Source organism: Equus quagga, chromosome 11 (genome assembly GCF_021613505.1).
Source record: "Equus quagga isolate Etosha38 chromosome 11, UCLA_HA_Equagga_1.0, whole genome shotgun sequence".
Taxonomy (NCBI): Eukaryota; Metazoa; Chordata; class Mammalia; order Perissodactyla; family Equidae; genus Equus; species Equus quagga.
In genome coordinates, this window is record NC_060277.1 from 79,469,687 (window position 1) to 79,540,285 (window position 70,599).

A 70,599-nucleotide genomic window follows, 5' to 3' on the forward strand; every position below is an offset into this window, starting at 1 on the left:
TGAAATAAATGTTCTCCAGCCATTTTTCCTATCCATATCTCAATCTACTAAGGGTTCATGGTCCTAGGGGAGGGAGGATGACCGGCCAGGCTTGTGTCATTTGCTTGCTTCTTGGCTGGGAAAAGATAGAGCACCCGATTTGCAGTCCACTGAGATTGTATACCCCGGGAGAGAAGTAATTCCACAAAAGAATGTCAAAGTGATATTTGGAAGGGGTAATGGATGCTGTGTAGAAAAATGAAAACACAAACAAGCAAAGAAACAAGTTAAACCAATACTCCACCCACCCATCCATCTATCCACCCAACCCCCCACCCGCCCATCCATCCATCCATCCATCCGTCCAGCTATCCTCTCAGCCAACTGAGCAGCACACCTTTATTGAGCGCCCATCATGTGCCAGAGGCTGTGCCAGGCACTTAGATACATTATAAAGCCACCCCTCAGAAACATCCCAAAAGTCTCCTCACAAAGGACATATCTCTGGAGACGAAACAAAGATGGGGATCTAGGGAAAGGACTTCACGTATATCCGTGTATTGGAGGGTCCCAAACAACATTGCTAGGGACGTGGTAGCTCTTTCTGGATGTGGGCATATAGGGATGATGTTTTGTGGACGTCTCGCACTGCCAGGAGATTGCTTATCATGGAGGCAGAGCAGAATGTGGCCAGGATCAGGTCCCAGAAAACCTAGGTCTGCCTCTGGTCTCTGCTGCTTTCCAACATTGGGCAAGTCAGGCCTCCATTTCCTTCTCTGTAAAATGGGAAGAGTGAATATAAGAATCCCTGCCTTGTCTAACTCAGAGAACTGCGATGGAAGTGAACTAAGTTAGAGGATGGGAAGGCACTTTCTAAGGACGGAGAAAGAGAACTGTTCACCATGTTGACTTCTTTTTCCAGAGTGGCCGATGACAACACCCATGGCTCATATGCTACTCTCACTTCTTTCCTGCCCTCACTGCCCACCACTCAGTGGTAACCATGGAGAGGTTGTTGTGTTTTTCAGTTCATTAGGCTGGTGGATGAATGTCCAGGGTAATCACTGCTACTCACCTCAGAGAAGTGGGTGGACAAGGCTCTGTGGGCCCAAGTAGGCTGGAAAGAGCAGCTAGGTAAGTGTATGGATTCACCCAGCTGTGAGTGAGTGTGTATGTGTGGGAGCAGGTCCCGGTTTCTTGTGGGTGGGGATGAAATAATGAGGGGAAGCACTATACCATGTGGGTGGCCCAACTATTTTCAGCTCACAGTAGGAAGCAGTAGGGTTCTCCAAGGTGTGGCCAAGTCAACACAAGAGACTACAGCTGAGATGAGAGGATGACACACATGTAGTCTGGAGGAATTAGCCGTGGTCTTGCAGGGTTCCAGGTGACCCCGGGTGAGGCATGTCAGTTCTCTGAGCCTGCTTTCTCATCTGTGAAATGGGTGGCTCGCCTGCAGGGAGCAGCCTGTTGGTGGTGCTGGCTCATATTTGTCACTTGCTGTTCTAGGATGAATGTTTGGGCCAGGCATGGGCTTGCCTGTCTGCCCCTCGGCTAGTCTCTTCCAGCTAACAGTCTTTTCCTCATATAAAAGCACTCTCTGTGCTATCTTTCATTGGTGGTGGATGACACATTGTTACAACATCTATAGAGGGCAGTTTGGCAAAATCTATTAAAATTTTAAAAGCACATATTTTATTTAATAAGCACTAGCAATCCTACTTCTAGGAATTTATCTTCCATATACTCACACATGTACAACATGATTTATACAGGATATTCATGGTTTGTAATACTGAAGATTGGGGCAGCCTCATTGGCCATCAAAAGGAACTGATTAAATAATTCTGGTACTTCATATAATGCAATGTCAGGCAGCTACTAAAAAGAATGAGGCAGCTCCCTACGTGCAGATATGGAATGATCTCTAAGATACACCAAGTAAAAGAAGCAAGGGACAGAATGGCTTATGTAGTATGCCACATGTGCGTAAAAGGAAGGGTAAACTCGTATATTCTTGTAAATGCATAGATTCTCTTTTGGAGGCTCATAGGAAACTGGTAACAGTTCCCTTCCCTTCCCATTAGGAAGGGTAATAGAAGAGAGGCCTTGGGAGGAGTGTAGGAGGGAGACCTCCTTTTCATTCTGTATCACTTTTTATCTTTAGAATTTTGTATCATGCACATATCTGATCTATTTATAAAAAGTGAGGCGGGATGTGCCCAGGTGTCTGGGGAGAATTCCCATGGAGTTTTGGTCCCAAGGCTCTTTCATTCCTCAGCCCAGTGAGAGCTCCAGGTCTGCTCAGTGGGGTTCCCTGAGGTGGGATGACTCACCCGGTGGCTCATCCTACCCCAGCCCCCTCACCTCACCCTTTGCCCCATCAGGGAAGTGGGCTTTTAGAATCACACTTTGACACCAAAAACACAGCGTTACATGCCTTCCTCCAAAAGGGAAGAGTGACATCTGATCCCCAGGGAAAGGAAGGGTAGATCATTATCTCCTCTGACAGAGGGTGTTGTGTAGTGTTAACAGCACAGGCCTTGGAGTTGCACAAGCTTCCGTTCAGATTCTAGCTTCTGCTGTCTAAGCTGTGAAAACTCAAGAAACTGCCTGATCTTGCTAGATGGTTTCCTCATCTGTAGAATGAACTGACTACTACTGAACTCAGCCAGTTTTAGTAGAGCTGGCTAAAGCTGAGCTGTCTGGTCTAAAATGAGGGCAAAAATCTTCTTAGGGAGGGAATTACTCTTTGGTTTAGGGGAAAAAAATGCTTAGTGGTAATGTTGGATTATAAAAGGGGAGACCCCATACCTCATCCCACCCCTATCTATATTGCCTAGAGAGGGCTAAATTGTTCTGCATAAGAAAAGTAAGATCGGTGGGCAGGCCCGGTAGTGCAGCGGTTAAATGCGCATGTTCGGCTTCTCAGCGGCCCCGGGGTTCGCCGGTTCGGATCCCAGGACATGGCACCGCGTGGCAGGCCATGCTGTGGTAGGCATCCCACATATAAAGTAGAGGAAGATGGGCACGGAATGTTAGCTCAGGGCCAGTCTTCCTCAGCAAAAAGAGGAGGATTGGCAGCAGATGTTAGCTCAGTGCTAATCTTCCTTGAAAAAAAAAAAGAAAAGTAAGATTGGGAGTTGTTCATGGTGAGGATTGGTATGGGGTTGTGAGGGAGAAGAGAGGACGTTTGCTGGGTTCCCAGGTCTTGGGAAGAAAATCATGCCAGGGAGAGAGTAATTTCTTCTGGCAGGGAGTTGCCAATGGATTTTTAAGGCAGGGATTTTTATGGCTAATACCCAATTTCAAGTTCTCACCTGAATTATTCTGTGCTACATTCAGAACACATCTTTTACCCAAATTTCCAGTAAACATCTGTTGACACCCAATAAACTTACGTCATTGTTGCTCTGGGGGAATGGAGAAATGAGGGCCCTGACCCACATGGGGTGAAGCAGCATGTGAAGAAACAGAGAATTCAGTGGAAGCTGGGACTTGGAGGGAGAGGTGCAGGATATGACACGAGCCTTCACTTCTCCTTGGGGTTGTGGGTGGCGTGAGACTCTTGACAGCTTGCAGTATCTGAGATGTGGAACGGGACAATTTTTTTGGATATTCTGGTGAGGCTCTGGATGACTCTATAGCAGAGGCTGCAGAGTGTGTAACTTAAAAAGGATAGAGGATGTGCTGAGACTCAGGCTGGTGAGAACCGGGTGGGACAGCGGCAGCAAGTGAGGGACCACGGGCCCTGGCCACACCCAGAGAACAGACCACAAGTTTCCCCAGCTGTGGCACTGAGGCAGTCAAGAGGGTTCAGAGGCAAGGTGAGATGAGTCGCATCTCAACGTGACCTCAACTGATGCCAGCAGGATGAGAACTGTGTCCCTCACCCCCAACCAGGGCCACAAGGCTGCTTAAGTGCCCTCTGCATGCTGAAGCCGTGTTGGGAAGTAAGAAACACCCCTGACAAGGAGTCTGAACTTCACATTGGCCGTGGATATTTACTTGAAGTGTGAATGCTTTATTCCAGAGGAGATGGTTTCCCAGTGTTTCTTCCACCATTGGTGGGAATGGATGTTCCAGTGTGAGATCCGTTCCCGAAAATAAAGAGAGCCACTTTTTTTTTTGTATAGCTATGTTGTCACATGTAAATTTTTGAAAATATGACATGATAAATGCTGAAGAGCCACCCCCACTGTCACTTATACACACGCTCCTCCAGCCACAAAACCACCCTCTCATATTGCAGACACACAGGCTGCTTTCCAGCATCAGTGCTGCAGCCACTCAGACCACCAGCATTTCTGTCTTCAAAGCTTCATTAGTGCTTCTGAAACAGGAGGGAGCCTCTGACAGTTGGGAGCTGTCCCGTGATTGTTTCAACCCTCTTAGTAAGGCTTAATCTCCCCCCAGGGACCAGGCAGGAAATACGTCCTACTTTCTGTGGAACTGTGAAAGAAAGCAAGAAAGAAAAGAAATGGAAAACATAGAGGCTGAGGTTGAGTCAGAGTGAGATGGGGCTGGACCCAGGCCCACGGGTGTCAGGGTGGCTGGATTTTCTCTTTATTGTTCTGTAGAACTTGTCCTTCACTCTTCTGTTAAACTGGGGGGTGGGGGTGTGATATTAGACAATTCTTCCCTCGAGGCTTTTTGGGGAGGTTAGGTGAGATGATATAAAGAATTTAACAGTGCCTGGCACATTGTGAGCACGCTACAAAATAGCCGTCGTGATTTTGGTTATTCTCTCCCACCTCTGTACTGTTGGTCTCTTTCTTTTCTCTCTTACCTCTGCTTTCCCCATCAGTGCAAAGGTGAATACTGATATCATTAAGAATCTGTCCTCTGAAGAAATGGGAACTTTCCAGTTGGGAGTGGGAGGCTGGTCACAGGGATCATCTTGACCCCATATTTTGGGCAGCCAAGCCAAAGCAGCGTGGACTCTCCACCTCTCTCACCTCCTGCTCTAGAAAGCCAGCTCTACCACTTACTCGCTGTCTGACCCTGGGCAAGTGGCCTAACTCTTCTGAGCCTGTTTCCGTGTTGGTGCTGTGGGGATGATACTATACTCCATAGCGTGGCCAGGAGAGTGAGTTGACACACTCTGTGTCTCAGGCCCAGCCACATGCTTGGCATATGGCTAGTGCTCAGTACAGAGCATGCAGCTGCCTAAACGAAAATGATGAAGCTCCACTGGTCAGGGCAGCAACCTAGGAGTTATTCTTGACTTTTCTTTCTCTCACACCATTCTTGGGTTAGGATTCCCCAGAAGCAGACCTTGACATAAGGATTTGAGTGCAAGTAGTTTACTGGGAGGTGATTCCAGGAAGTTCCAGTATGGAAACAGAGAAATGAAACATACAAGGGAAAGAAGCCATGGCAGGGTTCTTTAGTGAGCAGATTTCCATCATAATGGGGCGACTCGGTCTCAACCCTGCTGGGGACCTTGGGGGACATCTGGGAGACTGTGGTTGAGCATGTCTCAGAGTAGTCTCCTTGAGGGGCCATAGTGGACTGATTTGCCCACCAATGCTTGTCTATCGTCGATTGAGGGATGCTTTCAGGGTGAACTCCCCAGCATTCCCCTCTTGCTGTGTTTAGGCCACCCTGCAGCCTGGGAAGGCCCTCAGGCAGAGTTGCAGGTGCTTGCAATAGAAGGATTGGCCAACAGTTGTGTGGTCTGGATTAAAAAGATGAGATAGACCAATAAGATTCCTCTCTTGGGGCCTTGGAAACGGGGAAAGAGAGAGACCGGGCAGTGGGGGCATAAGACCTTTCTCAGCTAGTACACCTAGAAGCTAAGCTGAAAGTGTAGATTCTATGAAGACGGCCCTTTGGGACCATGGGGAGGGCTGGATCAGGCACTGTCAGGTCCCATTTGGGGGCCTTGGAATCAGACATAGATTTGAATCCTGGCTTGGTCACTTAATAGTTGTGTGAGTTGGAGCAAGTTGCTTAAACTCTCTGAACTCTCCAAGATTTTCTCACATGCCATATGGCTATGACAGGTGTAAAGTGCCTGACACATAGAAGATGTTCAGTGAGTGTTATTTCCCTTTTCATTTCCAACTGCCCCACCTCTTACTCCTTGGAGCTGGGCTGTGATAAGGTTGCGGGGTTGGAAATGGGTTTGGAAACTGATGCTCCTTAGGAAGTGACAGAGGAGAACTCTAGCTAGAAAAGGGGAAGTGGAGGCACTTTCATGACTCAGAATTTCCACTTTTGTGCTCCCAGGCAGGACTGTGAAGACAGTCATTCCTCCTGCCATTGTGAGATGTAGGCAGACAACACTGAGTAAGCCCGGGGCTTGTCACTCAGTGGGGGATTTCTGGAGCTGGGCTGGAGAGGAAAAGACTCCTCCCCACCCTGGGGGCTGGCAAGGACTCTGTTCTGCAGAAAGGGAAGAACTGAGGCAGGTGGGCACCCCGCCAGTCCTGCGGCCAGCTCCACAGGAGGCTGCTAGTGGTCCCACTGTGGTTCAGCCTCAGGATGGGGTCAAGGGAGTTTGTGGTCAGACCAGAGTTACAGGGAAGCCACAGTGGGAACACCCTCAGCTGCCTCCTGCCTCCTTCGTGGATCTCCACACCAGGGACACAGGGTAACAAGAAATTAATGAAAATTATGTAAGTAAAACACAAACATGGAAAAGATTCAAATCATTCTAACAGATTTAAATAATGCAGAAGTACCTAGAATAGCTAAAATCTATGTGACAACCTAAGGTTTATAGGGAAGAAAACTTTATGCTTATAACTTAATCTGATGTACACTCTTATCCTGTCCTGTTGCTGGCTTGATGTGAAACTTTAATCTCTGCCTTTCTGGAGTATGCTAGGTGTTTGGGGGGCCTATGTGATGATCTGCCGCCACAGGTTACTGCCAAGCCATCCTCCCTGGGGTTGGTGTGGCCTGTGGTCTGGCGGCATTCTGATAGTTTGGGGTCGTACTCGACGACGTGGAAACCTTCCCCAGGGCTGCCCTGGCCCATCTGCCTCAATGTTCTCCACAGCCTTCCTCTTCAGGGTCTCCCTGCTTCCTGGCAGCGTTGCTGGGACGTGCATGTGGCACCTGCCTCCTTCCAGCCCAAACCAGGACTGTCTTTGGCTTGGAAGAAATCCACGCTCCTTAGTAATTCTGGTGAAGACGTTGAAAAGATATGCTTTGAATCCTCTTTTATGCTTTCTGTAGAGGGCTTAGGCTTTTAGAACACACAAGCCAAAGAGACTCACAGTTTTGTTCTCTGCCCTCATCGCTCCTGTGAGAGGGGTGGAGATGCATGGTGCGGACTATCTGCTTGAATGAGGGAAGGGAAGAGGGGATAAAAACAGGGAAAGACGTCAAAATATCCTACCAGAGAACAAAGCATGGAAGCTTGTCTTCCAATAGCACTCCCTTACCCACTGGTAACTCCCACGAGCGGTTTCTTCTGCATTTGCATACGTGCATATTTGGGAACCCGAGTTAGTCCCTAAGAGGGTAATGTCCCTCTACACCCAGGACCATTTCTCTACCTCCTCCCTATATCCATTTTACCACTTAAAAAATGCCCTGCTAGGGGCCGGCCCAGTGGCATATTGGTTAGGTTTGCATGCTGTGCTTTGGCGGTCTGGGGTTCGCGGGTTCGGATCCCAGGTGTGGACCTACGCACCACTCATGGAGCTGTGCTGTCACAGTGTCCCGCGTGCAATATAGAGAAAGAGTGGCATAGATGTTAGCTCAGGGACAATCTTCCTCACCAAAAAAACCAAAACCAAAACAAAAAACACATACCCTGCTAGGGAGCAGTAGACTATAGCTGGACAATCAGGTCTGGTTACATCAACCCCCTCTGCACAATCCCAGCTGCCTTTTCCCTCATGGACACATGGTTTCCAAGGGAGCAGTACAAAATTCTGTCTCTGCTTTCCCACTCCTTTGGTCTTCCAAACCCTGAGCTCCTTATTTTAAAAAAGTTATTGAAGTATAACTTACATAGAATGATGTGTACAAATCTTATAGCTTGATGAATTTTTACACATGTATATACTTGTGCAACCACTGCCTGGATCTAGGTAAAGAATATTTTCAGCTCCCTAGCAGTTTCCCTCATGTTCTCTTGTGGTGACTATCCATCCCTCAAAGACTCTCCTTGAATTTCAAGTAAATGGACACATATTGCATGTACTGCTATGAGTCTGACTCTTTTGCTCCAAATCATGTCTGTGAAATTCATTCATATTGTGTTTATCAGTGGTCTGCTCTTTTTCATTGCTGTGTAGTATTCCAAAGTATGGCTACGTCATAATCACTAAAGCTGAACACAAGCTTCTCTGATTTCAGGTTTCCCTCCAACCTCTTTGCTGAAGAGAGAACTTCATGACATGATGCTATCCGCTTGTTTTCCCTGGACTCCTGCCCTCTACTCTTCTTCCCAGTCCTCTGGGGGTGGAAGGGGGAGGGTTTCCAAGTTCTCCACCTGTCTCTACATCTTATCTTCCCCCTTATGAGGAGGGATTGGCCCTGCCTTCTTTCCTGGAGCCACCAGCAAGGGGCAGGGAGAGAAACTGGTTTGCTGAGGAGGAGCTCCAGCAAGGTGATCCCTGCTGCTGAGTTTATATGGGGCTCCTGATGGGTGAGGGAGATTGTAGAGGGAGAAAACAGTCAAAGGATCAGAAGGAAATGATGGGAAGGGCTCTGGACTTTCACAAGGCTGTAGCATTGGGGTTGTGCCAAGTTTAATCAGATCTCCCAGGGGCTGGGGATCTAGAGCTGGAGTTGTAGTTACTTACAAGGATGCTCAAGGACAGGAGTCATCTTGGTTCTGAGCCCAGTTCAAAGCAGGGAAGCAGGGGTTGACTTGGAAGGGACTGGCTGGACTGAGTTGGCGAAGTGGGCCCTGGCTGCTGGACTGGAGAACAGGACTTCACTTGGGAGGTTCCTGTCCCCACGAGGCCCTGTCAAAGAGTGCCTGACAGGCAGGATGGCCTTCTAGGGACATCAAAGAGCTTCTGAGGGTCCTAGGGTAGCAAACAACTATTTCTGGACCCCATTAAACAGTGGGGCACATCCTACGGGCAACCCCCAGGCAACACTGGGGAGGAATGAGCATCTGCAGAGGCTGGGATGAGACTGAACTGTGACAGATATGGACACCTCTTCTCTCTGAAACTTTCTGCTCTCAGGCACCCTCATTTAAATGCCAAATTCAAGCCTGGCCTCTCCAGGCAATCCTGCATGATCCATAATTACTCTCATCTCCTCTCAAGAGGATCCTGCTACCTCCACCTGGACATCAGTGGAAAGGCCTATTAATTCTTGGTTGAAAGTGGCAGGAATCTAATTCAAATGGGTTAATCCAGAAGGAAACTTAATGAATCACGTAACTAGAAAATGCAAGAAGTTTCATGCTTCAGATCTGGCTTGATCTAGAGGCTCAAACAATGTCATCAGGGGTTTCTTGCACTCCACTTTTCATCTCTGCTTCTTCTGTGGGTTGCTTGGTTTTCTTCTTCTGAAGATGGGCTTCCTTTATGCAGAGGTGGGAGGAAGGAACAAAGCCACCCAGTGTTTGAGACTTTCATCATTCTAGTCCAGCCAACCCCAGTAAAGAGCAAGCTTCTTTCTTCTAAGTGTTTATTATCAACCTCAGGGAGGGACTTGGTCTAGCTCTGTGTGGGTTGTGTGTCTACCTCTTGGACCAATCTCTTATCTGTGGAAGGTAACCTGGAGACAGAGAATCCCATTAGGACCATCTGCTGGGCAGACACAAAACTGTCCACATTCACTGTGAGTGGTTGATGTGGGATAGGGCACACTTCCCTCTACCATCCCAGCTCTAACAGCACCAGCAATGGCATAGGGACATATCAGACTTCCCTGGAAGCTTTGGGGAGAAGTTAGATGGTTTATATTGCAGCAGTGCAAACAACCTTGAATGAAATAGTAGACATCCCTGGTCTTAGACATCCTCTGGTCTCTCTGTCACTTGGACTTTCATTCTGCTGACTGGTTTCCTTCCATGTGTCCTTGTCTTTTCTCTTGTTCCTCAGCCATCTCTCCTCTTTGCTTTCCTCCTTCCCAACTTCCTGTTCACTTTGTATGCAGAAGAGTTTAGTTTTTGCTTTTGTTTCTTTTCCCCCTTCCAACCTATGTTCTAATTCTATGTCCATTCACTCTTTAATTGACCTTTCAAAGTATTTTTCTAAACAAGAACAATTCTTTTATAAAGAAGAACTCTGGTGCCAGCTGGTGGGATAATTGGTGTTTTCATCTTACTGTATCACCCTCAGGTTAGATCAGCCTTAGGCCAGAAGCTTGATCAATGGGAATTCTGTGGGCAGACTTCCTGTGATTTAACAACATTCGCTGGAGAGAAGGAGCTGGCTGCATTTTAATTTATTCTTATGCATCAAAACTACAGCAGCTCCAGATAAGGGAACTGGCTGAGTTTCAACACTGGTTGTATCTAAATTGAAGATCTGCTTGTCAGATAACAGGCAATGTGCTATTGATGCAACTGGAATTTAAATTATACCCATCTTGATGATGAAGATTATTACATTTCTCAACGCCGAAATGATCTGCAAATGTAATTTAAAGATGACACCAGGAAAGATTTCGTTGTTATGTTTTCATCACAGACATGGCACCTGAGGAGGTTCAAAGTCATAGCCATGTACAAAGTATGATATGAGGGGCAATGACAGTCATCCTGCCCCGCCTTCACCTCTCATCCTGACCTCCCACAGCTAGATTGCTGATTTCTACCTGCAGGCTCGGTTGCTACTTGGTGAGCAAATTAAGGCTGATTTGAGGATGGCTAGGGGCTTGGGGGCCTTTCTAAAGTTGGACCCTGGGTGCAATTCCGCAGCACTTGTCCCTGGTTTCCAAGTCACACAGCTCACCCCCAGGTCCCTAGTACCATGTTTGGCACATAAAAGGTGCTCAATAAATAGCAATGATTACTGTTCCCTGTGTTCTCCTTTCTCTTGCCATGGGTTCCAGTTAAAAGAACATAGGTCCTACTTTGACCTGGTTTTGAGTTCCTGTTTCTTGTTTTCCACTGTCTGTTCTGAGAGGACTAAGGTTCTGTCTTTCCCTGAATTTCAAGCCTGAGTCTTTCCCCCGTGTCTCCCCATCCATCCACCAAGGGTGTATACCATTTTGCAGGACTGGGCTTCTGGTCTCATTCCAGTTATAATATCCTAGTGTCTGAGTGGTTCCCGAAACTTCCTTAAAGACCAAGAACTGGCCTTGCTCTTGGCACTGACTTCCAGGAGCTTGGACTGCAGACTCAGACCCCCAACTGGGTTGTCCCCTGGGCAGATGTGCCTGGTATTGCTGGTCTGTCTGGTCTTGGGTATCTTCTGCCCAGAAATTCTGTGGGGCTATGCTCAGCTTGGCCCCTGGGGCTCTCTGCTTGAGCAAAGGTTCAGCCTTGATAATCCCTGGACATCATCCTTTGGCAGCCCAACAGCACTTCACTTTTGGCCTTGAGGCAAGGCCTGGTTCCAGTGTCTGTCTCGCCTTATAGGGCAGCCTATAGGTAGGATGTAGTGATGTGGGGGGAGGACTAGTTCTATGACATTCCTCATACCTACCTGCCTAGTTGGCTGAGAACCATCAGCTCTCTACTCGTCTGTAATGCTCAGCATTATTTCCCCTCCCCCTCCTCCTTCTCCTCCTCCTCCTTTGTGGTGAAGTCAGTGAAAACTCTCGATGATAATAATAATAGTAACTCTAATAAATAATGGTTATTAAAAACAAAAATAGAAATTTATTGAGCTTTAATTTACCATGTGGGAGGCACCATGCTAAGTGCTTTAAATGAATCATCTCCTTTAATCCCTACTACAGCTGTTTGGTGGTGGTACAATCAGTAATTCCTTTTTGTAGGTGAGGACACACAGGCACAGTGAGGTTAATCAAATTGCCGAGGGTCACATAGGACTGTAGTTACGATAATATACTGTGTGCCAGGTATACTTCACCTCACTTAAGCCTCACACCAACTCTCCTGAGATAGATGTTATTATTCTTCCTATTCTACAGATGTGGTGGCTTAAAAACATGTCTGTAAATTCTTTGATGTTTCTTCCATCAAGAGGTGGAGAGTATGTCCTCTGTCCTTGAACCTGAGCAGACCTTCATGACTGTATCAACAAATAGATGTGGACTGACTCTTGAGGTTAGATTAGAAAAGGTTATGAAGCTTCTTGCTGTTCTTTTTGAGATACTGGCTCTGGGAGCCTTCGAAGTTTAGCTACCCTGAGGCTGCCATGCTGGGGAGAGAGAGAAAGAAAGAGAATCTAATTGCAACCACATGGGAGACTCCAACCCAGAAGCTCCCAGCCAATCATTTCTTGAATTCCTAACCCACAAAACCTATGATAGATAAGTGGTTGTTTCAAACCATCAAGTTTTGGGGTGAGTTGTTCTATAGCAGTAGAGTACTAGAACATGATTGAACCCCAATTTTTCTGACTCCAAAGCTTCCCTTCAATAACTCCTTATTTCATAAAAAACTAAGCTCCCTTTGCATGCCATTCAAAAGTCTTGACAATCAGGCCCCAGACTACCTTTTCAATCCAAACTCCAGGCACGGCAGCCTGTGACTTCATTGTGAAACTGTGGAGTTCAGGGGAAGCTTTGAAGAGAGCTTTGGAGAGAGTTGGGTGTGTTCCTCCTCTGACCAGGTGTGTGAGCCCGGGTGAGTTACTCAACCTCTTTGAGTCTTGGTTTCCTCATTAAACTGTCTTTTCCTGGGATTCATATATGTAGGCTGTTTAAGGCAGGAGAAGAGGCATTGAAGCACAGGGAACTTATTTTAGGATGATGGTGAGTATCAAAGGAGAAATACGTTCTTTGTATCTATTAATTTATTTAATCCTCCACAACTATATACTATTACACAGTTGGAGGAAAATGAAACTAAGAATGTAACGGACTTGCCCAGGATCACGCTTTGTGGTAAAATGGGTTATCGTTTTAATTCTTCACTCCCCTCTCGCATTTGTCTAATACATCTTTTGCCATGTGACTTTGTGGTGTAGTTTTTCATCTCTTGACTCAAGTCTCAACCATGAAACTTGAATTTGCCAATGAGATCTTAGCAGATGAGACCAAGAAGAGGCTTGACAAGTGCATGCGCAATTGGGATCGAGGCTCTTATGCCTCTGCCATTGCCATTAAAGGACGTGCCTGGGCTAGCCCAGGGGTCCCAGGAAGAAGAGAGACACAAGAGAGTAAATATCAGCTCAGAACTAAGAAAGTAAAAATCAGCCCTGTTAATAATCAGACTGTGATAATAGACAGATAAGGCAAGATGCAAACCAACAGCAAACACTATGGTCACACTAGGTTTCCCTATGGTCACATTACAGCTTAAAATATGTTGTAAAATCCCCTTCCTGAGTGATTATTCTTTCTTACCGATGACTTCCCCAGCTTTAATACATTCCTCTCACTCCCTGAACAGAGATAACTGGAACACCCCGTTGCTAAACCAATCCCAGCTTCTAATCCCTCCTCAGATGCATTCAACAAAAGCCAAAACCGTACAGAAAGCCACTTTCTTACCCTATTATCTGTTGTGCACTGTCGTTTTTTGCAGCAAGTTGAATAAACCTAACTTTGTTGGACTATAGTGTGTTTCTGGTAGTCTCTATCATATGGGCTTTATAGACAGAGCAGAGCTCAGCTGCTTCAGCCAAGCTCAGTCCAGATGATCCAACCCTCAGCCAGCTAAATAAATACTTACTGTTGAATGCCACCGAGGTTATGTGGTTGTTTGTTATGCAGCAATAACTAATTGATACACACATCTAGCTAGTGATGGAGCTGAGATTTGAATTGAGATATGTATGACTGTAAAATCTATGATCATTGTACTGTGCCACACTGCCTTCTTACAAGAGATGTATGTGAAAGCATTATATGGTTATTTGGCCTCCACCTTGCCTGTGCTGTGGAGGCAAGGCACACACTTCTGACTTCTGTGTATAAGTCTGCCTGACAAACTGTATGATCTTTGATATTTGAGCCTGGCCTGAAGGGGTAGGTGGCTCGGTCCTTGGTTTTCCTTAAAAGGTTTACAGGATGAGCAATGCATCAGGGCTAGATGTGTTGACCTGACCCCTCAGGTACAGTAGGGTTTGTGGTGAACTCTTGATTTGAAGATGATTTTTTCATGTTGACAGACCACCTGTTTTGCTTTCATGAATTATGTTATGGATCCTCAAAAGGCTTTAAAATGTAATCATATTTTTATAACACTGGTATTCTGCCTGGATAACTATTTCTTGGGTGTGTAGCCTGAGAATAGAGAGATCAATCATGGCTGTACACAATGGTCATTTCGGATGCTCAGTCTCCCAGCTAAGAGAGTCTGGGGTCCACTTTTCCCTCCCTCCCTCTGAGAAGGGTTCTGGCTGATTTGGTTTTCCTATGCTATTGCCATTCTGCATTTTGGCTCTTGGTGACTGAAGTTAGCTGTTGTTCCTACCAGAGCTAAGGCTGATCTCACCGAATTATTGATGCCATGGTGCATACCCCTGTAGAGATGAAAAAAGGCTCTCACTTATTGCTGTTTCAACTTTTCTTCTAGCATCCTCAAAGTCTTCAATCCCCTTTCTGGGGAGAGGCTCTCCTAGGGTCCAGTTAGGAGACAAATTAGATAACCCAGTGTTATATTCAAAAGACCCCCTCCCTCCCCCCCCCCCCCACCATCTAACTAGTCCTATATCTCAATTTTCTTCCCAGAGTGAGCTTCCTGTCTCCCTTGGACACATCCCCTAGAGGCTGGGGACAACATTTGCTTTTCCTTTTTGTTTGAGAGTCTTAATTCCAATGCACGCAGTCCTCTTGATTGTTTCTCACACAAGACCTAGAGGCTTCTCTGCAGAATCATGTCTTCAGACCAACTTCAATAGTTTACAGCCTATTTAATATAATTTCTCCTTGGCTTTCTGGCATGTACTTAATAGTACTTAGCTGAACTAACTACTGTTAACTGTGAGCATATATAAAAGCAGTCTATTTAATGAGTGCACGGATCAGAAGAAACAGCTGGAGAAGGCATTTGCTAGCGAGATCCCATTCCTATACCTCCAGTTCCGGCGCAGAAGACTCTTAGTGATCAGACATACCTTATTTCACTTGTGGTGACAAGTTCTCTTTTAGCACTTTCAAGATGTTGTTTCGCTGTGTTCTGGTCTCTGTGGTTTCTGATAAGTTGTCAGTCATTCTAATTGTTTTCCTGTATGCAATGCATCATTTTTCTCTCCTGCTTTCACGGTTTTATCTTTTGTTTCCAGTAGTTTGACTTTGATATAGCTAAACATGGATTGCTTTGAATCTATCCTGAATGAAGTTTGCTGATCTTGAATCTGTAAATGTATGCCTTTCACCAAGTTTGGGAAGTTTTCTAGCATTATTTCTTTAAATGTATATATATATATTTTAACCCCCTTCTCTCTCCTTTCCTTCTGGATTCCAAGTATTCATATGTTAGAGCTTTTGAAGTCGTCCTACAGATCCCTGAGGCTCTGTTCATTCTTATCTAATCTTTTTTCTTTTTCTTACTCAGATTGTAGAATTTCTATTCATGTATCTTCAACTTCACTGACTCTTTCCTCTGTCATCTCCATTCTGTTATTAAGTTCACCCAGTGAATTTTTAAATTTCCCATAGATTTTAACATTATTTTGTAAGAGCAATTTTAGCTCTAAAATTTCCACTTGTTTTAAAAAAATTTTCTATTTCTCTGCTGAGATTTTCTCTTTGCTTTCTTTATGAACATATTTTCCTTTACCTCACTAAATACACTTGTAATAGCTGCTTTAAAGTCCTTGTCTGGTAATTCCATGATCTGATTCATCTATTGCTGTCTCTTCTCTTGAGACTGGGTTGCATTTTCCTGGCTTTTCATGTGTTGAGTACTTTTGGATTGTGTCTCGGACAATGTGAACGTCGTGTTGTGGAGACTCTGGATTCCACCACCCTGCTCTGAAGAGTGTTGCTGTTTCTGTTTTAGCAAGCTATTGACTTAGATTCAAACTGCGAAATTTCATGACTGAGGTGGATGGCGACTTAGATCTTACTTCAATTCTGTCAGTTTCAGCTGCAAGTTGCTTTCAGTTTTCCACAAGTATGTATGGTTCAGGGGTCAGGGCTAGAAGCTTGGGCTAAGTTTACACAAAGAATTTGGGGATCCCTTGTGCTGATCTTTTTCTGTCTTGGGCTCCATCTCCCTCTCCAGTGGCCACTAGTGCCTCAAGCTCCTTGCCCTGGTTCATCTGGCCAGAAAGACCACAAAGTTTCTTATTAGAGTTTTAGCCGACAGCATTCTTCACAGCAACTGCAGCTCACCTCAGACCAAAGCCACAGAAATTAGGAGCTCACCCATGCCTGTTGCTCGCTCCTATTTTCAATGCTGCTCTAAAACTGGCCTGCTTTTGTACAGTATCTCAAGGTCTCCACTGTATTTTAAAAATTGTTTCCAGAGTTTATAGCTTTTATTTGCTGAATGATCAGTTTGTTAGGTGTGTTAGGTGCTCAGTCCTCCAGGCTGGAAGCAGAACCTAAGGTGACAAGTGTAAGTCTAGCTGTTCTTCGTGGTGGGTCCTATCAAATAGTGCAAAGTTGTCTTTTGCACTCCTCACCATCACCTTTACCCTACTTTATTCTTCTTTATAGAACTCATTGCTACCTGATGTTACATATATTTGTGGATAGCCTCTTTCTCCCCACTAAAAAGTAAGCTCTCTGAGAGCAGGATCTTTATCTGTTCTGCCTCTGTGTGGACTGAAAGCCTCAGCTCCCTGCAACAGGGGAGAAATCAGGGAGCGGTGGGAAGGGTGAGCACGGGGAGGGGCCATCTCTGCAGCTGGGCTTATGTATAAATTCATCTTCCTTCTCAGACACAACCAAGTGTGCGAGCCTTTTAAGGAACCACACAGAGACTAGTCATTATGGTTTTTAACCACGGGGTGGTGCTGCCCACTAATTTTCCTAAGCAAGTTAGACTAGCATTGCTTTTCAGTGGCTGCAAACTCTTACCCTCCAGGACCCGCTTAAAATGTCACCTCCATGGTGACAGTTCCTGGCCCTGATACCCTGACTTGCGGCCAGAAGGGCTCCATCACATTGGCTTCTGAAGGCACCCCCTGTCATCCCAAGGCCTTTGTGTGAATTTCATGAATAGACATTTAGAAAGCCCAGCAGGTGCCCAGGGCCCTGGGTGGGAGCAGGGTAAATTAGAAGTGGTGGTCCCTGTCCTATAAGGCAAACTTTTTCAACTGGGTTTGAAGACGTAATTTGGATGTAATGAATGATACTAGTTATGCATCATCCTTGGGAAAATTGAGAAAATAGTCACTCAAGTGATCTGGGTCCTGTGTTTCAGATGAGAAACCCCATGTTATAGAGTCTGGAGGGGAGGACTCATTTTTCGGAAGAATGCAAGGGGGAGAGAAGGGGAAGCTCTGGGTGTGAGCTTAGGATGAAGGTAACTGCGCTCCAGAAGATTCCGTGATCCTGCCACTCCTGACTTGGTTCCTTTCCTACCAGCTTCTCCTTCTCTGTTGTAATAGGCAATGTGGGAACTGAGAATGGTCATCTTGCCCTTACCAGTGATAGCCTGCTGGGATCAAGCAGCCTTTCTCTGGGAAGGGCGCCCATAAGTGCTGAATCTCTGCTGTGAGCCAGGCAAGGTACTGGGCACTTTATGTATGTTAACTGGTGTGGTTCTCCTAATAACCTGCAATCATGGGTGTTTTGGCCTCTGTTTTATAACAAAGTAAAGTGAAGCTTGGAGAGGTGGAATAATTTGCACATCAACAGACAAACGTGCTCTAAATTCTTACAGTGTTAAAAATCCTTCTTGAGGGGCCAGCCTGGTTGTGCAGCAGTTACGTTTGCATGTTCCACTTCTCGGCGGCCCGGGGTTTGCCAGTTCGGATCCCAGGTGCGGACATGGTACCGCTTGGCAAAAGCCATGCTGTGGTAGGCGTCCCACGTATAAAATAGAGGAAGATGGGTATAGATGTTAGCTCAGGGCCAGTCTTCCTCAGCAAAAAGAGGAAGATTGGCAGTAGTTAGCTCAGGGCTAATTGTCCTCAAAAAAAAAAAAATCCTTCTTGAACCCATACCTGCTTCTGGCTCCTGCCCTAAATTTTGCTTTCCTTCACAAAAACGTTCTTAGAAGAGTCGCTTGTGTAGAGTCCTGCTCCCCACTTCCACAACCCCCATTCTCTCTCTGATGAGAATTTTCTTGTTGAGGTCACTGATGACCTTCAGGGGTCAAATCCAATGGCCATTTTTCTCTTCTTCCTTCATCTGTTGGCAACACTCATCTATTTGACCATTCCTTCTTTCTTGAATCATTTTCTTCTCTAGGTTCCCAGGTTACCACACTCTTCTGGTTTTCTTGCTATCTCACTGGCCACTCCTCCATTCCATTCACCTGTTATTCCTGCTCTGTTCTTTTTTTAACTGTTTGAATGCTCCTGAGCCCATAACCTCATTACCCATTTCACACTCTCCTCAGCTGACACCATCTGGTCCCATGGATTTCTATCTCCAGCCTGACCTTTTCCTGGCATTGTTGACTCACACAACCAACTCCCTACTCAGCACGGCCACATAAATACTTAACAAGCATCCCCAAATTAACATGACCCAAATAGAACTCCTGATTCTACCCCCTAACCTGCTTTTTCCAGACTTCCCCATTTCTATAAATTGCATCAACATCTACCCAGTTGCTCAAGCCCAAATCTTTCTCAGTACATCTTTTAAATTCTATCCCCCAAACTGTTCCCTAATCTGCTCACTTTCCTCTGCCGCCACCACTTCCTCCATGGTCCAAGCCACCATATCTGTAGCCTGGACTGCTGCAGGGGTCTCCCTTGCCCCCCAGTAATCCATGTCTGCACAGCAGCCAGTATTTTATTAAACGCATAAATCAAATGATCTCACTTGGCTGCTTACAAAAGTCCCCACTGGCTTTCCACCTCCTTTGAAATAGATTGCACACTCCTTATTCTGGCTTATAAAGTTCCCCTGACCTGCTTGGCCTTGCTCGCTGCTCATGCTGCTCTCCTCCTCATCCTCCACGCTCCTGCCATCCTGCTCCCGTGTGTCAAGCTAGTTCCTGCCCAGGGTTTTTGCACTTGTTGTGCCCTTTGCCTGGAAAGTTTTTTTCCCCTGGTCCTCACATGGCTGATTTGCTCTAGTCATTTAGCTCTCAGGTTGCACGACACCCCCACAGTAAGGCCTTTCCTCCCCACCCTGTCTAAAGTAACCATCCAATCACGTCTCTGGATCTTGAGGGCTCTTGGGAGTTTTTCCACTTCCTCAACTTCACAGTCCAGGAGAAGTCAAAGCTTCCACAAGACTTCTGTGAATCCCTAGGGACTTACTTGACATTTCTCAATCTCTACTTCCTTGTTCTGGGGGTGCTGGCCCTTTCTCACATCTATGTAACCTTAATGGGGAGTTATCTCCCTCGTCACTTTCCACCTGACCACTCACATCAAGTGTAGTTGGTGGAACTTGAGCTAAATAGTTGGTGGAACTTTTGAGGGCTCCCGGGAGGATGGAGGTCCTGCCGTTCACTGTGCAGTCTCCAGCCGCTCCCCCCACTCCTCTCTCTACCCTGCTCTGGCTCTCAAAGGCAAAACAGCTTGGTTCACTCAGAGCAGCTTCACCCCTTCCCCTGAAGTCTTGGCCCCAGTCTGTAACCATGTCCCGGGGGAGTTTCCTGCCTTAACTGGGGTTACTGGTATATTTTCTTAACAAAGCCTTTTCCTCCATGAGAGGGATTCGTCTTCCAGCTGCTAAGAGAATAACAACGTTTTACCGTCATAGTAAGAGGCAGAGTTGGAATTTGAACCTAGATTTGTCTGTCTGAGTTTGGAGCCTTTAAACCATTGCATCACCTGTGTCCCCCAAACACTAGGTCAGGCAGCTGCTGACTCTCAGTGGTTGCTCATAAGCACGCACACCCACACGTACTTTCATGCCAGGGAAATGCATGCTCACCTGGTCCGTCTCAGAAGGCTGTTCTGAAGGCTGAATAACATTTCTTGCAGGCCTGCCGAAGCTAGCTTCAGGACATCTGGCCATCTAGTTCAAATCCTCATGGTGCGACCAGACCTCTTGATACCAGATAAAATGCTCTTTGTACTAGAGTTGCTTCCTCACTTTCTTCCTTTCCTGTCCCACCCTGGTTTCCCTGTGTTGCTGTGTGGGTCTTTCAACCACCCCGAGCTACTGCTTTCTCTGACAAAGGAGTGAGAAGACCCACTATTCTAGGCCTGATTTTCCGCAACCTCTCAATTGATCACTTAATGTTCCACAAGGCTGACAGTCACCTAAGCCGTTTGGGTGTAGGTTTACGTGGGTGAGGTCTTCCCTTTAAGATGATCAGGGCTGGGAGATCTCTATGTGTCAGAATGAGGAGGTCCTTTCTGTGTGTGTGTGTGTGTGTGTGTGTGTGTGGGTGTGTGTGTGTGGGTGTGTGTGGGTGTGTATGTGGGTGTGTTTAAAGCCAGGCATCTATCGACCTTGAAAAGATAGGAATAGCCCTTTTCAAAAACAATTGAATGCACCTGAGAAAAGTACTTCCCGTTTTGAACTATTAGGAGTTGCTGGCAAGCTTTATATTATGTGCTGGGAATGGGGATTTGACTTTGTATATAGACTTTCAATTAGGTTTTCAGACTGACGTCTTAACCCTGAACTCTCATGGACCAAAAAAGAGAAAAAAAATTTCCATTCTAACAACATTTCCGTTCCAGCTTGCTAGAATCCTGGCCATGGCCTGTGCTTCCTGTTTTCAGCCCCATCCTGTCCTTTAGGCCTTTGAACTCTGGTTCCCTGATTTTGACCTTGATGCTGGCTAAGGAAGGACTTTGAAACTTCCTGCTGCTTTCAGTGTACACGCTGAACTAGTTCTGGCTCCTGAGTCAATCCAAGCCATGCCACCCCTCCATTCCACTCTGGCCTCTGCAAGCAAAGATCTGAGCCTGACTACATTGTGTTTGTTAGTGATTCTATCTTCCCTGGGCTGTGAGCTCCTGGAGGGAGAAGTTTGATCATATTTAGCTGTAACCTTTCAGCTTTGATAGCAAGGATGGTGGAGAGAAATTCCTCGATCAAGGAGCAAGAGCTTACAGCCCAGAAGGGACTAGAGCAGGTAGCTCTGGCCTTCTGTGAAGGGACATGGGCAGGAAGTGGATGGTCAGAGCCTTAGGGTAACCTGCCCCTGAGCCCCTGCCTGGCCAACGCGGTGACTGATGCGTCATTGTATGATTTAAAGTGCTTTTGGCACAAGTAACAGAAACCAAGATCTGTAAACTCTGGCTCATGTAAAGAAAGGGGGATGCCCGAATGTCCATGAATGATGACTAAATAAACAAAATGCAGTAGACACATATAATGAAATATTATTCAGTCTTAAAAAGGAATGATGTCCTGACACATGCTAAACATGGATAAACTTTGAAAACATTATGTTAAGTGAAATAAGCCAGTCATTAAAGGATAAATGCTGTATAATTCCAGTTATGAGGTAGCCAGAGTAGTCAAATTCATAGAGACAGAAAGTAGAATAGCGGTTACTAAGAGCTAAGGGAGTGGGGAATGGGAAGTTACTGTTTAATGGGTACAGAGTTTCACTTTTGGATGATGAAAAAGTTCTGGAGGTGGATAGTGGTGATGGTGTGCAACAGTGTGAATGTACTTAATGCCACTGAATTGTACACTTAAAAATGAAAAAATTGGGGGCCGGCCTGGTGGCACAGTGGTTAAGTGCACACATTCCGCTTTGGCAGCCTGGAGCATTCGCCGGTTCAGATCCCAGGTGTGGACGTGGCACTGCTTGGCAAGCCATGCTGTGGTAGGCGTCCAACATATAAAGCAGAGGAAGATGGGCACAGATGTAAGCTCGGGGCCCATCTTCCTCAGCAAAAAGAGGAGGATTGGCAGCAGTTAGCTCAGGGCTAATCTTCCTCAAAAAAAAAGAAAAATGGTATGCACACACAAACCAGAACTGACCTAAACCAACAAAAAGTTATTCCAAAGGTGCTAAATGACACCATGCTACCTCGGGAATTAAAAAAACAAAAAACTGAAAGGAATCATGGGAAGAATGTTGAAGCATCTCATGGAACTGAAGGACTAGCTAAACCTTCAAGCCTGGAATGAGGACAGGAAGCGGGGCAGCTCTAGGGACTACAGTGCAAGAGTTCATAGACCTCTTTCCTTGGGATGCTGCTTTAGCAGCAACTGGTATGTGTCTCTCTGGTCTAAATCTCATCTCTCTGAGAGTCTGACTGGCCAGCTGGGGTCAAGTGTCCATCCAGTAGATCAGCTTCAGTTGAGGTGGGGATGCCAGCTTATGCACGTATTACCACTGGGGGCCACTGGGGGCAGTTATGAGTCAGTTTACCAGAATATAAGCCATGGAATGGCCAGTTTTCAGAATGATCACTTCAGCAAATTTATTTGTTTCTCTTGATTATATAGCTTTAATTGCCTGATTTTGTCTTACCTTCACAACAACATTTTGGGGGAACATTGAATTTCGTTTGAGTCAGTTCCCTGCTGTTGAGCTGGAGACAGGGGTAGTAAGAAGGGGAGATTGAGTATATGTGTCTGGCCTTGGTGCCACCTAAACTCTCCAGCCCCTAATGCTGACAAAATTTTCAGGGGAATGTGGAGAAGCCCCTGAAAAACTGAGATTAAGTTTCTTCCACCCTAGCAGAAAGGAGACAAGGAAGCCAGGAATCAAGTTGGCAATAAAGGAAATTTTATTTATCGGATGGTTGAGTTTTGGACCAAGATTTTTACCCCCAGCCTGGTCTAATGCCCTTTTCCTGCCCTGCAAAGCTTAGTGTGGGAGCTAGAGAGTCACACTTCTTCTTTTGTTTTGGCACTGTCTGTATCCATGGCACCCGGGGGAAGACCAAGTAGTGATGGGGGATCTAGCAAAGCCTCTGCAACAGGGACAAAAATCATTAGCTTATGACTGTTCCCACTCAGGCCTATTAAGAAAAAGTTATGCTTTAAAAGAAAAGAATAATAGAAGAAAAAAGAGATCTAGAAAAGGGATAATGATGGACAGGAAAAGTCAAGATTTCTGTGGGGCTCGTAGTGAGTCAGAGGCTAAAAATGGTCTGGCTGGTCGGAAGCTGGACATAATTCTTTAGAATGGTTGGTGTATTGGTGTGAGGTGAGGAACTGAAAGCAGAGCAAGGAGAAGGATATGAAAGATGTTTTTCTGTGTATTGAGTGTATCACTGCCCACTTCCCTCACCTTTGGCATTTCTTCTAGAGACTGAAAGAATTTTCAAAATACTTTTGATTACTTTTTGGATCACTGGCCTCCTCTGAATGAGACTCTAGTCATTCAGACCACAAGGTTGCTTGCGTATTCACATGGTTACACCTTTCTTTCCCAAACCTTGCCCCGCCACCCCCACCCCAGGCCTGATCATGACGGAGAATTGAGGAGCTGGGGTTGGCCTTTCTAGGATCTAATAGTTTTAACCCGGCCCGAGTTTCCGGGGGGTAGCAAACGTAGGTTGGGGTCCTCAATGTACTCTTGGACCCATTTGTTCTTGGGGTTGGCGCAGATCTCTCGCTTCTTTTTGGTGATGAAGCTGTGGAGGCAGAGTTAGACTGTCATGGGCCGTGGAGTAGGATGGTGGTCCAGTCCATACTTGCCACTTCTAGCTCACATGCGGCTTACCTCATGCTCTTTACTGCCTCCCTAGGCCGCCCCCATCTGGATCTCCTCAGAAGGCCTCCCTCTCTGGCCTCTAGACCTCATCATCCCTTCTTTTGGGCCCCTTCCCCAAGCAGCCTAGACCCTTGGGCTTGGGTTTCATTATGGCTGCCATTTATTGGGCCACATAGCTATAAGTGGCAAAATGAGAATTAAAGCCAGGCCAGTCCTGTGAGATTCAACCCAAGCCCTTAACCCTACTCCCCTTCTTCTAGCATGGAGACTTCTTGCTTCTGTGCATCCCACTCCAGCCCTGGCTTCCCCTTCCCTCTCCACAGAAATATCTGCAGGGAAGTGCTTACATGATTGCTGGCAGGTAACAGTTGAGGGCCCTTCTGTATCCCAGCACCAGTTTCCTTGGCAATACTTTCTCATGATACTTCAGGCAGCAGGTGGGTGAAGAGTTCACCGACTCAGGAATTCCTGAGGGAATCACATGGAAAGCTGAGTCAAGGAGGCAGAGAGGGAGCCCACGGCTGCCCACTTCCATCTCCCATCTATTGCATTCTGCTTTTGATGGCAAAACCATCTGTTAGAAGGGACTGATGATAGCTTGATGGGTGGTAGAGAAAGTGAAACAGATGAACCCCTCTGGGGGACATACATGGAGAAACTTCAGCCTCTGAACTGAGTTTCATTAAGTACAAATGACTGGGTTATTCACACCTGCTGATGAACCAGGACTTGATTTGGCAAACATGTATTGAGCTCATATTATATGCCAGGTTCTATGGGGGTCAAAACATGAGGAAGACACAGTCGCCACTCTTGAATACCTTACAGACCAGTCAGGGTAAAATGGGAAAGTGGAAAGATAAGTACTACAACAGAATGTGGTCAGGGGTGGAATAGAATTGGACACAGGTACTATGGGAGCAGAATGAGGGGCACCTAACCCAGCCTGAGTGTTGAGGAAGAAGGCCCAAAGCAGGTGGTGCCCGAGTTGATTCTCAAAGGATGAGTTGGACTAAGACAGACAAAGGGCTTGTAGGGTCTAGAAGAAAGAAATATATGAAGGCCTGAAAGTGGGGGAAGCTCAGTGTGTCTGGGGAGTGCTGAGCAGGTTCAGATGGCTGGAATGCAATGTGAGAAGGAAGAAGTAGGGAGAGATGATACTGAAGAGAGAGGGGCGGGCCACCACACCTTCTGAGCTCTGGTGGGGAGTCTGGATTCTATCCGAGAGGCAAGGCGTTAAACAGGCTGAGGTCAGGGAGGTGGGTGAGATGGAGCAATGAGCCAGAGAAGTGAGGGCAGGAGGAGAAGTGTTCTATTTAGGCTTCAGGGTCAGACATCTTGGGCTAGAGTCTTGACTAAATGACTTGAATTGTGGGCAAATTTCTTAGTCTTTCTAGGTGTTCATCCATTAAATGAGGGTAAAAAGATACTTATGTCTTAGGTTAGTGGTGAGGATTAATTGAGAGAAAGCTTGTAAAGTCCTTAAGTCAGACCCCGGCGCACGGAAAGCCTCAGTCAGTGCTTGTTATAATTGAGAGCAAATGGTAGTAATGGCCATTCTTCTGGCCTGGAAATGGCTTGTTTTCCCCTCTCTTTGATGCTCTTGGGATGCTGGATTTGGTTGGTTGTTAGTGCTGTTTCCCTTGAGCTTCCCTGACTACTCATTAGTTGCGGATATCACACAGGAGGGCAGGCAGAGACCTTCCCCAGCCCCCAAACCTACAGAATGCCAATCCCTTTGTGGCCTGATCCCTTGCTTACAGCTGGTGGCAAAGCTCAAGAGCACATTGGCTGATCCATGCTTTGGGTGAGCCATTTTCTTTTTCTTGAAGACTGAATCCATTGCACTGGCCTGCTTGACCTTCCTGAAGGGCATTGTTGCCCCCTCATGCCCACCAGATGCACCTCTGCACACAGTGATGTTCATGACTCTGGTTCTCAAGGCGAAGTTTACAAAGACCAGGGGTATCCTGAGAGTATATGGGCAGATTACATGGTGTGCATGACCCTTGCTCCCCTGTGTTTATACAGGCAGAGTCCAGCCAAACTTCATGCCAAGGGTAGCCTTAGGGAGAAAAGAAGGGCTGAGGAAGCTCAAGGCAGGTATGTGGAAGGCCTGAGTGTCTTGGTCCCTTCCCTGTCATGGTCCTGATAAATGCTGGTAGAGGCAGGGGTAGAGTGGGCAAACAAATTCCATTCTCCATAGGTTCCAAGCATCCCATTGAAAAGCTCCAAAACCTTTCAACCCCTCTCCTCTTTTCTACAGACTTTTAGATCTAGGCTGGGAGATAGATATGGGGGCCATGAAATCCCCTAACGGCACACTTGGGCATCCCATTGGGACTTCTTTTGGCTGCCACGATATCCCCGCCATCTATGCCAGACACTGTGAGGAAGAAGTGTCTTGGCTCAGAGTCTCCATTCCGGGGCTTAGCCTCAAACATCATTTCAGCCTGCCTCCCCTATTACCTTTGTCCTGCTCTCCCAAAGCATCTACAGCTCTTCTCATATCCACTTACCTTGCCTTCCTCTTCATTGCATATGTTTATTATTGTCTCTTCTCTTACTTCCTTGGCTCCGCCTCCTAAATGATCATTCCTGCTCTCCATCCTTGGGACTCCTGACAAAACCTTGACCCAGCTTCTTCGAACTGCCCAAGCCCAGAAGGATCTGGACCACAGCCCAGCTCTACTTACAAAGGGGAGAGTTTGAAGACACCACCTGTGCATGCAGGAGGAGAGAGGCTGTGGGACTGAGGCCGGAGACCTGATAGTGCTCTTGGCCTCACTTCACTGCCAGCTGCCCCGTTCCCCTTTCTCATTGCTGCCCTACGGGGACTGGTGGACTCACTTGGCTGGCTGCCTAAAGCAGAAGTAGTGGTGAGGATGAGGATGAGGAGAAAGAAGGCAGCCATGGAGACCTTCATCCTCTCAGTGGCACAGTTCAGCTTCAGGGGAGGGCTGAGTGGAGATGTCCTTGCTGCTGGTTGTCCACTCTCTGACCTCGCAGCTCTCTGGACTCTGACCACTTTGGAGGTGGTGGAGGAGGAGGAATAATCTCCTGATGTTTGCTGAAAAGGAGGGCATTGGAGGGTGGGGCCTGGCACAGAGTTGAACTCAGTAAGATTTGAATTCATGTGAAGGAAAGAGCTTGAGAAAGGGAATGCGTGGTGAATGTGTGCCATGTGTCAGCCACCTTGCATGCCCTATTTTGCTTAATCCTCACAGTAGTGAGGTAGAGATTATTTCTCCTGTTTTACAAGTGAGGCCACTGAGATTTAGAGATAAATAAATTGTCCAAGGTCACATGGGTAGGAGGCAGATAGGCAGTACTGAAAACCAGATCAGTGTGCTTTCACCACGTTACCAGTCACCATCTCTATGTAGGGGAAGGGGAGGGAGGGTTGAACCACCCATTTCCCTAAGTGACTAGTCTTTGGGAGGGTGAACATAAAGTGGAATTAGAGAGAACATAGACTGAGGCAAAGGTAGGGTTTAGTGGCCTGTGCAAAGGATGTCCCCCATTCCCAGTCCAATGACCCAATGATTGAGCTCACACTCATGTCATGTGTTATGCTACTAATACTCCAAAAAGCAATGTGCCTGATCCTTGGGTCCCCATCTGTTGCTGGGGTGTTTGGCTTATTTGTTGATGTTCTCATTTATCTCTTTGGACCTTGGACTCTGAACCAGTTTCAGTTCAGTTCTAGTTGGCTGAACTCTCCCATGTGCCCTCAGTCTGGGCTTATCCAACCTGTCACCATGGCCAATCATGACCACAAGGGCGCTCCAACACCACGCGCCCAACAATCTGCTTCTGTGTCCCAGCATTCCAGCTTCTGTCCTCTGGCTTTGGCTGAGGCTGGACCTGCCCCTCGGCATCTTTTCTCTTCAGACTGCCTCAGGACCCTGTTCCAAGTCAAAGGCAGTGTTCAGAGGAGAGATGGAAGATAGAGGGGAGTTTGCCATTGACGGACTGTGAGCTTTAGAGGCATGGGGGGAGTGTTTCAGGAGATGAATGTACAAGGAGGCAGGGGCAGAACAGGGAATATGAAGATCTTTATGGGGCTTGCTATTTGGCATGACTGCTCATAAATAGGAAAAACATAATGCAGTTAGTCCTTGTGGGTTCAAGGTAGTTAGTGGTGGTGAAGCTGTAGGTTTTATGAGGGTAGGGAAGGTATGTATGTGGGGTACCCCCTTGACCCCTGTTTATGGAGGCGAGGAGGTCTGAGGAAACCTGGTTATACCTTTAGTGTGCAGGCCGCCTCTTGGCCCTTGTCTACAGAGGGCTGGAGGCCAGGGAAGGGTGGCCATAGTGACTACACTGGGCACGCTCTTACTCTGAGCATGCAGAGCTCCTCCTTAAACCCTGAAGATGGGTCTAAGAGCCTTTAGGGGAAGCTAGGTGTTATTCTTGGAGGATAAGCTTCCTCTTGATTCCTGTCTCATTCCATCCAGCCATCCATCCATCCATCTCCTGAGCACCTGGTGTGGGTCAGACTTTTTGCTAGGCCTTGCAGGAGACACAATAATGAGTAAAACGATATGGTACAACCTGATGTATGTAAGTGGAGGGGGAAGAATTGGATAAAATATGTCTATGAATCATTCCTATTCTAGATGGCAGGGAACAAAGGCCTTGGGAGCAGCACAGAAAAAAGGGCTATGGAGTTTGACTGCTATGGAGAAGCCTGTATGAAGATTTACCTGCAAAGTCAGGTGATACTTCTTAGCTTTATGCTTGTGAAGCTTAAATAAGATAACACACAGAGACTGCTTAGCAGAGTGCTTGGAACATAGAAGGCACTAAAAAAGAAATGGTATCTGTTATTAATGTGGTTATTCTTGTGTAAAGGTGGCATTTACACTGAGTGTCTTTCTCCCTTTCTGCTCAGCTTCCCGCTATTTCCATTGCAGGCCTGACCCACTTTTTTGCACCAAAAAATTTTTTGCACCATCTTTTTGCTCTGGCCAAACTTCTGGAGAGCGAGGCTTGATGCTATGGGTGCCACGCCAGGCTGGGCTCACCAGTGTCCTCAGTCTACTGCCAATGAGTAAAGTCAGTAGAAATGAATGAGGGCAGGGAAGGGCATGACTGGTCTTTAATTCAAGGCAGGGCAGCTCCCAGCAGGTGGCTGGGGCTGAGAGTTGGGAGTGGGAGGGGCCTTGGCTTCTTCTCTTTAAGATTCTGAGCTGTACCCTTCTCCACTACTTCCGGTCACTCAGCTCTCCTCCAGCTCCTTGATGTAGTCCTGGACCCAGTCATCCCTGGGGTCAGCACAGATGGAATGGTCCTTTTTGGTGATGAAGCTATGGAGCAAGAAGGAAGATTACAAACCAAGGGTCCAGCAGCCTGGAAGCAAGAGCCCGTCCTCCCTCCCTCACAGATTTCTCACCCAACCTAGACTGGTTCTCCTTCCTTTGTTAGAGGCAGCCCAGGGCCACTCTCCTTTCTGAGACGTGCTCTTCAGCCCCTCAGGGCCTGTAGATCCATCTAGTCTCCATGTCCCTGCCCAGGAAATTCCCTCCTGTCTTCCCTTCCCCTCCCCTGACACCTCCCCTTCCATGGGGCTAGCTTCCTCCTGGCTCCTCACAGGCCCCAGACAGGCCAGAAAACACCCGGGTTGCCCCTTGGCTACCTCTCTCTGGATCAACACACCTGAGAGGCACCCTGAGGAGTCCCCATTCTGTGTCCTTCCTGCCCCCCGCCCCCAGGCCCTTCTGGCTCTCTCTCCCCTGGTGTGGTATGTGGGTGCCACCTACACAACTCCAGGCTTGGAGCACTGGCTGCTGGTCTCATAATAACGTGTAATCCGGTTACGTGGGATTGCACGGGTAACGTAGGTGAAGCAGCACTCCGCGGGGTGGTAAGGTCCTCCTGGGAAGAAAGCACGAAAGGAAGCTGAGATTGGGCCCCCTGTTAAAGGTGATACCTGCTGGCTGCTTCTGTAACCCTAGCGGGTGGAAGAGGGAAGGAAGGAGGAGAGAGCTACACAGAATTCGAAGATAGGGCTGTGAAGAAACTCAGTTCTCTTGTCTCCCTCCCCATACTATTCCTCTGGCCCTTCTTTTCCTCCTCCTTCATCAGTTATCACCCTCCTTCCCATCCTTCAACCTCTCCTAGAAAGACTGGCTGATGACTTTCAACTCTGGGATTGAAGAGCAGCAAAGCCCAGATCTTCTCAGTGAGTACACACCATCCCTGTGGGGCAGACTTGCAGAGATGCTCCCAAAAAGAGGAATATTTGGAAGAAATCCCACTAGGGGTTGGGACACACATGCCATTTGGGAATGCAGACCCCTTCCAGTGCCCCCATCCTGCCTGTGTCCCCACTCTATCCATGCCCTACAAAGAAGGAAGGATGCCCATACCAGGCCCCAAGGACAATGGCCAGGAAGTCGGGATACCCAGATTCTAATCCTACCTCACCTTAGCTGACTTTGTGGCTCTCACCCCTGGATTCCCCTCTCAGTTTCCTCATCTGTCAATGAGGCCACTGGGCTGGATTGGTGGCTTTTATATGGAGCTTCCTGAGTGAGGCTCGGGGGGCTTCAGGGACTATCTTGGACATACTGATGCATTTGAGAGTGGAGTCTTGGGTATAAGACCCATTCAACCCTTTTTTCTGCTTTACATATTGGGCCTCTGTGTGAGGTTTTGCTTGAAGAAAAGGTTTCATGGTCTAAAAAAATTTTCTCATCACTGGATTAAATGATTTTTCAGTTATTTTCTGATTCTGAAATTTCATGGCTCTTATAGAAGACGTAAGAGGGTGACAACAAAGTCACACCCAGCTTGAATTATGGATGCAGCAGGACGGGCCTTTCAGACCAAGGGCCCTGTACACACAAGCACGTGCTATGGTTATGGGATGGAGTGATTGGGGGTGTGCATGGTTATGTGACCAACCTGTACAGAAACATGAGTGTGCATCGCGATGGCCTCAGGAGTCACTGAGGGTGGCTGGATTCTTGGGTGGAAAGGGAGAGCCCTGGTCCTGTTATCCAGCACCATTCCAGGCAGCATCCCCACTCTCTGAAGAATGGAAGAAGGGATCCCCTGGTCCCCAAGACCAATTCCCACCATATGCCTCTGAGCTGCGGAACGACTTTTCAGAGAGGCAAATCAAACTGTCCAGATTCCCATTAACTTAAGACTAGCTTTATTCCAACAAACTTCTATGTTTCCCCTCAGTTTTTGAAAAGGAAACAAGGTAAAATTGAAGGGTGAGGAATAGTTTTGGTTGTCTGTAAAGACAGCTCATCTTAAGAAATAAGCTGAAAAATGGTGGCCTAGGCAAGAGCCCCACTGTCGAGTTTCCCCCCAGCCCACACCTAAGCAGTGCTGTGCTCACAGGGTAGGGCTGACCTTGGAAGCAGGCTGGGCCCAAATCTCAGGAGGGAAATAGACAAAATGTCCTTGAGGGGCTCCAAACACTGCTTCTCAGTCTCCCTGGGGATAATGCCCCCAAATGGGGTGGGCCACTATTTTGCTTAATGGCAAAGAGAGATGAATTGAGGGAGTGGAGAGGTACTGGCCTCACTCCATGGCCTTGAAGGAAAGGGGGACTGGTCTTGGGGAGGGTGAGGAGAAAACCAGTTTAAGAAGACACCAGACCTCCTCCTACAGCCCCTCCTCCTCAAGTCCCCAGCAACCTTGATCCTGCTTAGCTCCCTGCAGGGACCATGTTGGAAAGAAGACAAGGCGTTCCACTTACGTAGGGAGGATTCAGTCTTGGCCCCTAGGGTGACGGTGAGGAGGAGGAGGAGGAGGAAGGAGATGGCAGCCACGGAGAGCTTCATCCTCTCATGGAGGGAGCTGCTGCAGGAGGAGAGCTGGCCTGGTAGGGGCTTCTGAAGCTCCTGGGCTGAGGAAGTGTTGAGAAATGATCATTGAGGCAAAGTATTTTTTAAAACAAAGGAACTAAGATTTCAAAGGGAAGTAGAAAGCAGCAGATGCCTCAGCAATTTCATATCCTGCACATTTATTGAGGGTGGAGTGAAGAAGCATGGAGAGCCAAGATTTCAGGGAGGAAATTGCCTTTCCCGGTGGGAATAAGTTTAACCCTTTGATATAAGCCCTTCCTTAGGCACAGACCACGAGCACAGGGGCTGAGGTCACTGTCTCTGATGCAGCAAAAGATCTCAAGGCTGGGATGTGTCCTGTGCCCAATTCCGGTTCCAGGCCTCAGAACAAGGCCGTATGGGGGCTGGAGATTCAGAATCGGTTTGTCTGCAGATCAGAGGGGATTTGGGGTAACAGGATGAGGTCTGGAGCTCCCCATATCAAGTCTCACTAATTGGGGCTAGGAAATCCTCGCTAAAACACTTAGGCAGAACCTACAGCTCCCAGCCTCATCCCTACCACCTCACCGTACTCTGGGCGAGGAAGTGCCAAGATGCTCAGTAGATAATTTATTTAACAAATATTATATAGTGGTTGCTGTACAGATTAGCCAGTGTCCCAAATGCTTTATGGATATTAGCCCATTTAATCTTTATATCAGCTTTTGAGGAAACTGAGGCACAGAGAACATCATAAATAACTTGCCCAAGATTTGACGGTGGCTAAGTAGAATCAGGATTCAAACTCAGGAAGGCTGGCTCCCAAGTCTGTTCTTAACTACTGTGCCGTGGAGAAACATGGGAACTCCAGCTCAGAGGTGTCTGAAAATGTCCTGGCCGGCTTGGCTTCTTCACCAAGCCTTTAGTCTTAGCCCTTTCTGAGCTTGGGTGGTAGATCTCTTCGGGACCTTCTCCTGGTTTCTGACTTTCGTTACAGAGAAGCTTGATGAGAACCTTAGAAAATACCTAGTTCAGGGATGGCTAGTAGGTCTCATTGATTAGTGGTGGATTGGAGCTCTGTGTTGGAAACTGTTTTGGGGCCATGGCCACGCACCTCAGCAGGCGTGCTGTGACTGATGTGTGGTTCTGTCGTGGCGCAGCTTGCAGGATATGTGTTTGCCATCCTTAGATTAGTCTCAACTGGCCATTTACTGAGGAGGATGCTGGGGCTCAGGAAGAGCCAGTAACCTAATCATGTTCACAAAATGATCTGGATGCAGGACAGATCCAGCTCTGCAGACTCTCAGCCTCGTGGTCGTACCATGCTTTCTTGGGGGCACTTGCCCTATTTTGCTTGCTCTTGTGGTTAGCAGACTATTTACATCTTCTCTCCTCGACTGGACTCATCAGGGCAGGGAACATCTGTTACTTATCCTGGCCCATTTACACAGAGCCCAGCATATAGCAGGTGATTTGTAAATATGTTTTAGAAGAAGGAAGAATAAGTAAACTGAGCTGGTCTAAATATGTTTATCTCACAGGAAATGGCTGAATTCGCACACTTAGGCACCGAGATGGTAATTTATTAGAAATTTTCTGTATTTGTTATCATCAATAACAATGCTATTTAAACTCCTCAAATCAAACGAGAACAATTGTCATTAGGAACAATCTAAGGAAACAAAATGTTTCTGGGGAAAAATATGAGTTGGAAAGAAATAATGCTTACTTCCTTGTTTTTATGGAGACTAGCCTACCAGCCAAGTGGTTGCTAGGAGGCTTACAGGAAATTCCTTTATTTTTCAAGCAATTATTGAGTTCCTATCTACAATAGTCTGGATATGCTAATTGCCATAATAAACAACTCCCAAATCCCAGGGGATTAATTATATGAAGGTTTATTTCTTGCTCACATCACAGTCCAATATAAGTCAGCAGTGAGGTGAGGGCGTGTATGTGTTGGGGAGCACTATTTCATGCACCCATTCAGGGACCAAGGCTTCTTCTGTTTGGTGATCCACCACTGTCAACACAAGGCCTCCATGTTTGCTACCAAGGGGGAGAGGCAGAGGAGGATGGGGAAATTTTTATGAATGAGTTTTGGAAATTGTATAAATTACTTTCACTCATACTCCATGGCTAAAATGAAGTTACGTGGCTCCAACTTAATGATAAAAGTATGGAAAATATAGATCATCTGTGTGCCCAGGAGGAAAAGGAATAGGTCATCACTTCTTTGTCCCAATATCATATACCAGGTTCTGAGCTTGGCTTGGGGAAGGAAGATGACCTTGATCTCAGAGGACTCATAGCTTAAAGATGGACTCAAAAAAGTAAATGAAAATTGCAATATAATGGGATGAATGGAATTTGGTAGCAACATAACCTTAAGTGTTCTCCTGTTGCCCGCTGGTTGTATATGCGGTGCCTATTTAAAAAGGGTTAAAAATGTTTTTCAAAGCAACGCATATACATTGATTTTTAAAAATTAGACAATACAGAAAAAGCATGTGGGACATAAACTTTCTGAGGTTTTGCTTGTCTGAAGAAGTCATTACTCATCCCTCACTCTTGGTTGATGTTTTTGCCGGGTGTAGAATTCTACTTGAGAATATGAGAATATTTTGGGGGGAGCTTTTAATAGCGGTGATTTGGTTTTTCCTCTCTTTTTTGGCACAAAAAGATGATCCAGGCTCATCTTGTATTTTGCCCCAGCTCAGGAATCAGCCTGTCCTCTTCTGAGTCCTGATTCCTGTTGGTGGTGAATGGTTTTGAGAAACCAAGGCCTGGGCGCTTTGGGTGCTCCTTGCTATGGGAAGAGGCTTGCTTTCAGATCTGAGCTCTCAGTGCATAGAACTAGGAAATATACTGAAGCATATATGCATAAGTGTGTGTATAAACTTCTATTTATTTCTATTTTATACATTTATAGCCATTTCTATATCATCTGTCTAGCTATATGAAAAGCCAAAAGTTTATACCAATACCGTCAATTCCAATCAACACCACAGGGTTTATTTTAGTCTTGCCTTTCTCCATGTTTCCTTCCCTACCCTAGCAGTGAGAAACCTGTCTCCTCTTAACCTCAATATGTTTGTTTCTTCGTTCCATCCCCTGTACGTAACAATCTTCTGGCTACACTAGCTGTATCCTCAGTCCCAGCCCCACTGGCTTCAACCATGTGGGTCGTGCCCTTTGCCCCAGCTCAGCCTGGTTGAGTCCTCAGTTGAGGCCCCTGGCCCACACCAAGAGAAATGGGAATGAGCGATATTACTTTCTAAATATTGTATGTGGTTCTAAAAGTGAAATAGTAAAAATATGGGTGTTTCCATTTGATATTTTGTGCCTTGATTTCTATGCAGCTCTAGTTTTTCTGTTTTGTTTTGTTTTTACAACTTTTAAGTACATTTTTTTCTAGCTATTTTGTACAATTTCCAATAATTTTACTTTTAAAAATTCAATATTGGTTGTCAGACTTATTTAGCCATGTTTAAACTTTTCCCAGTTATATATTTCTTTTATAATTAAGCAGCTTTGATAAGCTTCATCATAAAATAATCAAATAACACAAGTCAAGAATTGGCCCATTTTGTTGTTTGTCCTTGAAAAGACAATGAAGATTCATTTTTTTCAATTCTTTGAAATTATTTTTTGGTTACTAAAGAAATATGTGCTTTTTATAAAAGTTGCAAACAATGCTGAAGTTAAAAAGTCGAGTGAGTTCCTCTTCAAATTTGCACTCAGTCCTGCAGCATCAGCATTATCTGAGAACTTTTAGAAATGCTGATTCTTTGGCTCCACCCAGGTCTACTGAATTAGCAATTCTGGGGTGGGATCCAGCAATCTGTGTTCTTTGTTTTGTTTTGTTTTTTTTTAAAGGTATGCTTTTTTTTGGTGAGGAAGATTGGCCCTGAGCTAACATCTGTTGCCAGTCTGCCTCTATTTTTCCTTTTCCCCACAGCCCCAGTACATAGTTGTATGCCCTAGTTGTAAGTCCTTCTAGTTCTTCTATGTGGGATGCCGCCACAGCATGGCTTGATGAGTGGTGTGTAGGTCTGTGCCGAGGATCAGAACCAGCAAACCTCAGGCTGCCAAAGTGGAGTGTGCAAGCTTAACCACTACACCACCGGGCCAGCCCCCTAGTCTGTGTTTTAACAAGCCCTCCAGGTGATTCTTCTGCCTGCTAAAGTTTCAGAAGCCCTGATCTATAGTAGAGCTTCCTAACTGGTGTGCTTCAGATATTGGTCTCTTTGGCCCTTGAGCAGCCTGACTGGGGCCTGGGGAGGCCTGAGCCCCAGGCTGGTTGCCCTCAACACAAACAACCTCATCATTTTAGTACAGTGTTACATAATTTGGAGATTGAGTGAGGAATTAGATATGATTCTTGCACATAGATGTCACATTTTATTCTTATTTTCAGTCTTTATACACTGAAATATTCTTGAAGGTCAGGAATCTAGTTTGTTTTGTTGTCGTGGTTTTCCTAATTCCTACCACAATGTGTAATATAAAGGAGCCACTCAATAATTATCTGTTTGAGTGACAATAAATGTCTATTTCAGGATTCCAGAGAAAGGGAGTTGGGTGCTCTGGCTGGGATAGTGAGGGAAGTTTTTATGGTGGTACCTAAATTAAAACTTGCAGGATGGGATGAGTTTTGCTGGGAAGAGTTGAGGGGGGGCGGGCAATTCTAGCAGAGGCACCACAGAAAGTAAGGAAGCAAAAAAGAACATGCTGGTTTTGAGGAACTGTGAAAATAGAGTATGTGAGTAATATGCAATTGACCTAGACATAACATGCCATTGTCCCCTTCAAGACCACAAAGACCTTCTATGAGTGACCAGATGCTTGGTCAGAAGCAGAAGTCTCGGTTTCCACGCCTCCTTTCTGTTCAGCTGCCATTGTCATGACCCAAAGCCTTGGTTAGCAGACACTTGGCCCTCTGCCATCCACACTGCTCAGGTGGTCTACGCTCCCATTTCATTCTTCCCAGCTAACAACTTGACCAGCCAGAGAACCCAGTGAAACCACACATATTCCCCTTAGGTCTAGCACAGTTTTAATCCAACAACTCTGAGATTTTCACCAAGGATCTGAAACGAAATCTCTATAGAGAAGCCAAAAGCTGCTGTTGCCGCCACTCAATCATATATTCCAGGGCTCTGTGGGTTGTTGTTAACTCAGAGCTTCTGAATTCAACAGAATACAGTGAAGTAATGAGAGCAACAGGAAAGATCATAAATGGGTCAAAATATAGGCCGGGACCCAGAGCATCTGTACTTACCTGTTTCGCATCCCCCAATCCCATTGAAATGATAGAATAAATGTGAAAATAAAAATAAATTTATAGTTGCAGTAGGGAATCAGAAAATGTGACGTCAGCTGACCATAAGGTAAGAAATTTCTGTTCTATATAATGCATCAGCTGAATGGCAAAATACAAAGAGGTTGAAAAACTTGTATCCTCATATAGGTGAAGGAGAAGATTATTGAAAAAACATTTTCTCAGTAGGACCCTGGGTGACGCAAGGATCAGAGTCTGTGGTGTTGGGAGAAGAAGCTTGGTCAAATGGGGACCTGGCCAGTCCCCATTTCAGAGCAGTCAGGTGCAGGGTTTGCCCCAGCATAAAGCTACATGCACAGTTCTCTAATTAAAGAAGGATGTCTGCTGTAGGAGTCTTCCAGAGGGGACAATGGGCCAGACAGAGAATTGGGCAATGCCCTGGACAAGTTCTGGTCAAAGGCAAGAAGGCCCACCTGCTTCCACCCTGTAGGAATGAAGCTCTCTGACAACCTCAGTGCAAGCCTGACCAGTCCCACTCCCTCCTCACCCACCAGAGCCAGGGCCCCTGCAACCAGAATCCGTGTTTGCAACCAGGGAACTAGGGATTTCCACTTATGCTGAGAAAGAAGAAAGCCATCCCTGAAGGAGCAAAATGTACTCAGGCAATCTTCCCCTTCACTGGTCCGCCAGCTGCCCTGCCTACCTGTTTACCCACACCTCCTAAAATGGTATCTCTAAGTGAGGTCCTGGACCACCTGCATAAGAATCACCTGTAACACTTGTTTAAATTGTATATGTCTGTACTTACTCCTTGTCTTCAATCATTGCCTGCCCATCCCTCCACTCCCACATCATGGAGTAAAAGAAACTTTTCTAAGCTGTAATCAAACCTTCAAAGATTAGCTGTTTTAGTAGGGAGGATAAGATGAGACACACTGTGAATTTGTGTTTAATCTCTTTGGAGTTGTAATAATTCCCAGCTTTAATCATTGTCTCAGGACTTTTTTCTAATAGCGATTTGTACTAATTTGTACTTTCTAATACTATAAAAGATATTTGGTTATCAATCAGTTTTTTTCCTATTCATTTCTTATGGCACATCACCCAAAAAGTAAGCATAGGTTTTCACTTTTTTTGGAATAAAAAAAAATTTTGTTGTTTATAATCTAGTCCTTTCCTCTGAATTTTATGAGACAATTGACGAACATTTACTAATTATAAATATAAATGTTTATGTTTCAATAGATGTGAATGTAAAATTGATAATAACTCCAGCTTTAAATGTTTTTCTTAATGCCTTTCAACTTTAAGAAGACATCTAGGAAGTTATATCTATTAAGAAAAAACATCCAAAATGTAGAAATAAGGGAAAAGGATGACCGTGGGCTTTCAATGTCATATTGGAACATTGTCTAAAAGGCCCACTCCAGGATTCCTTAAATCTGTAGGGGGAATGTGCTTCTGATTGGTGCTCTCTTTGCTATTGACCAGGCCCCAGACTTTGTGAAATTACATGTTAACTTGTAAATTTTTGTCTAGCACAAATGCAAATAATTTTTGTCTAGTAGAAAAGATAATCCCAAAAGTTACAGTTTTATTGCCCTATAGGATATTAATCTGCTTTTCTCTTACTTAGCAAATATTTCGGAATGCCCTCCCCAATAAACCATATGAATCTCTGCTCCTCAGATGATGTCTGAATCAGTTTAATGGTTCTCTTATTAATGATTAATGGGTTACATACAAGTTTAATACATTTTCAATCTATATTTGAATGAATCCTATTTTTAGCTATTTAAAAATGCTGTGATGTCTCATTTTGAAAAAAATGTGAATCCAAAGTTCAGCAATTCCTACAGTTCCTTTTTCCTCTTAAAGTTCAAGTAATGTTAAATTGGATACTCTTTATTAATGCATTGCTTATATCCAGAACAGAACAGTAATTATTGCTTTTAAAAAATAATTCAGGCCAAGAAATTCCTAGGAGGTAGTTGGGGTGAGAGAGAAGGAGTTGAGGTGGCTGGCACCTAATGTCCCTTCTCATCAGGCAAGATTCATTTTTTTCAGGTCCTTGGTGTCTGACGGCTTCAGGTACGTCATGCAGTTCCTAACTCGCTTATTAAAGGGGTCGGCACAGACAAACTTCCCCTTCTTGGTGAGGAAGCTGGGGAGAAAGAGGGAGAAAGATTACAAACTGGGGAGGGTTCAGCAAATGGAGATGGGGACCCCCATTCTCCCTGCCCTGCGATTTCCCACTCAGCCCAGCCTGTTTTTTCCTTACTCTTCTGCAGGAGCTCAGAGCGTCTCCTCTCAGAGCTCCCTCAGCCTCTGAGACTCCCTTAGCGACTCTGGGAGTTTCCTTGGGCAGCCTTGCTTCTGCTTTCTCCTTCCTTCCCTGGCCTCCCTCTTCATTGGGAGCATCTCATACCTGATGCCCTGCAGGATGCTGATGAGGACACAAGCCTTCCCTGACCTAGCAGATCCAAATGATGGGACTTTTCCAGACACCTGTCCATCAGGTCCTCCCTTCCCAAGACATGGCGGGTGAGCTTGGTACTTACATGACACCAGGCCGTGAGCACCCACTGCTCGTTTCAAAATAACTTGTCATGAGTTCACATCGGATTTTTTGTGAGGTGTAGGAGAGGCAGCAGTCAGCAGGACTGTGGAAGCCTGCTGCGAGAGAAAGGGCCATTTAAATTTGTACTGTCTCTTTTTGAGGAAAACTAGATCCTTTCCCCTTTTCCCCCAAGGTACTGGGAGAGGGAGAAGGGCAGGACTTGAAAAGGATGTTTTTCTCCTCTGCCAGCACTTGCTGGTGTCTCCTTGCTTCACTCTCCCTGGGGTTGAGCTGTGTGTCTGAGGGCAACCAGGCAGGGCCACCACAGGGCTAGGACCATTTCTCCCAGAAGAGGAAGGGTCTGATGCCTGCAGGAGGCATCAGAGAACACCCTCTCCTCCAGGTGAGTGGACTTGGGACAACGAGGTGGAAGAGAGGTCATCCATGGAGGAGAGACCCATGGCCCATCTTGATCTTCCTTGGAGACCTGCATCACCCTCAGGACCCTCCTCCTCTTCCCCTGCCCTGTAAACAAGGTAGACTGAAGCCGCTGAGCAGATCTGCAACCGTCAGCTGCTTTTACATATATACTATAAGTAACGTTTACCTTTAATTATTGAGACTTGAACCTGATGTCCCTCCATCGTGGATTCTATTTGGGAGAAACAGACAAGGAAGGGAGAGACATGACTGGGAGGCAGCACTGTCTTAGTATCTCCACCTGTCTCATTCCTCAGCCCCATCCCCTGGTGGGAGGCAATGATTCTGGACCACCGGACACCTGTCTGGGCTCTAGGCCTGACTCTGGCCTCATTTCTGCTGTTAGGGCCCTGAGATTTTGCAGGGAACTTTTGAAAATGTGTGAGATATGGAGACATTCTATTGACTTTGAATACAAAAATCAAACTGTGAATCCAACGTGAATAAATCAATTGAATAGCTACATAATGTGATACAGTCTGCAATGCCTTCTACACATTTCTAGAATCCACAGGGCTCTGGAAACAGAAAAATTTTATCTGATTTGGTATCACAATATCACCCAAAGTGAAATAAGACTATTTACAGTCTTTATTTCTTTCATTGGTATAAATATTTGTATGTGTTTACTGCAGAAATATTACTGTGTTTGATTAAAGTCTGCTTCCCAGATTCTGCCAGGAATGTTAAGTAATGTCCAAGTATGTGTTACCTTTTAAAAAATATTATTATTTTTTTTAATAAGCAAGTGGGAGTTCATCAGTGTTCAGTTTAAGTGTGCAGTGCAGTAGTGATTAAGTACATTCACATGTTGCACAACCATCACCATAGTCCATCCATGGAACTTTTCTTATCTTGCAAAACTGAAACTCTGTGTCTGTTAAACAATAACTCCCCATTTCCCCTACTCCAGTCCCTGGTGACCACCATTCTATTTTCTGCCTCTGAATTTGACTACTTTAATTACCTCATATGAGTGGAATCATACAGTATTCGTCCTTTTGTTACTGGCTTGTCTCACTTATCAAAATGTCTACAATGTTCATTGATGTTGTAGTATGCGTCAGAATTTCCTTCCTTTTTAAGGCTTAATAACATTCCATTGTACGTGTATACCTTGCTTTGTTTATCTATTCATTTAGTAATAGACACTTGGGTTGCTTCCACCTTTTGGCTGTTTTGAATATTGCTGCCATTAGCACGGGTATAAAAAAAAAAGAGATACAAATATCTCTTCATGTACTTGCTTTCAGTATCCAGAAGTGGAATTGCTGGATCATATTGTATTCCCTTTTTAAAACTGTAAAAATTCTGCATTCCAAAATACATTTAGCCCCAAAGTTTTGGAAAAGGGATTATGGACCTGCCTTATGCTAATTAGGCAAACACAACTAAATTTTAGCTCATTTCTTATATAGTTACATATGAGTTATATTTAATGAGGCATGTATGTGCACTTCAATATGCTTGATATGATGTGTGTGGTGCTTGCAAAGTGAAGTCTTAAATGGTCTTGTCTTTCCATAACAGCTTCCTAGCTAGCTCTTATGCTAACTCCACCACATACTAGCTCTGTGATCTTGAGCAAGTTATCTAAGGTTTCTATGCCTCAGTTTTCTCATTTGTAAAATGAAAATAATAATAATAATATGCAAAACTATGTAAGTTGCTGATAGTCTCCCCCACAGTGTTGTTAGGAGGATCCAATGGATTGATATCTATAAGACACAGAGCAGTGCCTGCTTGTACGTGGGAAGGACTAGATGTTTATTTGTTAAATAAATAAATAGAATGGTTAGGTGGACTTGGGTGAGTCACTTGCTGACTTGTCCCGTTTCCTCTTCAAAATGATGCTTTTATACTAGACGGTATATAATAGTTCTAACATCATATAATTCTATGATTCTTTCTACAAGTTTACAATTTTACTACAATTCTTTTGATCTAGCACATAGTGGTCCAATGTCAGCTAAGAAAAGGAATCAAATAATTCTGGCTATGAAAAGGGAGAGAACTGTTTCCCCAAGTGGGACCAGTCATCTGTCTAGAGCTTTCCCCAGGGAACGAAGGCTGCAGAGAGAGGTCTATACCCTACTGCTGCTGCTTTTAAATAAGTGCCAAAATTCACATCCATGTCGGGGATGGGGAGCAGTCACAGGAGGACAAAGGTGTCCCTCTGTGTCTCCTCCCCAGACCTTGAGTTAACCATTGATCTGGCCACTAGTGAGAAGGCTCGTGAACTCACCTTCAATGACCTGGGCGTGGGATCCAAGGGCAGCAGCAAGGATGAGGAAGGAGAGGGTAGTTGTAGAGATCTTCATCTCCCTGGTACGCAGGCAGAGCAGGCCTGAGGACTCCTGGGCTCTCTGCTCCCTGACTCCCTGGGACCCCACCACTGCCCTTGTATTTATATAAGAAGAGGAGGATCAGAAAGTCACAGGGCAGAGTCAGAACGCTGTTGTTTGGCTATACAAAAGACAACACGCTATTTCTAAAAAAGGGAACAAGACTGGGAATGCAACAGGAAGTAGAGGGCAAAGATGACTTGGGGCTTTTCCAACTGCCTAATGGCTACAGGCAAAGAGAGTGACTATTTTATGAAGGATCCTTCCTCTAGGACATTCATTTAGCCCTCCGAATCAGCTCTCGGCCTTTGGTTCAGTGCGTATACTGCTTTCTGGAGAGGTTCCAACCCTCCAGAAGGTTGTTGCCCTCTTATCTAAATTACTAACACCCACCATTCTCTTGGTCTGGCTGCTTCTGGCTGATTAAGTATATGGATTAAGTGCATGGTAATACCAGTGGATTCCATATGCCCACTGACTCATGTCTTTGCTATAAAATGGATCCCTTGGCCTGAGGCAATGTTGTACAAATACCATACTGTCTGATCAGGCATTCTGTAAGTCCTTGGATGCCTGGGCTGGCAAAGACATTACTGATAGGGAAAAACGCCCACATCTGGAGTAAGTGTCAGTTCTGCTAAGGTTAGATTGTTCTCTCTTGCAGGGTGGCAGGGATCCAAGATAATCAATATGTTACATATGGCTGTATTTTCTCTTTGAGGGTAGTGCCACATTGAGACCTGACATCTACTTCTGTCGCTGGAAGGTTAGGCATTCAGCAGTGACGGTAGTTAAACTGGCCTTGATGAGAGACATCCTGTGCCCTTGGGCCCATGCATAGCCTGCATCCTTGCCACCACAGCCTCCCTGTCCATAGGCTCATTGCACTAGCACTGTTGTGGCTGAGAGGAGAGGTTGGCTGACATCTGTAGGACAGGTCATTCTATCCATGTGTTCACTGAATTTCTCCTTCGCTGTGAATGCTCTCCATTGACTTCCAAGCCCCTTTAGTCAAGAGTACTTGGGATGTGGTTCTCAGGGCTGACCCAGCATGACTGTAACTCTAAACGTCCATTCTTGTGACAAACACCGTTCATGCCTCAAGGAAAGATACTTCTCCATCTCTCTGCTCTATGTCCTTGAAACAAGCACACCTGAATCCAGATGCTGTGAAGGTTTGTGGGTGGTGACACTGCCAACATGGAGACACACTCCTTTGGACTGCAGAGAAAATTTGGGCAGCAGAAGTCTTTAGGTAAGAGAAAAGATAAGCCAATTAACTTGTCAAGACGTTTCCTCTCAGAAAGCACGAATGCCACACATTCTTGCATAACAAAGGGTTGTTCCCCTGTAGTGCTCAGTGTTCATTTTCTTACTCCTTTTTTGTGTTCCAATCTGTGGCAGTGAAACCCCCAAATTTGGACCGTATATGCAATAGTTTCACATGGTTGCAATATTAAGTAATTCGTCTTACTCTTAAGCTTGTTTGTTAGCTCATTTATAAGTTTAACATATTGGCACACTGACATGGGGCCCCCTTATATATTCTTGCCCTGGGCCCTGTAAATGTTAGGGGCAGGCCTGACCAGACCATACAGAGACAGGGTGGCTGGTGAGGTAACTCCCTGGGCTACACTACTCCTGTGCCCTTACTGTAAATACCTGTGTTTGGAAATAATCTGTGTTTGCCTCTTCCTTCTTTGTGCATGATCTTAAATGGTCTCACTACTGCACATGGGGAAAACTTTCTTTTTAAGTAATAAGGGGAATAAGAGATCCTACCAACTCGTCTTCTTATTTCTCCTGATGTCTCTAAGTCTGGGCCCAGGCTCTCCCTAGAGAAACAAAACAAGTCTGAACAGTAATATCCCCTTAAAGAGTCCCATAGCTAAAGTTTATTCTGTATTGTAGAATTGAAACTGCTCTGTGGTCACAAATGGATGAGGTTCCTCAGATATCTTCTGACCATTTCTTATACACCTTGGTGATTTTAAGTCAAATAAAGAGGTTTCGATTTTGCACCAAGCACTTCTCCTCACTCTAGCTTAAAGAGAGATTAGGTCTTGGTTTAAATATTTGCCTCTGGTCTTGGCTGTGTGACTCTGGCAAATGGGATAATAGAAAATGTGATGCAAACAGAGACTTGAAAAGCGCTCACACATTGAGACTTGTGCTATTTTTCTGCTGGGAACCTTTATATCATTATGTGTACTAGCGCGTGCTCGCGTCTTGAAGGCTGAGAGACTACATGGAGAGAGAGATCCCCAGATATCCCAGCCGTCCCAGCTGAGAGGTCATGCTAGACCACTGAAGCCCAGCTGAACTGACCTAGACCAGGAGAATCATCCATCCCACCCATAGAATTGTGAGACATAATAAATGCTTGATTTTTTTAATTTTAATTTTTAAATTAATACTGTTTAAAAGCTGTTTCAGATTCACAGCAAAATTGAGGGGCAGTATAGAGCTTTCCCATATACTCCCTGACCCCACACATGCACAGCCTCCCCCGTTATCAATATCCCCCATCAGAGTGGTACCATTTGTTACAATTGGTGAACCTACATTGACACATCCTAATCACCTAAAGATCGTAGTTTATGTTATGGTTCACTCTTGGTGAGGTACATTCTATGGGTTTGGACAAATGTATCTTAATCTGTCTCCATCATTACGGTATATGGAGTAGTTTCACTGCGCTGAAAATCCTCTGAGCTCTGCCCATTCATCTCCCCTGCAACTCCTGGCAACCACTGATCTTTTCACTGTCTCCATAGTTTTGCCTTTTCCAGAATGTCATATAGTTGGCATCATATAGTATGCAGTATTTTCAGATTGGCTTCTTTCACTTAGTAATATGCATTTAAGGTTTCTCCACGTCTTTTTCATGGCTTGACAGCTCATTTATTTTTAGTGCTGACTAATATTCCGCTGTCTGGATGTACCACAGTTTATTTATCCATTTACCTACTGAAGGATCTATTGGTTGCTTTCAAGTTTTGAATATGCTTCCAATTATGAATAAAACTGCCATAAACCTTTGTGTGCAGGTTTTTGTATAGACATAAGTTTTCAACTCATTTGGGTAAATACCAAGAAGTGTGATTGCAGGATCATATGCCAGGAGTATGTTTAGTTTTGTAAGAAACTGCCAAAGTGACTGTACCATTTTGCATTCCCACCTGCAATGATGAGAGTTTACTCCCATCCTTGTTACCATTTGATGTTGTCAGTGTTCTGGATTTTGGCCATTCTAATAGGTGTGTAGTGGTATCTCCTTGTTGTTAATGCTTGTTTGAATCTACTGAATTTTAGGGTGATTTTTTATGCAGCAGAAGCTAATTGATAATTTCCTCTTTGGGCTATGAAGGTTGCCTGATTTTCCTTATAAGTTTGTGGAAATCAAAAGTAACAGTTCTTCATTCAAGAGGAGGCTTATTGCTTTGCTTTGGTTTTGTTATTGAGGAAAGATTAACATAATATAATATTAACCATTAACCATTTTAAAGTATGCAATTTAGAGGTGTTTAGTGCATTCACAATTTGTGTCACCATCATTTCTATCAAGTTCCAGAAAATTTTCATCACCCCAAAAGGATTCCTTGTACCCGGTAAGCAGTCACTCTCATTCTTCTCCCCCAGCCCCTGGCAACCACTAGTCTGCATTCTGTCTCTATGGATTTGCCTATTCTAGATGCTTCATATAAAGGGAATCGTACTATATGTTGCCTTTTGTGTCTGGCTCCTTTCACTTAACATAATGTTTTCAAGGTTCATTCATGTTGTAACATGTATCACTACTTCCATTTCTTTTTACGGCTAAATAATATTCCATTGAATGGCTATACCACAAATTGCTGATCCATTCATCAGTTGATGGACATTTGGGTTGTTTCTAATTTGTGGATATTATGAATAATACTGCTATGAACATTCATGCACAACTTTTTGTGTGAACAAATGTTCATATGTCAGGGTACTGCTGGCCTCACAGAATGAGATAGGAAGTTTTCCTTCCTCTTATTTTTTGGAAGAGTTTGATGTGTTAATTCTTCTTTAAATGTTTGGTAGATTTCACCAGTGATGCTATCTGGTCCAGAGCTTTTCTTTGTTGGGAGAAATGTTGGGCTAATTACTTTTAATTAAACTAGTACTTGTTAAGAAAGACTACTGTACGTGTCAGTAAAGATGCTGTTTTTGTAGTTGGGGTCGAGACAGAGGGGACTGAGAGAGTTCCTGCCATCCAGAGCTGTGGAGCCTTGGTGCCCACTGAGGATCTCAGAGGGAGAGGAGAGATCCCTTTGAATTAGGGTGATGAGAGAAAATCATGAAAGGGATAGCATTTGAACTGGGTCCCCCAAATTAGACTGAGACTACATATCATTTAAAATGCAGAGAAAGGAGGACAAACATTCTAGTTAGCGGTGACTGCAAACAGTGGTAATAACAGATAGGTGTAATAAGACACGAGCCACTTTCTGTTTTAAGTGTTTTACAAATATTTTGTAATTATATCCTCATTACAACCCTGTGAAATAGATACAACCGTCGTCCCCTTTTGCGGATGAGGATACGGAGGCTCAGAGCAGTGGAGTGATTTGCCCACACAGCTGGAAAGGGGCAAAGCTGGGATTAAACCAAGGTCTTCTGACAGTAGAGTTCACCCTTTAAGACAGAGGCATGGAAGTGATAAAGTCTGAGGCACGTTTCGAGAGCGTCCATACCACACACGTAATGTATAAATGAGCACAAACATTTAACATGGTAATCAATACTTGAAGACAATTCCTTGAAGTAAATCAATACTTTTAAGACCAAGTGGCTTTTTTAGAAAAAGTAAAGTCAGGGGCTTTACATATATTTATTTCTTCTAGCACCCTCCTTTCTTCTGGAAACTATGCTCCATGCAGCTATTAGGTTCTACAGGGTTCTGTCAGTCCTTTGTCACAGGTGGGGACCTACCTCCCTGGGGATCCGTCCCCATTTGTTCTCAGCTTATGATGAAGGGGAAAGGCAATCCCTTCGAGAGGTTCTGTGGGTGCAGGCGTGTCCTAGGGCCCTTGCAGAAGAGCAGGTGACGTCAGCACCAGAGTGCCGTGGAGTCCTTTGCCCTGGGACCAGTTTTCCCCGAGCCACACCCCTGGCCTTTGCTTTTTTTGAGTATGTAAACCAATAAACTATTTTTGTTTTCCTCCAGGACATTTTAAGTGGGCTTTCTGTCACACAGGACTAAAAGCAAAGGAGCTTCCGTTTCCCGCTCCTGGACTCTTTCTTGCTTCCTGCTCAGGTTTCTGACTTTCCCTCCTTCATTTCTAAGATCTGATCTGTTAAAGGCCCAAACAAAACCACACAAATTCTTGATGTGTCCAGTATAGTTTTAATGGAACAACGCTCTGCGTTTCCGGCAGGGCTCTGCTACCAAATCTACACCAAGGCCTGGAGCCCCTTGGCTCCTTAGAGCCCCGAGTGCACTGGAAGTCAGGGTGAAGCTTCGGAAGAGAATAGAATCCAGTGCAATGAGTGAGAGCTGAAAAAAAGGGGTACCGGGGTTAAATCCTGGTCAGAACAATTCCCAGGGGCTGGCAGAGGTGATGGGGATGGGGTAGGAGGTGGCCATGGGCCTCTGCGCTTCCCACATCCTGAGCTAGAACGCCCCAACTGTGTTGTGGTTATTCTGCTTTGAGCCCCAGGTCAGGGCCTGCTTCGCGGGTGTGCCAGCTGTGTGGTTGCACAGAGCCCCAGGCTTAGAAGGGCCCTGTGCTTGGTTTTATATTCTTCTATAATTGTCTTAAAATTATTAATGTTTTTTCGACAAGGGACCCCACACTTTTCGTTTTGCACTGGGCCCTGCTCCAGGTGGTGTGTGGTTGGACCCAGGTACCATGGGAGTTGGCGCAGATGTGTTGGCCCCTGTGAGTGATGAAGCTGAAGAGCGAGAGGCAGAGGATTGGGAGTTGAACCTCCATTTAGCCACCCTCCTGATTGAATCTTGGAAACTTCTAGCTTAGGGGCTAAGTTTCCTTTCTGAGGAAGTGTCCCCTATTCCCCGAAACCCTGGACAAAACTGAGTCAGTGTCTCCCTCAGTGGTTCATTCACCCTTTCCATTTTCTTTCTCCCAGACTCAGCCCCTCTCTACCCACTGAGATCAGTGTCCCCATCTCGTCGCAGGTCTAGCCCGGGCCAGAAGGCCCCCGGCCTCTCCCTGTGTCTGTACACCTGACGGGTGTTCAGAAGTCTGCACCTCCCCTGGAAAGTACGCACCCCCACCCACTCTTTGCAGGCCCTGCTGGCTTCTCACCAGCCCCTGCGGTCAACTGCTTTGGGACAGAGGGTAGAGGTCTTAAAAGAACTTGTCACAAACTGTGTGGGATTTTCTGAGAGATGGAAGAGAGACAGTATGGTTAGGCCAACCTCTGGTTCTCCCGGGAGAAGGGTGGTATGAAGCTGAGCCATGTGCTCTAGGAGACTCAAACCTTATTCTCTGTCCATGAGAGCACGGGGGGAAGGGAAGGAGAAAGAGGGGCAAGACCATGGAGGCACGGCTTGGTACTCCTTCTGCACGCCTCTTCTTCCTCCTCTTTTTAACTCATCCTTTTCCAACACCTCTTTTCGTCCTCTGCTAACCCCTCCTGTCCACTCCTTCCCTCATACCCTTCCCAAGGCTGGACTATGTCCAGGACAGGCCACAGCAGGGCGGGACTGTCCTCCCTGCAGACAGGAGGGATCGCTACCATTTCCCAATCCCCCGAGGTCCCAGGAAGATGCTGAGATGTGGGGAGGGAGGTTTGTCTGCATGAAGCGGAGCAGAGCTTGGACTATGAAGCAGGAAAACTGGATTTGCCCTTGTTTCTGCTTCTGAAAGCTGTATGACCCCAGACAGGACCCTTACCCTTTCTGGATCTCTGTTCTTGAGACTGCAAATAATATCAGATGGATCATTTTAGATGCAAAATGAAATATGAAACTGCAAATAATGCCACATGGGGCACTGAAACTGCAAATACTACCAGATGGGGTATTGGGATATGGGTTCGTGTCTATTTGACATAACCAATGGCCCATATTCCTAACCTTTGTGCAATACAGGTACATATTATTCTTACAGTCCTGTTACAGATGAAGAACCTGAGACTCAGGAAGCATAAATGACTCATGGAAGGTCATAAGGATCAGTGGCAGAGCTTCTAGACTGGAAGGTCCCTGAGAGCAGAGCCTGTGTGTTTCTGCCCACTGCTGTCTTCCAGCATGTTGACAGAATGGGTGGCACAGAGTGAATACGTGTGTAGAGAAATGAATGATTGATCCTTGAACAACCTAAGTTTATCTGACTCTAAAGCCTATGATTGTCCTATTATATCTTATCTTATCTATACGCTAATGCTTATTTTAATGATAGTTCCCATTTATTAACTCCTTACTATGGGCAGGGCTGGGACTTGGGTGTGGTGAATGAGGCATCGGCCTTGGGCACAAAGTTTAAGGGGGCACCAAAAAATTCAGTAATTAAGATAGATAATATTTTAGTAAAATATTTTAAAAATCAAAATTAATGCCAAAATATGAAGATTTTAAATAAAGACAGGATCAGTAACAGTGCTATGCCAAGCCCTATTGGAGCCTGAGGCAACAAGAAAAACCGATGGGAGCTTCCTGTTGGAACATCCACCCATCTCTCTGTCTGTCCATCTATATAATACGTATTTACTGGGTGCCTCCCATTTGCCAGGCCTTCTGCTCAGCACCAAGAATACCACAGAAAGCTAAAAGATCATGACCCTCTCCTCCTGGAGACAAACATTAAACACATAATCACACAAGTAGATATATACTGATACATTGTAATAAACAATACAATGAAAGGAATCTACTGGGGGCTCAGAGAATGCCTCTCTGAGAAGAGAACATCTGAACTAAATATAAAATGATCAATGTTAGGTAGGTTGAAAAGCAAGGAAAAGAGAAATACAGGCAAGGGAAATAGCTTGTGCAAAGGTCCTGAGGCAGGAAGTCCTAAGACATGTCAGGAACTGAGTGTGGCTGGAATCCTGAGAGCAGGGGAAGGGAGTACCTGTTAGGGCTGGAGAGGCAGAGAGGAATCTGATTGCATGGGGCATACATAGGCCATGTTGTGGTTCTGAGATTTACCCTGAGGACAACAGGAAGGGTTTGATGTGTTTTAAGCAGAGAAAACATGATCAGTTTTATGTTTTGTTAAGCTCACTTGAGTGGTTTGTGAAGAATGGATTCGGGGGGCCAAGGGTGGAGAAACCAGTTATGAGGCTACTGCCATCCTCCAGGGGGAAATGATCAGGGCTGGACTCAGAGGTAGCCACGGGAATGACGAGGAGGGGACCTCTTGACGATGGGGGCACTGGCTGGACCTCCAGCTCACTTGTCAAAGCGGGCTGAGGGTGCTGGGGACCAGGCGCCGCTTGCTGCAATGAGGAAGCCTGGAGGAGGAGCAGTTCCACGTTCCCAGATAGGCAAGCTCTGTGCCTCAGTTCCTTCAGAGCTGACCTCTCAAATACCAAATGGGGACAGCCACCCCCACTGCGGCTTTGTGCTAAGAGGGCAGGCCCGTCCTCTTACAGTGTGTCCAACAAGCCACATTACTTCAAAGACCTCGCCTCACAGAGTCTGAATGTCCTCATCTGTGAACAGGAATCTACACCACAGGATTGGGGGGATCAAATAAGACGTTGTCTGTAGAGCACTTCACACGATACCTGGCACATAGCAGGTGCTCCACAACTCCAAGTGCCTTTTTCTCCCTCTTGTGACCCAGATGTCTCCCCTCCCCAGTGGGCCAGGTGACAATGGGCTGTCTGCAGGATTACAAGTCTCAGGTTTTTGTTAGCACTCCTCTCTGCCTTCCTCCTTCCGAGCCCTATCTGTTTGGCCTGCAACATCAGACCCTTACCTGGGCCTAAGAGCTCACTGTCCCATTCTCCCCTGCCCTCCCTTCCATCCTTCCTGGAAGGCTTGGGTGGCCCCAAAGCTTGGAAGCCACCAGATGTTCCCCACCTCCTGGCTGATTCCTGACTTTTAGTTTTGGTCTTTCAAGGCATGTTAAAATAGTCTGGTTAGTCACTTACACTTTAGTATGAAAAGAGGCACAGAAAGGTGATTTTAGGATGGCATCTGAGTGAGAAGAAAATCTGGGGCTTTGGAGATGCCCTAAAGCCATCTAAAGGGGGAAGCTGAGGGCAACAGAGGCAGACTCTACTCATTTCCTGATTTTTCCCTTTACTCAAACCTCTCTCCTCTCCTCAAAAGACATGTAAAAAAAGATGGTAAATGCCACTCATCTGGGCATATACCACCTTGATGCAGATTCACAAAGAAGGTTCTTCGTGATTTTTAACCCCTGAACTCACATTGAAGGTATTAAAGGTGGGAGGGGGTAGGAGATTAGGGAAGAAGGTTTTGGGGAGGCTGTGGTAATGCTGAGAACTCTGTTTCTCTGGGGGAAGGCTGGGGATGTTTTTCTCTACACCTAAAGTTGGAAAGAGGGCCTGCAACCAGATGACTCAGCATCTTGGGGGACACAGGGGACCGCTGTCTGATCTGGCCTAGAGAACCCACGGGAAGAGAGATGGGCCGGCCAGCTGCTTGGAGGGTAGCACAAAGGGAAGTTGTAGTAGTTGGCTTGTTCAGGGCAGAGCGTGTGAATGTTTCCCATGGACCAGATGTGAGCCTTGAAGCAGAGTGTGGGATCATCTCAGCTCCTGTCCAAGGGACCACCTGGAAGGGAGACTAGGCCTCTGCAAAGAGAAGTTAGCCCTGTCTTCCTCAGGGCTGAGAAAGAGAAAGCATCCAGCCCAAATAAGAAATGCTTGACTTGTCAAGGGAGGTGCAAGTGACAGGTCCCCCGTGGTAGGTGGGTGGGTGGTGGGTACTGTAAGAGAAAGGATCAGCTTCAAATACTTGCCAAGCCCCGAGAGCACTGGTGCTAGATGCCCAGGACAGACCAGTCAAGTAGGGCCTTTCTGGTTCCCCTCATCATTTATTCTATGGAGATAAAATTCACATACCGTAAAATTCACCTGTTTATTTTATTTTATTTTTCTTCAAACATCTGGCTTTTTTTGGGGGGGTTATTTTATTGAGGTCATATTTGTTTATAACATCGTATAATTTCAGGTGTGCATTATTACATATCAGTTTCTGTATAGACTGCGTCATAAAATTCACCCCTTTAAAGTGTACGGTTCAGTGGTTTCTATATACTCACAAGGTTGTACAACCATCACCACTGTTTGATTTCGGGACATTTTAAATCACTCCTGTCGGGAGGAAAGACTTTTCCTCTACCAACTTAGGTCCTAGTGGTTGGGGGCTAGCAAACTAATTGACAACAGCCAGATTAACAGGAGGACAGTTTAGTACGCATGTGGGAGCACTCTACAGAGAGTAGCTCCCTGCACAGCTAGGGGCAAATATGCCAGCTTGACGGTGGGGCAGTGGGGGAAGGTTAGGGTTCCCAAGGTGCTGATAAGGCTCCTTTACTCAGTTCTTTTGGAACGTCCCTGAAAGTGGGGCTGACTCTGGGAAAGCTCTGCCTTAGTGAGTGAGAGAAGTTCAGATAAGATTTCTCCCTGCACCTGTTGTAGCTCAGATGTTTTCACTCTGCAGTAGTCTTTGTACTATTCCCGGTGGGTTGTTAGTCCCTTCACCCCCAGAAGAAACCCTGTACTCATTAGCAATCATTTCCATTTGCTTCTTCCTCTATCACTTGGCGGCCACTAATCTTCTTTCTGTCTCTATGGATTTTCCTACTCTGGACATTTCCTATAAATGGGATCATACAAGGCCTCTCCTTTTCTATCTTCCAGCTCTCCAACCCCGAAAGGGTCAGAAATGCAAGGAAGGGGGAGTACATGGCCGGGTGGGAAAGTCCTCCTTCGTGACCGTAGGCTTTCCACCTGCAGGCGGCCCGAGAGCGGGGAGGGAGGGAAACCTTGTCACTGAGGCAAGATTGAAGCTGGACTTTCACAGGGGATTGTACGTTTTATTTATTTATTTTTATTGATACTGTGTTTCATGGCTTAAGTGACTACCGAGTGGTTGGTATTATTTGCAAGAAGCTAGGAAAATCCCAGGGATTGCCTTGAGCTGTATCTAGAGGCAGAATAAAAACTAGCCCTCAGAATTCAAGACACAGCGGGAGACCAAAACTAAAGCTGCTGTGTAATTGACACCAAAGCTGTCCTTGTAAACGGCGCAGGGACACATACAAGGGAGCTGGGGTCTAGATTCGTCACAGGACATCTGTCTCTCTTCCTGGGAGCGAGACTGATGCCAAACCCTAGCAGTGGTCCGCAGGAGGCTCCTCAAGGACGTTCCTGGGCCTGCACCGGACAAAGAGCCCCTGCAAGGTCTCCGAGACCCTTCTTTGGGCTCACTTCTTGTAAAGCATGGCCAGGGCGGCTCTGGGCCTCAGCAAGACTGAAAGCAGCCTGAAGCAGACCTGGCAACTTCCTATGAACCGTTTCTTTCTTGCCCAATATTTGCCAAAGCTCTTCCTATCTTTGGGCTTCTGGAGATTCAAAGAGGAACACAGCAGAGGCCCTGACTCACCCAGCCCCATCCCTCCCTGGGAGTTGGCCTTCTCTGACCCTTGGTAATCGTCACCTTCCAGGTGAAAGTAATAAACCTCTCTTGTTAAGAAGACACTCGGTTGGATTATTGCTTCTGCCTTTTGCAAAGCTGTAGAGTAAACGCCAAGCCCCAGAGTCTGAAGATGTCGAGTTTCATGATCTAGGCCTTTTCCCTTGGCAGCCAGGCAGGATCTAAGGGAGGAGAACCCTGTTATAGGCTAGGCCCCTCATGTCCCCCCAGGGGACTGGAAACAATATGGTGACTGCCTGGCACGCAGTTCCCGGCCCTGGTTTAACTTTAGATGGGGTTGGAATTTACAAAATGTCTTTGAGTCTCTGCCATATCAGGCAGTGAGGGACAGATGACGAGCGAGTGGCACCCCTCCAGGATGTCAAATTCCAGAGCTCAAAATTTAACCGTTGTACTAACATGGCTAATTTATTTGGCTGCAAGCATCGTTTATCCTCTCTGAATGAGTTTCCACAGGTGTGAACACAAGATTGATGATTTCTATCTGGTGAGGTGGTTGTGACATGTCAAAATAATTTTCTAGGCCCACATTGGAGCTGCTCCTGCCCACGGTGCCACGTCAGCAAACTGAACTTCCATGTTTCTGTAAATGCTCCTCTTGACCAGGACTGCCGTCTATCCAGTTGGCCAGTCCCCAAACGCCAGGCCAGCTGTGGGCTTAATGCTTTTTCCGTTGTTCCTTGATCTTTCTAAGTAGGTCAGATATAACACCCCAGCCAATCATGCCTTGTCTCCACACTGATGCTTCTAACACTCTAAAAAATTCTCTCTTGCCCAAACATGTCTGGGAAGATCACTCCACTGCTTGTGAGGCTCTGCTCTCCCCCCATGCAGAGATTGTGTTCCCTTGAATAAAGGACATCAAACTCATTACGAAACCATTTTGTCATTTGATGGACGATCAGAAATAATGTATGTATTTCAAGTTAATTTTTGTGAGTGGTGTAAGATAAGGGTCCAGTTTCATTCTTCTGCATGTGAATATATATGTCAATTATATTTCAATAAAGCTGGAAAAGAAAAAAAGAAATGATGTATGTAAAACACCAAACACAGTACCCGGCATAGCTAACATTTTTGTTAAACATTTATTATGTGCCAGGGAGTATTCGAAGAGCTTAAATGTATGAACTAATTTAATCCTCACAAAAACCTGTGAGGTAGGTGCTACTGTCATCTCTTTTTACAAATAAGCAAACTAAGGCATGGAGAGGTTGGGTAACTTACCCAAGCTACTCAGGAGAGCAAAGGTAGCTATTGTTTCTAAGATTATTTCCTGCGTACTGAGTCTTTCCTTTGTACTTCCTGGAGAGCCTTTCTTATTGTGCTTCCAGGGAAAGAACAGCCTGAAGTCTAGCCCATTCTCTCCCTCGCCTTTTTCACAGGCAGTTCCACTCTGATCATGTTGCTCCAACCCAGTCTCAGGGCCCGCTCGTAAATCTCACATAGACAGTTTAGGAATTGTCTGATGTAAAAGAACAATTTTGTGACTGTGACTGTTGATTTTGGAGACCGTAAATAAAACAGTTTAAATTATAATAGTGATGAGAGATAATTTTTTCAGGAAATGAAGAATTTTTTGGTTTTTTATTTTAATTTTTTATTTTGAAATAATTTTAGACTCACATAGAAACAGCACATAGAGTACAGAGAATTCCTGCACAACCTCCACCCAGCTTCCCTGTATGATAGCATCTTACAAAACTTTGGTACAATCATCTAAACTAGGAAACTGACAGTAGTACGATATTATGAACTAAACACATCTTAAGACGTTACCAGTTTTCACACACACTCATTTTTTTTGTGTGTGTGTGTATACTTCTATGAATCTTGTCACATGCATAGATTTGTATAACCACCACCACAATCAGGGTACAGCTCCATCATATCCTCCCCCGACTCCTATTCCCGATTATCTGTTCTCCATCACTAAAATTTGTCATTTTGGGACTCTTGAATAAATGGAATCATATGGTATGTAACCATATTGATATTGATATTGGCTTTTTTTCACTTAGCATAAAGCCCTTGAACTCCATCAAGGTTGTTGTATGTATCAATAGTTTGCTCCTTTTCATAGTTGAGCAGTATTCCATGGTCTGGATGTACCACAGTCTGTTTAAGCATTCACCCATTGAGGGACATTTGGATGGTTTCCAGTTTGGGGTTATTACAAGTCAAGCTGCTATGAATATTTGTGTATAGTTTCCTTTGTTTTTAAGACTAATTGTAGCTTCATCCATTGCCTTTTCTCCCTCTACTTAAACAACTTGGCCTAACATTCCCCACAGAGAAAAAGAGCCAAATAATATGAGGAAAATCAACATTCTCTCCTCTGCTAATAACATCAAATATGTGAAATACAATATTAACTATATCAAATCCAAAATCTTCAAGAAAAGTATATAAGCTCTAGCTTTTCTCTTATGAATCAGATATTAAACTTTCATGAGGCAAAATTTAGGGGGAAGCCCAAACTGAAAACCAATTTTTTCCCCTCAAAATTGTAATTCATAGTTGATGTTGACAACCAGGTGCGGGGGTAGCATTCATCATCTATTGATTTATTGGTGGATTGATTGGTTACATTAACAAATAGTTATCGAGTGCCTGCTAAAACCTAGGGCAAGACAATTGGAATATAGTGGTGAGCAAAATGGAGACATAGTCTCATGGTAGCTGGTAGTAAAGAAGTAACTACACATGCAAATCTCAAATTACAAATTGTGGTTAGTGATCTGAAGGAAAAGCCGAGGATACACTGTAAGAGAACAACAGGAAACCCTAAATTGATTTTGGGGGCCATTTAGCCTAAGATCTACAGAGTGGGAATGAGCTAGCGACAGAGCAGTGGGAAAGCCCTCCAAAGGAGTGTTGAGAAAAACTGTGAAAGACTGAAATGAACTGCCCCTTCCAAAAAAAAAGGTTACTTGGTGTCCTCTCTGGGGTACTCTTCTGGATTATCTGATTCTACAGAGTTTTGTGCCTTTCATTGTCTTCAAATTATTTTAGGATCCTGTAAGTTGCAGAAAACTTATAGCAAGGCAAATAGTCCTTATCTATAGAAATACAAATGAATTTTGACTGGCAGAACACAATTGATTATTGCATCGTGGATATTGACCAAATTTGCATCTATCTGTAAATCCATTTCAGCTTTCCTGATAACTAATAAATGTGTGTGTTTGAATTCTCCATTGAGTTAATTTTTGTGAATGGTATAAGGAAGGGCCCAACTTATATTCTTTTGCATATGGGTATCCAGTTATTTAAGCATCATTTGTTGAAAAGACTGCTCTTTCCCCATTGGCTCCCTGGTCAAAAATCAATTGACCATAAATGTAAGAGTTTATTTCTAGACTCTCAATTCCATTCTCTTGATCCATATGTTTATCCTAATGCTGGTACCACACTGTCTTGATTACCTTAGCTTTGTACTAAGTTTTGAAATCAGGACTTGTGCAGGCTCCAACTTTGTTCTTCTTTTTCAAGATTTTTTCCTTGCTATTCTTGGTTTCTCGTATTTTCATATGAATTTTATGACCAGCTTGTCAGTTTCTGCCAAAAAGCTAGCTTAGATTTTGATAGCAATTACATTGAATCTGTAGATCAGTTTGGGGAGTGTTACCATCTTAACAATATTAAACCTTCCAATCCATAAACATGGGATACCTTTCCATTTATTCATTTCTTCTTTAATTTCTTTCAATGACGTTTAGTAGTTTTCAGTGTACAAGTCTTGCATTTCTTTCATTAAATTTTATCCTAACTCTTTTTATTCATTTTGATGCTATTGTAAATGTAATTATTTTCTTAATTTCATTTTTGGATTGTTCATTGCTAGAGTGTAGAAATATAACTGATTTTTTTGCATATTGGTCTTGTATCCTGCAACCTTGCTGAATTCATTTATTAGTTCTAGTAATTTTTTGGTGTGGATTCCTTTGCATTATCTATATGCAAGATCATGTCTGAATTCTCCTCTGAACTGGAATACTTGTAATATCTTCCTGTTTTCCTCATTAATTAGTGAGTGCCTTCATCCATTTGGGCTGCTATAACAAAATATCACAGACTGAGTCGCTTATGAACAACAGAAATTTATTTCTCACAGTTCTGGAGGCTGAAGGCTGAGACTGTGGAACCAGCATGGTTGGATGAGGGCCTTCTTCTGGGTTGTAGACTTCTCATTCTCTCCTCATATGGTGGAAAGGGTGAGGGATCTCTCTGGGGTCTCTTTTATAAGGCACTAATCTTTTTCATGACAGTAGTAAGTTTTGACTTACACCCTCATGATTTAAGCACCTCCCAAAGATCTCACCTACTAATACCATCACCTTTGGGGGTTAGGGTTTAAACATAAGAATTTTGGGGGAACACAAACATTCAGACCATAACAATGAGTTAAATAAAATCTTTGACATTTAAAAAATATTTATATGAGAGTTATGCTTTTACCTTTTTAAAACAATTGTCCTTTAATGGAAACAGTCTCCAAGACAAGAAAAAGCCTAGTGAATCTTGGGGAGTGAAAACAGGTTGGTTGGAGAATGGGGAGAAGTGTAAGCGCTGCGCAGAAGGGGTTGGAGAGGAAGTTCCACTGCCCTGACTGCAGGAGGGCAGGTTAAGGAATTTAAGTTTCTATTGTAAATGCAATGGTAGGCAATTGAAGTGTTTTAAGCAAGGAAGTGATGTGTTCTGTCATGTGCTCTAGAAAGATCACTCTGCAAAGGACTGAGAGGATGTAGTCAGGAGGCGATGGCCGTATGCCAGGTGAGAGTTGATAGTGACTTCGACTGTTCTAAAGACACGGGAGAGAGAACAAATGGATGAATTTGAGATACAATGTGTTTTGGAGAAACAAGTAACTTGGGGATTGATTACGTATTGAGACTGAAGGGTAAAGAAGTTGACTCCCAGATTCTTCATGAGTGTCAAGGTACACGGAGATGTCTTTGATAGGAATGTGTAAGACAGTCATAGCACCCAAGCTATGAACAATATTATCACGGCATTGAGGCATTTGCTTTTTTCCTATTACTAAAGAAAGACACAAAAGCTTGCCCTCCACCTCATATCTCTTATCAGAATCTTTTCCTTGCTCAGCTAAACACAGTTCCCTGTGTGGAGGAGGAGTGAAAAAATGATTTTTATGTTCTAGGGGATTTATATCCATCATCTCATTTGATCCACAAGGCAAACCTGGAGATCTTGTAAGTATGATATCTCAAGATTAGTGAGGACAAAGAGCTTGCTCTGGGTCACACGGAGTCTGTGGCAAAGCTCACATTTGAAACCAAAATGTCTGACTCTAATGCTGATACTTGGAATGCTCTTGTTAAAATTATTAACTTTGCAAGCTTGGGCAAACCTATTTACTTTTCCTAGTCTTGTTTTTCACACCTATAAAATAGGCCAAATAATCTCTACTGAGGTGTTTTGATGACTGGAGTAATACTTGTAAAGGATCAACACAAATTTCTTCTGTGTTTGAATTTCTAGAAGGTAAGAGTGGACTATTGACAAGCTGCCCATTTCCTTGCCTTTTGTCATAGTCATTTCCATTGCTCAGGCTTTTTTTCCCTTTAATATCTTCCTCATTTCCATTTTATGTTCAGGCTGCAGCTGACAGCACAAGAGCCCGACAGTGACATTTTCTCCCACTCACAACCTGGGTCTCTCTGACCTTCTGAGGCTCTGGGGAGAGTGCAAAGGGTTCTAATCAGGGCATCTCTAAAGGAGCTCTTTCATAGGAGCTCATCAGATGCAATAAAACAGCCACTCCTTTGACCTTTGCTATTGTAGGTAACTACACAGCTTCTTCTTTTGATTTCTTTTTAATCAGTCTTAGCTCATGGTCTGTACAAAAATAGATAGTGGCCAGATTTGGACCCTGAGTCATGGTTGCTGGCACTTGAATTAGAAAGTCATGAATGAAGGACGGTGAGAGGTCAAGGATACTCCCAGGTCTCGCACCAGCAATTGAAGGGAAGAGTTGCTTTTTACCTCAGTGGGGAAGGTGGAGCAGGAGTCTAATCACAGAACCATGGAAACAGAGGGAACTGGGGCCTGAAGCATCCATTGAATGCTCATCCCTGAAGAACAAGAACACCCAATCCTCATTCTACACTTTTCCCCCAATTTTTTTTCCTGCTCGTTATAATGACTTCCTTTGCTTGAAGGAGAAGTATGAGTGCTCTTTTTGTGGGTTAGGTGTTTTATCGACTTCATTACAACTTTGTGAGTTAGGCATTACTGCCACATTTCATAGGAAAGAAAATGGAAACTTGTTCTTTAGCCTATTATTTGAACTTCTCCATAAACATTACCAGCTGGGTGGTATTGGGCAAGTCACTTAATCTCTCTGAACCTCAGTTTCTATGCTTATAAATGGGATAATGCTTCCCATTTTGGCGAATTGTTGAGATGATTAAAGTAAAGTGGTTTGCACAGTACCTTAATGTGGTAGTTGTTCACCAGAGGCCATTGCTTTCTTAATACCATCTCCTGGGTGCCTTCTCCTAAGGTACTGCTTGGTTCTAATGGGTAAAGAGCAGCCCAACGTCATGGCCTCTTCTCTTGCCTTTCCCCAGCCCTTCTCTTGCTCACTCCTTTTCTCCTTGGCACAGCCTCAGGTACCTTCCTCCATTCCCTGTTATTGTCCAGCTGCAAGTGACAGCACCAAACATTCCCAGCCAAGTCACCCTCCCTTTCATAAGCCCCAGAACACCCTGCCCCTCTGCAGCCCTGGGCTGTCTTGGCTGGGAGGGGTGTGAAGATTTGTACCCAAGGAGCCATTCCCTAGAGGCTATTAGAGGCAGGAAAACAGGTGCTCTCCTGCCACCACTGCTCTTGGAGATGTCAAAGCAGCTTAGGTCAGAAGACTCTCAAGAAAAGTAGATATTAAATTAAGTCTTCTCCCTTTCTTCCTCCTTCGTCTCCCTCCTTCCCTTCTTCATTTCCTCTCTTGCCTCCTTAAACATCAGGTACTCAGAAGTTAACCCTGAGTTAATCCTGCCGCTCAGTTCATGGCCCCTCGCTTGAGTCCAGGTCACTTCTGAATTTTATTGTTTTTCTCGTTTACTCTCCATGTGTGTGCCCACTCTCCTTCCCCCATGGACACTCACTCTGGCATGCTTAATGTGTGCCCTTCTTTTTTTTAGACTCGTGTATTCTTGAACACTAAATAATGCTTTGTGTGTGGGATTTTAATGTACATAGATGATGAAGTGTGATAAATCCCCATCTGTCTGTCCCTTTTTAAACAACTCAAGAGTGGCTAGATGGAAATCCAGCTCTTTGATTTTTATTGCTGCCTACTTTCCATCAGATGCAAACGCTTTTCCATTCTCTTGGGTTGTTTTCCGTTCCTTACCATCTCAAACCACATTTGAGGACCGTTCTGGTCCAAGTATCCTCTGGGATCTTTGGGAGAGTTTCTCAGGGGCATAGATGCAGGAACAGTCTTCTGGGCGCTCCGAGTCCATTAATTGATGATATAATTTCCAAAGTTGCCTTTTGTTCACTTCAATATTTTGTTTCACAAGTTTTCTATAGATTAATACAATTCCAATAAAAATATGGGAAAAATAAATTCCCTTTTCCTACTTACTGCTGAGAAAAAATTATATCAAGAAAGTCAAGGAAAATATACCAAGAATTCCTTCATCCATGTAATTCAGATTGATCCATTTCTATAAGATGAATAGTAGTATAAGGCCCAAATGGAAATTCCATTTGTTCAGAAGATTGTCTTTGGTGATGCTGCATTGGGGATGATGAGGCAGTGTATTCACCATCCACTGATCATTTATTGAATCACTGATTCATGTTCCCAGCCATTCAGACATTCGACAGGTGTTTGCTGAGAACCTATGATGCTTCTGATACAGTACCCAGGAGTGTGGGCTCGGGGAGGGGTTTGGGGGTGTTACACAATTATATCTACACTGGTGTATTATAATAGCAGCGGACACAGATATTATATGTACAATCACACAATATTTTATTGCAAATTACTATATATGCTATGAAGGAAAATCATGTTGTGTGATGAGCAGGGCTGGCTTTGCGGGCATGCAACCTCTGCTCAGAGGGCCCTGCACTTGATTTAATGCTTAGCTGTTGCCTTGAAATTCTTAGTAGATTTTAAACATGGAGTCCTGCATTTTCATTTTCCACTGGGCCCTGCAAATTATGAGGCTAGTCCTGGCTATGAGAGGGTACGAAAGGAAACTTTAACTGGCTTGGGGAGTCAGCGAGGGTGCCCTGATGAGACCTCTCAGGTGACTTCTGGTCAGCTAGGTACAGACTGGAAGGGAGGGAGATTTAGTGGAGAAAATCTTTCATGAAGACCGTGAGACAGGAAAGAACTTGGCATTTTTGAGGAACTGAAAGAAGGATCATGTGGCCAGATCACAGAGAGAAGAGACAGAGAGAAAGGCTGGTAAGGAAAGCAGGGGCCAAAGTATGCAGGCTCTTGGGGGTCATGTTAAGATGTTCCTCTTCCTGTTTCTGTGAATCCTTGTTCTTTTGTTCACGTCTAAGAAGGGTAGGTTGAGTAATATGGCATGGGCTTGCATCTGCTCAGACATGGGTAAGTCTGCTGTTCTGACAGGGTTCTCCTCCAAATGGGAGGGCCAACTGAGGGCTGAGTGCTAGGGTGGGTCATGTTAGCTGGCAGGTAGGGGAAGAACGGGGACCCTTCCCAAACTACAGCGGATGGGGGCTTTGCCAGGTTTTCAACCCCTACTGGAAGCCCTAGCTCTCCTTTCAACACTATTCAGTACAGTTCTTAGGGATACACCTTGGCTTGTGACAAAGGTGGCCTTAATATTTCCCTCAGCTTAACAAATCTTAGGCTTCTTTTTGTCTCTAGTTCCCTGGCATCCCCTTGTTAGAGCATTCTCTTCAGAAAACTTGCAATTGTGAATTTTTTTCTCTGCCCCTTTGAAATATATATATATCTTTTCCCAGACTATTGCCAGTTTTACCACCCAGGAATGTCTTTCTCAAGGACTTGGGAGCCATCCCTTTGAAATATAATCATCAAGGAAGACAGCCCCACTGACTCCCCTAGTCTCTATGGGACCGTGGGAACCTAAATTCAGTGGGTGCCAATTAGCAAGCACAGATGGCCTAATCACAGAGAAAAACATTTGCAAACTCCTGAATAACACACTGTGCTCAATGGCACATCCCATTGATCAACCTCCCCCTAACATCCTTCAGCACTTTCCGCTAACTCGCCTTAGCACTTAAAAACCCTCCTGCCTTTTGTTTTAGTGGAGTTGAGCTCACTCTCTCTCCTCTTTTGCAATAGTCTTGAATAAAGCCTTGCTTGCCTGTTTAACTTTGTCTAGTGGAAATTTTTCCTTTGACACTGCAAGTCCCAGTGGTGGGAATGGATGGGACAAGGGCATCTCCCTATAGCTGCTTGAGTATTGATCTTCATAACTCTCACCCCTGCTTTCTCCATCTGCCACCCAGAGCCCAGAACCTCCACTGCTTCTTTCTCCCATGTGTGTCCTGGACTCCTCTACTGTGTTCGATCTGTTTATAGCACTCTGTTCCTTTCCTGTCTTCCAGAAATTTGATATATTATAAATGCTTTACTTTCCAAATCATATAGCTAATTCCAATGATTGCAAGCTATTCTTAATCTTTGCATATGGGTATTAATATTCTGGGCCTGATTTGCATCTTCCTATCTATGTTTAAGTATAAACTTTCTGAGGCTTACCCGCTAGGGTACAGTGTTAATATCTTGAACACATTGCGATTACTGGGCCAATTATTTATGGTCTCCATCAGACCACCATCCCAGCAACAGGGGTTGCTCATTGGCCAAAAGGGACTTGAGACCTGGGCCTGTGCACTTCAAGGGTGATTCCTCTCCACCATATCTGGGTACATGGAACTCTATTTTAATGTTCAAAATGACAACAGGAGGTTTGGAGTTCACTTCTTTTAAATTCAATTGGCGTCTTCTAGGTTCTAATTATACACTCAAGTGATTCTTCTGTGTGACTTGCGTAGACAGAAGTCAGCAACTTCCCTGAGGGCGTAGCAAACACTCCTCATGGCTGGGCTAGATTTTTTCATTTCTTTAGTTCTTATAGGACATTTATTACCTTCTCCTCTGGTACTAAAGACACTTTAATGCCAGTCCATCAGTCCTTTAGGTCTTTCTGTAATTCTCTCTGAGCTGTGTGGATGGAATTTTGCAACCTCCTAGGGTTGTGGCTGACTTCCTTCAGGAATTTCTCTCTGCATGATTGAATTCTGAATTTTCATGGTCTTCCTGACTGGCACCATGGCACCGTTCTCAGATGCCTGATTGGGTTCTGTGTACCTGCCAAACCCTCGTCCGGTTCTGAGGCACATCATGAGGTCACGAGGATGAGAGCTTGGACTGGAATGGTGGTAGAGGACCCGAAGAGGATTTGAGAGAGGTTTTGGCAAAGCTGAAAGAATTTATTGATGGGTTAGATGGGGGGATGAGGGAGAGGGATTTCAAGGATGACTTCCCATTTTCAGCTTGAGCAACTTGGAGGGTGGAGATCTTATTTCCTGAGGAGAGTGGCTTGGAGAAGAAGCATGGCCCACAGCAGTTATAGTTCCACATTCACGGACACTGAGTATCCATCTCAGTTCCCCTCAGGGCCAAGCACTGCAGATATCTAAGGAGAAGAGCCACACCTGAACAGCAGTGGGAGTGAACTGCCATTGAACTCTACTCTCTGGAGCCTGTCCTGTGAAGTTCATTAGTGGCTATCCCCCAGCTAGGAAGCCATGCTCTTCAAGACAGACTTATTCCAAAAATTGTCTTCTGGCAGCCCTCTCCTCTGCAGGCTTGCTTCTGAGCCTACATGACCTGATCCATCCATTCATTCATTCAACAAGTAGTCTCCAGTGCCTACTCTGTACCAGGTACTCTCTAGGCACTGAGGGTGGGGCAGTGAATAAAATATTAAAAAATTGCTACCCTCATGAAGCTTACATTCCGATTGCAAGGCAACAGGTAAACACAAATAAGTAAATATATAGAACAATACAAGTTAATAAGTGCTATGGAGTTAAAGAAAACAAGTAGGGAAGGAGGATAAGGAATTGTGGGGGGAGAGGGAGGCGCTGTATAATAATAGGATGCTCAAGGAAGGCCTTTCTGATAAGGTGGCACTTGAACAGAGACTTGAAGGGGGCTGACCAGATTGGGGAGAGGAGCATTCCCACAGAGGGAATAGGCATGAGACCCTGGGGCTGGGTCCTCTCTGTTGTGTTTGAGGAACAGCAAGGCAGGCATTGCAAGGAAGGCATTGAGCTGGAATGGAGGGAGCTGGGGAGGAAGTGGGAGGTGAGGTCAGATGGCAGGCAGGCAGGTTTACCTTGCTGGTGGCCAGGTGGCTGTTGGTTACCTGTATGGCTATAAGTCTCATGTCTTTGTGTCCCTGCTGCTCAACCTCTGACTGCTGCCTTGTTGACTAATTTGGTCCTCCAGCTTTAGGGCATCTTCTGTGTCCAACAGCTCACTGACCCTTCATGCCTGTACTCCCTCCCAACCTTCCCAGAGATCCCAGGCCTTCCCCACTTCCTCACTGATTCTTGTCTGTTTGGCTTTGGGGCTTGAGCTCCCCTGAAGCTTTGATCACATTTTAGTGTGAATGGAGGTGCAGAGAACTGGTTTTCAGATGGGATTTGAGTGTGAGAGTGAGCCCAAGGGCATCAGGGCTCTAAGGGTTGGAGTTTGGAAGAGAGGGGAGCAGTAAAGTGAGGAAATGGGCCTTGATGGGGGAATGTGAGGGCACCAAAGAGAGACTTTGCTAATTTCCTAACTTTGGCGCTGAGAGTAGCTGGTCCCCCACACCCCACCACTAAACTGACAGCTGTAGAGATCTCTGAGCTAGTGTCAAACAGCATCCTTCTTCCAAAGGAGTTTAAGATTGAGGCAGGAAACCAAGGTGTGTCTTCCACAAGGCCTGAGTTGGAGGGCATGTGCTGGACCATACCATGGCCCTGAGTACCATTTCTGGTCTGGGTCCAATGAAGCATGGCCAGACTGGCATCAGCCTCAGCAACCCCAAGAGCAGACTACCTCCCGCCTACCTCCTGTTTCCTCTTTGTGTCCCACAGAGCACTGCCTTGTACTTGGCTGTATCTTTAGTTGGGCTGGTGGTGGGGGGATGGTCAACTTTCCAAAGTCACTTTTACACCAGGCAGCAGGCATAAGGGCCAAGGGAGCAACGGAAGAGAATACAGGACTTCAGTTGGGGGGATGAGCGGCTGTGGGTGAGGAGGACAAGAGGTGCTATTCACACTAGATCTTGAGGGGTGGACAGAGAAGTAAATGTTTTAAATGGCAGAGATGGGAGGAAGAGCTTTCAAGGAAGGGTGAGCTTGTTGGCTGAAATAAGGAGTCCAGGTGATATTCGTGAAGGAGCCTGTTCAATAATCAGTGTGAGGAGTTCGAACCCTGGGAAAGAGTTCAGCACAGCACTCTGATGGAACTGCGCCGAGCGGTGTGAATTTACGTGCAGCTTATATCTCTTTCACAAACAGTGCACGTGCAGGGAAGAGGAAAAGAAAAAAACCTTACAACTAGTTTCATATAGGTTAAGAAAAAAAGGGGGGTAGAGTACATCTGGGCTTTTCTCTTGATTATACATTGGAGGAAGCATAAACAGGAAGTTCTTGGTTATACATCAAGTTCAGAGATGCTGACGATATCTGCGTGGAGGTTGTTAATTATTCCCTCAATCTCTAAGAAATGCAGCTGGGAAATGTGAGAGAGAGGTCCCGCTTTATCTCTTTCTGTGGTGGACCTGTCCAGCTGGCATCCTCAGTCATGGGATGTGGGATTGCAAGGTCATTTGGCACAGCTAAAGATGGGCTGCAGGGCTGCTTCACAGCACAGCATGGATTTTATTGTACTGATTCAAAGCCTATGCAGTTTTCTTGTTGGATTTGCCTATTAGACCAGGGAGAGGGGTCCCAAAAATCTGGCCACAAGCTGCAGCCCCCAGCATGGGTGAGTGCAATGATGAGGTGTATTAGGTGTGCACCTCAATTACCCATTTCCCATGCAAACAAACAATATTCAACATGGTTGTCTGTATTTTCACACTGTTCCCGTTATCTAAGGCCCTGATGTAGACGTCACTTGTTTTCCGTCCTCCTGATTCTGACTCTGCCCCACCATTCCACTGTTTAAATTTGTTCATATTGAAGTGTTTAGAACGGCACCGCCTACCTAGTAAATACCAAATAAGTGTCTGTAAAGTAAAAGAAATAACCAGGCTGTCTTATGAGAGAACCAAAGTAAACAACCAGGTTCCCTTTCTATAGTGCAGTTTTATTTCAACAACCAGGTGCCTGCAAAGGGAAGACAGATGCTGTCTGGGGGCCAAGGTGTCCTCAGGCCCCAGAGGGCAGAGTGTCATTCCAAAGCTTCAGGAGAGAGCAGAAGTTATCAGAGTGTGAGAGCACAGAAAAGCAAAACGGGGCTTCAGTTCAGGCCGGCACAACTCCCAGGGACCATCTGGGGCTGAGAGTTGGGGAGGGGAGGTGGCTCTGTGGCCTCTTCTCATGTTCCCTGGGCCATGTTCCCAGATCAGTTGGATTTGCCGTCCAGGTATCTGATGTACTGCTGCACCCAGGCATCGCTGGGGTTGGTGCAGATTTGTCGCCCCGTTTTGGTACGAAAGCTGTGCAGAAGAAGGAGAAAGATGAGGAATTGAGAGTCAGTAGGCAGGAGAGGAGCCCATTCTGCCACACCATTGTCTTCCCCATCCCTCTCTCTGCTGGATCTGGCCCTTCAAAGAGAGAGAGAGAGACCAGCCCCCCCCCCCCCCCCCCCCCACCCCAGCCAAGCTTCCCAGTCTTACTGCCAGTCTCTGTTGTTCTCTGGGGAGTCAGTGAAGGCCCCACCAGGCAGCCCCACTTTTCTTCTTTCCTCCTCTTTCCTGACCCATCTCTATGCACTGGGACCAGCTCCTACCACCTTCCTGCAGGCCCAGCTCAGGCTGGGAAGTTCCCACACTGCAGCTTCCTCCTGTGTCCCCTGCTCGTCCCCATCACATTCCTAGAGAATCCCACCCCCCTGTTCCCCTCTCCCAGGCCCTGCTGGTTCTCACATTTGCACCCCCTTCCATTGCCAGTGGGGCTGTACTTACATGACCGCTGGCATGGGGCACAGCTCACTGGTCCTATCATAATCTCTTACAAAGCCGAGTGGGATTTTCCTCGAGGTGAAAGAGAAACAGCAGGGAGCCTGATTATTAGCTGGCTCTGCAAGGTAGAGAGCTGGATGAAGCTGAAATCTTTTCCACGAGGAAGCATAGACCTATAACTCTGTCCCCAGAGTACCCGGGAAGAGAAAGGAGGAGAGGAGGACACAAGAACACCCAGGAGGGAGTGTGACCTGGCCCCTCTCTGGCAGCTCTTCCTCCTCCCACTCTTAGATGATCCTTCTCCAGTACCTCTCTTCCCTCCCCATGCCAGCCCCTCCTGACCTCTCCTTCTCTCAGGCCCTCCCCAGGGCTGGGATGTGACTCTGTGATCCCAGTGTTTTAAATTTCTGACAGTCTTCAGAATTCGGGAATGAGAAATCAGGATTCCTGGGAGTTCTCAAATCATAAATTATTGTATTTTTTCTTTTTTTTAAATTGAGATATAATTGACATATAACATTTTATTAGTTTTAGGTGTACTGTATATTTTTCATAACACTTTATTTTCATGTTTTGAAGTAATAATCCCTGACCACATAGTAAACAGTGAATCACTTTTCCTTGATAGGTTTGTACTAAAAATTTCAGAGATTTTCTTTAAGAAAAAAAGCAAGGTAATAGTAAATGATGTCAATGTGTCGTGACAAGATTATATCTTCAATAACATGTTAAATGTTCCCTAGCAGATACAGTCGATAATAGAAAACATGAAAAGAAAGGAATATTAACACAAAATAGATGGCCAATAAAAAGCATTTAAAAATTGAAAAAAATAATATGACTTTTTGATACTTAAAATATTTCAAAGTTATAATTCAAAAATGAAATTTGAAAATACAGGAAGCATTAATTGCCCTATTTGTAATTTTGCTCTTTGTTTTGTAACAAATATTCTAGACATAGAACATTTTTTCCATTTTGTGTTGATGTTGGCCGAATTGTTGAAAGTGTGTCCAAACGCGTCTTCAAGTTGGGCGTGAGAGTACACACTGCTTCTGATAAGCTCATTTCCTTTGTTAACAATGCGCATATCTTGTCTACTGGTCCTGACTTTGGTTTTTTCCATTCAAATTGATATTGCTTTTGCTCATTTAGACTTTATATACAAATTGATAAATGCTCCTGGGTTCATGTCCCAGGATTCCACAGCGCTGACATATTTTCTCTTTGTATTTCTTCTGTTAAAGCATTTATAAAGAACTACAGCCTATAGCAATTATTCAAACACTGGGCAGTGTCAGTGAACATTATTGTTCAAAGAACATAATATTCACATCTCCTACAAGAATCACAGTTGAAATTGCCCATTTAAGGACTTATTTTGCTTCCAAAACTTGTTATTTCTGGAAACTGTTCGTATAAAGTATGTGAGGTATACAAACACATCAGCATTTACTTAGCAGCAGACAGGCCCATGAACTCACACTTGTAACATGGCAACCACTTCAGGCTGTTGGATTGTGACCACGTCTCCCTACGTTCTCCTGTCCCAAGTCCCCCAAGGCAGCTGATCTTAACTGTGAGCTCCAAGTGTCAAGAGTTTCCTGCTCTTGCTCATGATGTTCGTGGGTTCTTATAAATCAGTAACATCTATGTTGATTGTTAAGCTTTAATTCCTGCAGGAGAATTGCAATACTTTGCCCCATTCTCCTAATTTCTCAACTGAGTTTTCTTGGGATGTAGGATTTGGAAAAACACGTCATTTACTGAGAAATGCTAAGAGGGAATTCCCATGTGGAAATGCTAGTGGATGCCCAGGGTGGGCCACAGCAGGGCAGGACTGTTCCCCTGCATATGAGGGGTCCTCTCTCACAGGCCTCAGGGAGATGCTAGAAGGGGGCGGTTTGCTATGCCCAGAGGAGCAGAGCCTTGACTGTGAAGCGGGACAGCTAGATTTGTTCTTGCCTCTGCTCCTGAAAGCTGTGTGACTCCAGACAGGGCACTCGCCATTTCTGAACCTGTGTCCTTAAAATAGTATCAATGGGAGGGTCTGGCCCCGTGGCCGAGTGGTTAAGTTCGCGCGCTCTGCTGCAGGCGGCCCAGTGTTTCGTTGATTTGAATCCTGGGCGCGGACACAACACTGCTCATCAAACCACGCTGAGGCAGCGCCCCACATGCCACAACTAGAAGGACCCACAACGAAGAATATACAACTATATACCGGGGGCTTTGGGGAGAAAAAATAAAATCTTTAAAAAAAAAAATAGTATCAATGGGGCAAGTACTGTGCATATTGATTTATATACCAATGATTGCTTTGTGTGATAAAGGCCTTGTCACCCCCATGAAACAGATGAAGAAACTGAGGCTCAGGAAGCCTAAACAAGGCATGGAAGGTCACAAGCTGACCAGTGTAGGGCTTCCAGACTGAGGCTCCCTGGGAGCAGAGACAGCATGTTGACTGAACGGGTGGCCCAGAGTATGATACCAACCCTGATATCAATTTCCCCACATTAAACCTAGCATATATGGGGTTAAAACCAAAACACTCATTTCCTGCCTACTCTCTGGCTTCCTGGTTCCAGAATCCACTATCCTCCATGGAGACAGACACCGTCAAGGACAAGCACCTGGAT

The 70,599-nt window shown here is 45.2% G+C and overlaps 3 protein-coding genes across 6 annotated transcripts in view; all 3 read right to left on the reverse strand.

The window, feature by feature from the left end:
- Positions 1–22,749: 22,749 nt before the first annotated feature.
- Positions 22,750–26,735, reverse strand: CCL16 (C-C motif chemokine ligand 16). The gene is made up of 3 exons (XM_046677660.1): positions 26,555–26,735; positions 24,052–24,172; positions 22,750–23,624 (listed from the first exon to the last, which is right to left on the reverse strand). Exons 1-3 carry the CDS (start codon positions 26,628–26,630, stop codon positions 23,492–23,494), a joined length of 330 nt encoding a protein of 109 aa, XP_046533616.1. The 5' UTR covers positions 26,631–26,735; the 3' UTR covers positions 22,750–23,491.
- A 1,608-nt stretch (positions 26,736–28,343) lies between these two features.
- On the reverse strand, positions 28,344–42,273 carry CCL14 (C-C motif chemokine ligand 14). Of its 4 annotated transcripts, XM_046677662.1 has the most exons (5): positions 42,061–42,272; positions 31,425–31,574; positions 29,470–29,584; positions 28,906–29,016; positions 28,344–28,512 (listed from the first exon to the last, which is right to left on the reverse strand). In XM_046677662.1, exons 1-4 carry the CDS (start codon positions 42,134–42,136, stop codon positions 28,929–28,931), a joined length of 429 nt encoding a protein of 142 aa, XP_046533618.1. In that variant the 5' UTR covers positions 42,137–42,272; the 3' UTR covers positions 28,344–28,512; positions 28,906–28,928. The 4 variants fall into 4 exon arrangements, with proteins under 4 accessions (XP_046533618.1, XP_046533617.1, XP_046533620.1 ...); XM_046677661.1 differs by lacking the exon at positions 28,344–28,512 and having other exon boundaries at positions 28,781–29,016; positions 42,061–42,270; XM_046677664.1 differs by lacking the exons at positions 28,344–28,512; positions 28,906–29,016; positions 29,470–29,584; positions 31,425–31,574 and adding exons at positions 38,660–38,939; positions 39,337–39,448; positions 39,943–39,987 and having other exon boundaries at positions 42,061–42,273.
- Positions 42,274–67,125: 24,852 nt separating this feature from the next.
- Positions 67,126–70,599, reverse strand: part of LOC124246360 (regakine-1-like) — a 5,367-nt gene continuing 1,893 nt past the window's right edge. The window contains exons 2-3 of the mRNA XM_046674423.1: positions 67,967–68,081; positions 67,126–67,498 (exon numbers count right to left, since the gene is read on the reverse strand). Coding sequence (XP_046530379.1) covers positions 67,405–67,498; positions 67,967–68,081 — 209 coding nt within the window. The 3' untranslated portion in view covers positions 67,126–67,404. The remainder of the gene's footprint in view (positions 67,499–67,966; positions 68,082–70,599) is intronic.

Bases quoted from the DNA above. Each gene is read 5' to 3' on its own strand.
- CCL16 (XM_046677660.1), bottom strand. From the start codon at position 26,630: ATGAAGGTCTCCATGGCTGCCTTCTTTCTCCTCATCCTCATCCTCACC. The intron at 24,173-26,554 runs GTGAGTCCACCA...TGATTCCCTCAG, and splicing joins TGCTTTAGGCAGCCAGCCAA to GAATTCCTGAGTCGGTGAAC. The intron at 23,625-24,051 runs GTAAGCACTTCC...CTGCCTCCACAG, and splicing joins TGTTACCTGCCAGCAATCAT to CTTCATCACCAAAAAGAAGC.
- CCL14 (XM_046677662.1), bottom strand. From the start codon at position 42,136: ATGAAGATCTCTACAACTACCCTCTCCTTCCTCATCCTTGCTGCTGCC. The intron at 31,575-42,060 runs GTGAGTTCACGA...ACACTTCCTCAG, and splicing joins CCACGCCCAGGTCATTGAAG to CCCAGGAGCTTCAGAAGCCC. The intron at 29,017-29,469 runs GTAGGTGGCACC...CTTGCTCCATAG, and splicing joins TGCTCCAAGCCTGGAGTTGT to CTTCATCACCAAAAAGGACC.